We start from the raw sequence: 72,089 nt of genomic DNA, 5'->3' as shown, positions 1-72,089 counted from the left end.
GCTTCCCAGTCATGGCGGCCCAAACATGGAATTCACTCCCCTACTCAATCCGGGCTGATCAAACCTACCCCAGTTTCAGAGGCAACATACAGAAATGGATCAGAACCAATGATGCTCACCCCACAATTTAGGGTTAAATCACATACTAAGCTACTAGCTGTTGTCATATAAGTTTGCAATTGAAATTACACCTTATATTGCTCTCTGAATCTAATTGAATATATTGTAATGTAACTGTATATATCTTTAATTGTTCACCTGCAACCTGGGAACTATAATGTGGGAATTGTAATTATCTCCATCCCTGTACCGGTAATACTATGACTGTAATACTATGTATCATCAAGCCTAAAGTCTCCTTGTACTGCTTGCTCCCAGTTACCTCGGGTTTAGTGCGCCATACAAAAATAATAAACAAACAAACATAGTTTCTTCCGAAAGGTAGCAGTTTCAGTGCCACCTAATAGCCAAAACTAACTATGACAAGTACACATGCCTTGGACAGCTGCCAGATCTTGCTTTCACTACTTGACCAGATGTATGTAAGCCCAGTGTGGCCCCACTATGCCTAGGTGTCCCTTACCATTGTTTCAGTGTGCTAATGAGCCACCATGCAACACACATGTTTGACATCACCCAGTTAGTGGTAGACATACACTCTTCCTCCCTTCATGCCATCTCATCCATGGAGCTGAGTCCTTTGTATACCTACCAGCAGCTTGAATCTAGGCCTGCAGATCATGGACCCAGGCATGAAGAGCTGGGTTTTCTCCAGGATCCAGACTTGTAGCAGTGTCACACAATGGCGGCCACAGGAATCAACCATAGCACTGTGTATTGCTTCAATGGCCACCCTCGACTTCTTCTGGGTCTGGATCCTCATATCATCCCAGCGCTTCTTGACATTGCCCACAATATCGACTGTCACGCCAACCCCGTTGATAGCAGCTGTAATATCACCCCAGGTCCTTCGATGGGCAGAGGCCCTAATCTGCTTGCCACCACTGAAGAGAGACTCGTAATGGCTCAAGACCTGGTCATCTAGGATGCCAACTTCATTGGCCGGTAATTTGCCAGCTCGCAGTCCCACCACCTTGGTGGTGTCTTATGATGCAGCAGCCAATACAGAGGTGAGGCTGGTATGTGTGACAGTGGGTTCTGAGAGAGTCGGAAATGGGGAAGTGTGATGGTACAAAGGAGGTGTTGGTGTCCAGTTGTTGCAGGTAAGGAGGGCAGGGGGAGTAGATTGTGCTGTAGCATGAGGTGACAGCCTATGGTGGTCGTACAGTTACAACCAGAAAAGTCCAAGTGCCCAGCCACCAATGACAGACTACCAAACAGCAAGAGTTGTCATGCAGAGAAGTCAGAGACGACAGGGGTAACAGATTAGGCAAAACAGAAGGACAAGCAAGGTACAGGTGGCATCTGGAGCACTACAAGGCAGCAGATTGAGGAAAGTAGAGTAGAGTACGTTTCTGCAAGGCATGCTATATACACATGTTATTTTGTTCTGATATGAAAAGTGGTGTAAACACACATTGCAATTCAATCACTCAATCACAGAGGGTGCATATGTGGATGTGAAAATTAAGTCGACCTCATTTGCACATATGGTACCCAATTTAAGTCTGATACTGTGAGAGGCCATTGTTACCACTCACAAGGCTTAGGTGGCAGTATTGGAATGTCAGTCATCATGCCCTGGTCCTACTTTGAGTGGCAACCATAGACTGCCTAGTGGTATCCATTGTGGCCATGTTCATCTTGGACTCACAAAAGACATATAGTGGCTGCATAGGAGCAATGGCATGGACACATGTTCACTTAGGTGCTGGATGAAGGAGAAGGTGGCGATGAAGATGTAAGTCCCATATGTCCTAGCATGCATTTCTTGGGTTGTTACAGTATGATGGCTGACCCTCAGAGGTAGGATGTTGGTAGGCCTCATTTGCACATATGGCACCGAAATCAAGCTGATACTGCCAGAGGCCATTGGCACCACAGGCATACACACGCATGTAGCTATGCTGATAGCCACATTCTCTAAGTGCCTTGATTTAGGACCCTTAGATTGTGTGCATGAGATTGTCCTGTGTACTGTACAATGTGTGGGTGTGTAGTGCAGTTGCTCCATTCATTTGGGAGTGTAGCACCTACTTGCAAGCACATGTACACACAGCCACAATGCCATTGTAGATGTCCACCCAAAAAAATTGGGTAAAAAGCCCACCAGTGCTTGCTATTCACCCATCCTAAGTCTGGCATTTCTTCTTCCTGCTGTTAGCACACCCTTTGGACATTGCTCAGGGTATCCACAATCCAGAATGGCTACTAAGCAGATGTTTGTCTCACATAGCTGCGTGAAGGTAATGTGCTCTGTCCCATGAGAAATCCTGGGTGGATATCAATAGCAGGTTCAGATGCATGTTATGCTGGGTTATTGTGGGACATTGTATAAACATTGTAGCCTAAGTGCATAAATGGTGAGGTGAATGTAGTTGTTGTTCTTTCTTTTGTGGGTTAGGGTTACCCAGAGGAATATCAGGCTGCACCCTCTACCAGCACATGCCAGCTATCTGTGTCTGGTGATCATCCCCAATGCTTCCAGTCAATAATGAACAGGCCTGATGACACTTGCAACTCAGAAAATGGGGCTACTGATGTGGATGACAGATTTGATGAACGGATGCATGGGCCAGTGTTCATTAGCCAGGATGGCGAGGGGTTCCTCCTGTCATGTCAGAGGCTGGGTGTGAAAGATAGACCCAGACCACCTTGCCCATGTCCTGTGTGACTATGGCAAAACAGATGGCATGTGCTTCTTGTGACAGGGACACTGGGACACATTAGGATCAAGATTCAAAAGTGGCTTGGTCTGGTATGTCCACAGCTGAAGGGGCTGCATCTGGGTCAGCACTATTGCCAACAACATCGGTGGAGGCTGCTGTGCTGGGTGAGCCTGTAAGATCAGGTACAGGATGTCATGCACTTTGGCTCATTAGGACAAGGCAGACCATTTTTATCATACCTGCCTAGGACACACACACGTGGGAGTTACTCGTCTGCCAACCAATCTGAGTGGGAGTTGCTGCACATGAGTAGCAGCTAGGGACAGGCCTTACAGCAGTTGTCTGAGAATATGACTCAGAGGGGCAATGCAGAGGTAGCAAGGGGAGAGTGTGCACCACTGTTAGCTAAAGTGCTTTTAGCAAAAGTCTTGTATTTTTTTCCAAGCGCCAGTCAGCCACCTATGAACACAGATGGTAATTTACATGAAAAAGAGAGAAGGTTGAGTAAACTCTGAAGATGCGTGCGCTAAAGTAGTAGAGACTAGAATAACTCACAATAAATACACAAATATTCACTCAATGAAAGATTATATAAAGAAAAGCAAATCAATTTAACCTTGTCATAAATCTTCAAACAGAGAAAGGCCAATATATATCGGACCTATCCTGGTCCTTCATCAGGGCAATTTCTGACAAGGAGATTTGTCCAAAATCGCTATCAAGGTCATGTCACAAAATAGAAACATCTGGATAAAATGTCAAATCTGGTGGTCAGAAGATCAAGCACCGATAAAATTCTGTACACGCATCTAGTACAGCGGTATCAAATCGCAATGTAGGCATTTAGAGAAATTATCCCTAAATGGATTTTTTTTAATTTACAATCTTTCGCTGAGATAATATTTGTGCATTTATTATGACGTTACTGTAGTTTTTACTACTTTAGCACAATCATCTTCAGAGTTTACTCACTCCTTTCTTTTGTTGATGAAGAGGTAGCAGCCATAGGGGATCTTCACCAGTAGATGCATTCAACGTGTGAGGAGATGAACCAGGACATGGTGGCATTGAGGGAAACCATGCAACAGGGTATGGCTTCTATTGGCGGGTTGTTGCATGCCTTGATGCCATGTGTTGCTGTGACAATGGTTGTATACTAATTAACCTTTTCACAATTGACCTCGGGAGAATTTACCTAATTTAGAAGGTCAATTAGGACATATATGCGGGGGGAAACCCCCTGCAAACTCCCACCCACCCAATCCAAAACCCCCTGCAAACCCCCACCCAATCCCCTTATATTATTTATAATCCAAAACCAACCCAATACATATATAAAATAGCTAAAATAATATAAAGGTCAATTGTGCAGAAGGTCAATTAGGACCACTATAATTAGGTCAATTGTGCAAAAGGTCAATTGTAAAAGGTCAATTTGGGTAATACCATGGCAATGGAGAATCAGATTTGGCACTGCTTGGTTTGAGTGGTTTCCCAGACCAGAATGCACCACAGAAGGGTAGGCCCAAGTGATTGTGGACATGTTGCCTCTCCAGGATTAGCTTAAATGTGGTATGAAGGCTATTGATTTGAGCCTGTCCTGTTGTTCTGTTGACCTTGAAGGTAGTGTTTGGGATATCTGCTGGTGTGATGTGCTTTGTTGGTAGTACAGTTCTACTTTAGAAGGTGTACGTGAGATGCTTTTGCTTTAACCACTATGCATGGTCATGTAGTTCAATTCCTCCTAGTAAATGTGATGTTCCCAAGCAGAGACCTGACTGTGATCTGTCACCTGCAGGTGTCGGTGCACACATCCTCTCGCAGAGAGTGTAATGCAAGGCCACTCACAGGGGTGTAAATGTTGTCCTTTTGCAACATGTGTGTGAGTTATGGGCTCTCACAATCACAAATAAAGTATTCTGCCAGGGTGATGAGTGGCTATGTGTAATCTTGTCCATGTTCATGGGCTGTGTGTCCTGGTGGATGAGTCCTTCATGGGTTGGTTGCAGTGGGTCATCACCTGATGTATGTGGGTTTCTGAGATTTCTGCATGGTGGTTGTTGCTGTGGTCATGGTTAATGGATTATGTGATGGTGGCACTGCATGTAGTCCATATGTTTTCTATGGGTAGTGATGTAATGAGGTATGTGTTATGGGTGTCCTGTGTGTTTGTGTATGTTTGTGGCACATTGAGGCAGATGATTGTACAGTGTGTTGTTTCTGTCATTGTCCACTTACTCATTTCCTCTCCTAGACAGGCATTCTCAGGGTGTTATGTTGGGCAGGCAGTACTTACCCTCTTTTATCATTGCAACCAGTTAGGGATGGGGGTTTGTAGTGTGTCCACAACATAGGGTGTGGTTCCTGCAATCACCTTTGCACCATACGGTTGCGGGTGACTTGTCCTTGCTCTCTTTGCCTCACTTGGGATATAGTTGGGGACCGTGGATTTTTCTGCAGACTCTCCTGCGCCTCCACAGTTATATCACTGCATGGTGCGATGTTGTAAAGAACACAACACTCCAATATAATTTTACATTTAAACAGTAATGTGTATATCAATGCACCACCCAAGTGGTCAAGGCAGCGGAGCTGTGACTTGACTACTCCTAAGGTGCGCTCAACTATGCCTCCAGTGGGTATATCTGCTGCAGTGTTGCAGGTCTCACCTGGGTTTACAGGATTCCAGAACAGTGCCAGCTGGAATTGTGAGAGGGAGTAGCCACTGCCCTCTGCAAATAGGTACATGGAAAATATTGGTTATGATATGATAGGTTATTTATAGCGCGATTAATACCCAGGGGTTTCTAAGCCTGGACCCGGGGATCAAACCTGTGTTGCTCGTGTTGTCTTGCTTTCAAGGCAAGCTTGTTGCAGCTCAGATATCCTCCTGAGAAATGTTAGCTTGGATTCTGTAGTAGGTGGATGTTTTGCATGTGTGCATCTTTGTGTGTGTGTTTGGATGTGTGTAATGGGTCATACTCACCAAGGAGCCACATGTTATCAAAGGTTCCAGATGTCATAGCAGGATAGATAGGGGAATGGCGTTGGATGTTGCTATGATGACTGCATCTGGGGAAATTGGCATGTGTCCAACCATCTGTCAGAAGTGAAGCCAGGTGTGGATAGTATTTAAGGTGAATGAGGTGGGAAGTGAAATCAGGTTTGTGGGCTGTTCCTCGGAGTGAACACCTATTGAAGGATGGGTGCATTGAGAGGGAACAGTGTATCATTCTGTGAGAACTATGCTGCAGACCTGTGTGACAGGATCCTCATTGTCTCTCAAGGACCCTGACTGCCCACCAACAGAGATTCATTTAGTGCCATAGATGCTGAAGTGCGACATCACAAGAAATTATGTATAGATACGGTTTAGTCTGAGCACAAATATGAAATGAGAGACATTGGTGCAGAAGCTATTATGGAATGGACTAAGCCTATAATTTTCAGACAAGACGATACACCCTAAGTGATAACCCATTGAAACATTTGTCGCCATGCCCAGGTGAGGGTCTTGTATTGCGGGTCATACTCTAGGTCCAGTGTTGACCTAGAGTATAAAACCTGCGTACTGATGCCATAACATCAGAGCTCTAAATGCGGCAGAGGAAAATCCCATAGAATAATGGTGGAAGCCCAGATAGAGGATGCTAAGGGCTAATGTCGACTTCAAGATTCATGTATAACATGAGCGTATAGACACCAGAAATGCAATACATGGCCGCTAATGAATTCATGAGAGATCTTTACAATTAATACAAAGATATAGGTGAAAAATTTGATGAAGCAGGTAGTACAGAGGATACATATTGGTCAAATTTAGGACCCCTGAAACCCACTCAACAACAGCACAATTCAGTATACCATGGCTTAGGCAATTATATAACTTGTGGATAGCAGGTATTTTATGGGGGTGTCATGTGAGCAAGATTACTTTGTGAAGCTGATGCTGGAAGTACTAAGTAATGTATAAAGATTGTTTCTCAACACTGGGCTTAGCTAGAGGTGGGGCCAATGGCTCCAATAGGTTAGTTGTATCCTGGTCGGTCATCCTGAGCTGGAAAACTGGAGAGTATCCGTTGTGTAAAGGAACTTGGTGACAGTTTCACTGAACCATCTCCACTCTCCAAATTCACTGAGCCGATCCAAGAGAAAATCTCCAATGAAGATCAGCAGTCCACCGCCAAGGCCGCAACCCAAGGCAGAGGAACCCTGCCTTCAAACCCCTAATGAGTCCATGAGATCGGCCTGCATCATGGATAAAGCAAACTATACCTCTATTGCCCTTGCAACAATATCCACCTCAGCTTGAGCCCTCCTACTCCCTGTATCCAATGCAGAACCGAAAAAGGAGAATTGAGAGCAGGCTGCTACTACCGACACCTGCCACACAAATGGGTAGGGGCTCTACTGTGATTGTTAAAAGCATGCACCCCTTACTCCTATGCTTTCCATCTGTCCTGGCTGTCAAGGCCCCATATCTACGATGCATTCTACTTGTTTTTAGCCTCGAGACTCAATGATAGAGGGATGCAGAGAAGCCAAGTTTGCAAACCAGAACAGAGCACTGAGATGGAGGGCCCCAAGAAGGCCAACCCTCACCTGGCGGCTCCTCATCTCCCTACCGCATATGTCCACATGGACCACCGCAGCAAGCAGAAGTGGCCATGAGCATAGGTAAACTGAACCCAAGGAGAACAGGCAGAAAAGCGGAGATCAAAAGGCCGTAAACAATACTGAGCAAAGGTTGAAATGAGTCTTTAAAATCCCTCAAGATGTAAATTTCCCAATTGCATTATACGAAAAACTCAAAGGTTATCATTCCGCTTTTTGTAAATGATCTCAAAAGGGTTATGAAAAAAGCTCAAAAGATCCTCTTAATAAACATGCTTCAACTGAGTTATGCGAAAAGAACTCGAAACAACCTCTTTATATGAATTTCCCAATAGTGTTGTGTTGCGCAGAAAGGCTTGAAAGATCCTTGAGTTGTTCACTAGCATTGTGCAGATGGTTAAAAAAATCCTTGACAGGTGTTTCAACACTGTCATGTGACTTATCAGGAGGAAATATTCTCTGATTGATATTTGTTGGCATAAAATGTTCATGCTCATGTCAAAGGATTATTTATTGATTCATTTTGTCTTCTTAAATTGTCAAATACTGATGCTATAATTGGCACGAGACTAGTAGGTCTGGGGTATTGCGTCTTTCTTCTACGACAGTTTTGCAGAAAAAAGAAATAAATAATCCTTTAGACGGGAGTATGAACAATTTAGGACCAGTGCCCCTATTCAGCACCGCTGCACTCTGCTTCGGTGACTCTGGCCCTCACCGCCTTATCTCCCACAAGTAATCCATGGGAAAACAGATTCCATACCCATGGTGCGGTAGATAGACCACCTCCCTCTGCCCCCAGGCTTTCATCTCTGCACCAGTCCAAAAGAGTTGAGGCTCCTGCTCCCAGATATCTCAGGGACGAGGTTAAATGCATACCTCCCTCCTGCTTCAACTGCTGGGAGGCAGCCCTGCCCGATGCAGATGTGCACTGCAGTAGGGACTGAGAGAGAAATGGAACAACCCCAAAACTCAGGGTTATGAAAAACAAAATAACAAGTAAAGGGGAGGTGAGTGTAAGGTAGGGATATCGAACCGAGGAATGTTTACCTGGGCCCAGACCACCCGCCCTTAGTTCCCTGGAAGTTAATGTTAATGTTCAAGGTATTTATACCGTCCACCGTCACCAACGGAATACACTGTGCGGTGAGCTTTGGTGTGAGTATCGGATCGATGTCAGTCCTTGTGTGCTGTTGGTGCAGCTTATGTGTTGTTTGTTGTTGCGGTGTGGTGAAGTGCGTGCAGTTTGCTATGTGAGGGGTGGTTGTGTAGGTTTTTGTATGAGTTTAGTATGCAGAAATTTTGAGCATTTTTGGTTAGTGGGTTATATGTCTCGCAGCGGACCTTTGCAATTTAGCGAAGCGTCTGGATTTGGAAATTCTGTAGAGTGGGGGAAGAGGCCCAGGTTTCACAATGCATTACGTTTTCCCGATACATTAGGCAAAGATGAATGATATACCTATGCTTGGGGGTCCTGTATAGTGGGAGAAAGGCTTAGCTTCTGCACTGATTGGATTTTAACATACAACAGACAACGGTGGAGGCTACACCTAGATTTGAGTGTCCTGTAGAGTGGATGTGACGCAGGCTAACGTTTACAGCTCCAACTAGATGTGGCACTTGCTAGCATTCACAAATATATCTAGATGCGAAGCAGGCTAATGTACACAGTTCTATCTAAGTGTGGCCCTTGCTAACGTTCACAGGGTATCAGGTAATATTTTCGCCACCAAAAATATCGCAGTACATATGGTTGTCGAGAACAGCCATAGGCAATATTTTTGGTGTCGAAAATATTAGGTGCTGGGGTTGCGGGGGTGTCCCCCGCACATAAAAAAATGATGCGGGGGTTGCGGGGGTGTCCTCCGCAGGGTCCATGTGTTATTTTCGCCGCAAAAATATGGCGAATTTTTTTTTTTTATGGCGATATTTTTGCTGCGAAAATATCACATGGAACTGTTCACAGTATATCTGGATGTAGGGCAGGCTAATGTTCACAATTCTATGTAAGTGTGGCACTTGCTAACAATTACAAAACTATCTGGATGTGACGCAGTCTAATGTTCACAGTTCTATCTAAGTGTGACACTTGCTAATAATTATAAATCTACCTAGATCCGATGCAGGCTAATGTTCACAGCTGGCGTCTCCTGGATCGAGGTGAAGTTAGGCCATTAAGAGGCGCAGGGACTAAATGGTTTTCTAATGCAGTCCATTTAGTTGCCCGCCTGCTCAACTCCTCAAACTCCGCAGCTGCATCCCGAACTGAAAGCTCCCCATGCAACTCAAAGCCATCCCCCAGGCTGCCCCCACCGACATTTGCCAGCAGTTCCTCCATTGATAATGTAAGGCCTACCCTAGAGCTATCTTGCTCTCTTTGTGTGATGTGTGATGACTGTGATAGGTTATTGCCATACGTGATCACCAGGCAATCCTACTACTTACATGTTGGCAATGATGTCGCTTTAGAAGATATATATGTCAGAGTTTTGATGTTTAGAAGGTGTATTACAATGAATTTGGCGGAATTAACCCTTAGAGCCCATCCGCAAGAGAAAGGCAGTGATCCGCCCTTGCAATGCAAGCTGAGTCCTAGTTATCAGTACAATGCCATCTGCCTGGGATATCTGGAGCCACCATCTCCTATATAGCTAGCAAGGAGTTAGTATACGTATATATTCTGAGGGGGCAGCCAGCACTTAAAAGCTGGCAGACTCACTAATTTCGAGAGTGGTAATCTCCATTGGTATTCCTCAAGACATCATTATGCCTCCAATTCAATAAACCATATGCTACTCCAGACAAGTTGGTATGTTGTTTGGTGCGTCTGGAAGACGAATGCAAGAAACTAGTAGGATTGCACGTGTTGGTTTTAAGTGCATTCGTGGAACTGGTTTGTGTAATACACAAAATTAAACACACTGATTCAATTGTAGCAGTTTATTTTTATTTATTTTTATTTATTTTTTTCTTACAGTTTATTACAAACTTTTAAAAAGATAAGTTTAAGCAAATAAAACACAGTAAATAACAAGAGCACGAATAAAATGTCTCAAGGCTTTTAGTCTTGACTTTAGTCGTTTCTCACAGTATGAGTCATTAGTCCAAAAGCCTCTTGTTCAGTTGCACCAAGTAGAATGTCAGTGCAAATGTCAATTTATTATTGGTTCCTTCCGACAACGAACTCCACCACTCGTCGCTGCTCAAGGACGGTCTTTTTGCAATCTCTATTCCAAGATGTTTTGTTCTCATTGGTTTGAGTGCGGCGCAGTGAAGGACCAGATGTTTCAATGTTTCATCTGCATTTACGCAAAATCTACAACTGCTATCCATGTGTAGGTTATTTTTCCACAGTCTTTGTATTTCTTCAGTGCGAAAGAGATTTAATCAGACTTTCAAGAAATTTGCTCTGAGGTGCCTGTTCGGTAATTTTTCGAGGCATTTTGGCAGCTTGTTATAAGCAGCCAACTGCATGCATCTATGTAATTCTCTCTGGTCTATGGTTTCGATCCAATCGTGCTGCCACCATTTTCTTTTCACTGCATTTGGATTGTGTTGCAGGACGTTCTTGGTGGTATTTAGTTGCGTTAAAATGATCTCACAACTTTCCTCCCATTTGCCCAGTGGAGTTTCACTTTTATCTGCAAGGCCAGAGTTCAGGATCTTGAACTGAGGAAGACTGTCCGTACCAATCACTTTTCTATACAAGGACAGCGTGCTCCAAATGATTCTTCTGTTAATTGAAGTAAGGCCTAACTCGTACCTGATGCAGGCGGTTGGAGTTACTTTGGGGAGTTTTCTTCCAGAACGTGTGTTCACATATAAACCGTGTTTTTTGAGAACACCCCAATGCGGTTTCTGCACCATGGATTAGAGCTGGCACCACTTTAGTTTTGTAAAAGTTGATGACTGGTTTTAGTGTGTACTTGCCGTATTTCCTGTTTGTCATGGCACCCTGCGCAGTTAGCTGTTTACATTTCATTTTGATTTCAATGATGCCATCGGTTCATCATTGATCTTAGAATTAATCAGGACTCCCAGGTATTGTGAGTGAGTTATGCATTTTAGTGTTTCTCAAGCAAGTTGAAAACATTTTTGGGCTGCCCTTTAGATCCTTTAAGATTCTTCAGTTCCAAGATCTCCTTTTTAGAGGCATTTCTCTTCAGGCCATTGTTGTTAACATGTTTCTCAAGGGCTGATAGTTTAAACTGGAGGCCAGATGGAGTCACATATAGGAAGACAATGTCATCGCTGTATAGCATCCAGCCCAGATGGTTTCCGTTGATTTTAGGAGGAAAAGATTGCATTTCGCCCAAGGAGGTTCCAATGTCAGCTATGAACAGATTAAACAATGTGGAGTCCAATGGACATTCTTGCTTCACACCTCGAGATGTTTTTATCGGACCGGATAAGCTATTGTTTTGGTCTACACAAATTTTATTTTCGGTATGCGAATACAGTTCTTTAATCGCCATAATTAAACTTACAGGGCATTTCCAGTTCGTCATCTTCGTCTATAGCAACGCTCTGTCTACCCCATCAAAGGCATGTGCCATATCTACAAAGGCTAGATAGGCTTTTGTTTTTTTCCGAATGGTTTCCATCTTGAGCAAATTTAGCAGGAATAGGTTTAGACCGCAGCCCACGCTCTTAACGAAGCCAGTCTTTCTCGGATCGAAGGAACCAGATGATTTGATCCAAGCTGTTGTGGTGTGTTGCAGTTGAGTGGCAAAGAGCTTTCCTACCATGCCTAAGAGCGCTATTGGTCTATATTTTTTGGGCTCTGTTCTTGCTCCCTTTTTTAATATTGGCACTATGATATCGCTTTTCCAGGACGTTGGTATCGTGCACTCTTTCAATATGGTGTAAAGTAGCTTGTCACAAAAATCAGCCCACTCTTTAGGATTTTGCTTCAACATGTAGTTTGATAGGCCATCTGGGCCGGGAACCCTGGATGAGCTAATATGCCTGATGTTATCCAAGATGGCGACTTTGGTGATGTCGATGTCCCAGGACTCCATATGTTGGAATCGTGGTTCTATGATTGAGCGTTGTTTCTCAAACAAGTTGGTGTAATGATCAATCCACTGTGCCTCTGTTACCATGTTACACAGTAGGGCTTGCTGTGGGGCTTCTGTATTATTTATGATAGACCAAAATTCTCATGAGGTCTTTCATGCCATGCTTTCAGGCATCATTTCTGCTTTGCGTTGTTCGACAGTTATTTTCTGGGAGGTTAGCCAGTTTTTGTATTTCATTTTGGCTTTCTTTTTTTCTTTAAAGCGATTTGTGTGTTTGGTTTGCATGATTGCTCTAATGCATTTTCGAAGTTCTCATTTCTTCCGTGCAATGTCTGGATCAAATGTGTGAAGATTCTTGAATCTTGATTTTCCGGTGCCATAGCCCTCTTCTTTATATTGTTGTAGTAGGGCGGTGTACTCAACCGTATTACTACCTTCCTTGCTCATGTTGTTTTTTAACGCATTTGTAATGTTCCTGACTTTTGTGCCCTCCAGCCTCAGTCTATTTCACCCAGTTCCGTATTCACTAGATGGGTCCACGTAGCATGAATTGGGATTGTGGTCACTTTGTGCCATACTAACCACACTAAGATTGATGTCTTTCTGGCAAATCGTTCTGAAACATAAAAGTAGTCCAGGACTGCTGGTTAGCTCTTCTCTAGGTTGCCTGTGGGGGCATGTCACCTGTGATGTTCCCATTTAGTAACACCATCTCCCTGGCTTCCATTTCCTCCATCCATGCTGTTTTGATGAGGTCAGGCAGCTTTATTTTTTGTCTTGTTTTATTTTCACCTGTTTCTAACATGACAAGTTCCATGTTTAGATCTTCACAGAGAATAATGTTGGAATTCCTCTCAGTGGACATGATGATATCAATGATGTCACACACCTCGTCAAGAAAGTCCATATTCCTGTTGCCTGGTGTTGCCAGTATATGTTAATGATGTGTAGTTTCTGTCTCTTTCCATCTGAGCACTGTGGAGATTCTATGGTGGAAATGTATATATATGAGGAATGGTTGTGGGAATCCTGAATGCGAAAATCACGTTTTGTTTTAACCGGGGTGATTAGCCCAGACATCGGATGGCCCTTTCCTTTGAGTGTTTTATGGCAGGGTTTGTTTCAAATTCTTAGCCCTCTACACATGGTGAGTTGACAAGCCAAGTTTCTTGAAGACATAATATGTCCAAATCTTTCAACGCCTTTGAGGGATTCTGAAACAGGTCAACAAAACCCTACGTGTTCCAGGAACCTATTTGTATCACATGACTGTCAGGAAGCGCTGGGTGTTAGCTAGCCCTGTTTTTGTTCAGGGTGCCAGAAATCCAGCTCCAATTTTCCCATTCCTCTGTTTTGTTAATCAAAGTTTTGGCTTTTTTGTCCATATTCGCATCGTTGTTGTTACATTCGAATGTGATTTTTATTTGTTTTTTGGGTATTGAGTCTTTTTCCCAAAATCTACTGTGCTGGGCTTCCTGTTGCATCTCGACTGTGATTTGTTCAATCACACTTTTGTGGTTGATAGCATAAATTCCGTTGAGTCCAACCGAGTCCCTCACGGCTGCCCGGTTTGGTCTTGTTGTAGTTTTATCTAGATTGGCTCCAAGACTAACTTCCATTATGTTGAAATCTAATGAGTTGATGTCTGATGTTCTGTTTAGGATTGTGTCCCTTGTAGTTCTAGAGTAAATGTGAAATAGGATGCAATGAAACATGGTTTCTTTGATAAATTCAACAGTTTTAATGTCTTTCAAAGATATCGATCTTAGGTGTGGTATATGATGAAAGAGGCGAAGTACATTGTTCCTGTTTAGGAGAAGCCTGTCCTTCATCTGAAAGATTCTTTCCAACAGTATGCAGTAGTTGGAATCGATCTTTTGTCATTTGCGTTGCTCCCTTTGGTTCGGGTAGGCCGAAGGTCTCTTATCGACTCTCCAATCTTCTTCTCCCTCACCTTTCGTGTCTAGTTTTCGCTTTTATTATGGCCCTGTAACAAATTGTGCATGGTGACCTCTAAAGATTGACTGAGGGTTTGAGCGAACTGCAGAGGATTTTGTGTTTGTGTCAGTTTTCCCACGATGGTCGATTTCTTGGCTTCAATCGAGGCTCGTCGGTCGGCAATTGTTTGAAAATGATCTACCACCCAGCCGCTGCTGTTCATGTTATTGGTTGTCTGTTTCGGGTGCATCTTGTGTGAGAGGGGTATTGTGCAAACTCTTTTTGAGATTCTTCCTAATTTTGTGTGAGAATTTTCATGTATGGAAATATTGAGGTCCTCTTCCGAGTCACTGCACAGTGTTATTCTCATTTCCTGGTTCTTTTCTTTGTCTTCAGCATCTTCTTCTCTGTCTGTTTCGTATGTAGAAATGGTTAGCATTTCGGCCATGGCCTCTGTTAGGGAGATTTCTCACACAAGTGCTAAATTCCCTCTACCTTAGAGCCCTCCAGCTTGTTTGCTATATTTTTGGGCTTTGAACTTTTCATTTTTAATTTTTTTACTTTTGTGTTCATGGATATGGAGTCTCATCCACCCCATAGGCATCATCCTTTTACTATGTGTCACACGCCATCTTCAGTGCAGTGACACAGGGTTGTCTTTTCAGACTTCACACTTTAAACTCCATTTTCTGGGACTGACTACTGTCTCCCAGAACATGTAAAGTTGCCATTGACTTTACTAGTCTTTTTAAATGTACAGACCCAGTATAACCTTCCATAGAGTACTGGAGGGATTAATAGTTATCTCATTTTGTCTGATTCTAATGGAACATTAGTATGTTCCCCTTTCTCTAAGATTTGGCTGATGGCAGTGGTATCTACCATTTTTATTCTAGCGCGAGCTATGAAAATAACCTCAGTACCGTTAGAGGCTATTGTGGTAGCCTCAAACTCTAACCCCCTGAACCCCTTTTATTTTTATTTGGTTCCGGTCGGGTTTATTCACCATTTCTTTTTGTAAAGGTCTTTCTCGTGTTTTACTCTGCGTGCCAAACCAGGTTTGGTTTCCTTTGTTCGCCATCGTTTGGCGGGCTTCTGCACAGAAGCCCTCCTTAGGCGTCTGAGTGTCTGGGTGGACAGGATGTGAGGTAGGGGTTTGAGGCCCCCTGCACAGGGTCTCCTTGGAGACCCACGTCACACTCTAGTTTGATTGGCTAGGTGGCTGTCCTGCCAGGACAGCCAACCTGCTGTGTGATTGACAGCCAGGCTGTGTGAATGGCAGATTTGGTGCATAAAAAGCCAGTCTCTGAGACTGGAAGGCAGTGTCGCTACTGGATCGAGAGAACTGAAGAGAAGCTGAAGGAAGACGACTGTTGCAACTACTGGAAATCCCGGTGAAGCCCTGCTGCAGGTCTGAATTGGCCAAAACTTCGACGACAGAGAAGATCTGCAAGGAATCTTCTTCCCTTGAGCTTGGTGGGACCAACCAGCACGCCAAACACCAAACGCCGGGCTCCCTCTCCTGGTCCAATTTGCTGTTCATCGCTGCAGTGAACTGGATCGTCAGGGGGAACGGGACCTGTTTGGGTTTTAAGGAGCGCATCTTTTATTCGACGTTTTGCTCCGCTGCTGGCTTCTTCCCTGGGCAGTGCAGGACCCTCCAGACGTCGTCCTCCTCGTCACCATGACTGAAGCTTCAGGAACCGTGAGCCTGCAGGAACTGCCAGGAACAACTGCCTCAGCTACAGCATTCTTCTCCATTTAAATTACTGTGCAAATCCGGTTGTTCATTCCGTCCGACTGAGTGAAAGTGCTTGAAATCTTTCACCTCTCCGAAGGCTTGTCCTTCTCTTCTCCTTTGAATAACTTTTCCTCCGACCAACTTCATTTTGAACTCTTGGCAAAGACTTAACTAGTCTGAACTGTGTGATCCTCTTGAAAGACTCTGAACCATTAACATTGGCCCAGGTCTATTGACTTGAATCCTAGTTGTAGTAGCATTTTCTCGATTGCCCTGCCTATAACTTGTTTGTGTTGTTGATTTTGAATAACCTTTTCTTTTCTCCCTTTTAAATTGCCGGAGTGCCATTTTGCTCACACTTCATTTTGAACCTAACTTGTCCAGAATTGATTGGGGGTCGTTGTAGTATATTAAGATTGTGATTTTCTGCTGCTTTATGATAGTGAAGTGTGTTATAACTGATGGTGTAAATAAATGTATATTCATTTACTCAGAAACCGTGAATCAGTGTTTGTTTGAACCATAGTCATTGTTGTCCTTTGTGTAACCACTTGTACTGCTCACTTTACTCTTGAGATGAGTCTGGCTGCTCAGCCATCGCTACCACTTTACTGTATAGTACAGGCTTGTACCAAAGGTGAAATTGTACTTACACTTGTAGTCTTAATTGTGTGTGGTGTTCCCAAAGGGTACTGCATATGATTCTGCCTAACAGCCTCATCTTCTTCTCTCTGTGTTGTCACAGAGCTAATCTCTTTCTGGTAATTTTTTATGCTTTTGTCATCATCTTTAATTGACACTGATGGTGTTTTTTCGCATGCAGGACAATTTGTAGGTCCGAAGCTTGAATGGTTACATTGAGAGATTTTATGTTTCTGAAGAGTTTTCGTGAGCTATTAGAGTTTGTATTCTTGCCCATTGACTGATTTTTTGTTTTCTTTTTGCATTTGCCTTGATTGTGGTTTGGTCCTCTACCTTTGGAGAGTGCAGTGTTCTTTTGTTTCTCTAAAAATGTGTAGGTTTTTTAGCTCTTTTTCTTGTTCTCTATCTCACCGTTGTCAGACACCACTGGGTCGCCATCTACTCCCTCAGCGTTAGCCGAGGTCGATGAGTAGACCATGGCCTGTTCTCCAGACCTAGTGGTTTCTCTGTTTTTATTTTGCTCATTTTTGTTTAGATCTGAGATCTTTTCAGTTCTTTTTGGTATGTCCCACGGGTTTTCGTCAAAACTTGTCGAGATCACATTTGTATCCTCTTCGGTGATCTTAAATCCGTGGTTGAAGCAGTGCCTCGTTGTTTGCTATAGTTAGAGTCACCCCTTAGCTCTATATGAGTACAATGAGGCACGTAACAACCTTAACTTCACTTGAGGTTTCAGCTGGGGCCGGTTCAGTCACCCCACTCTAAGTGGTTCCTTTTTAAGATCGTCAACGCTTCTCTTGCGACTTCTGCAAGGAGCGTTTTGTCATCTGCGTCGATTTTTAGCTGTTCTTTTAAGAGCGTAACTGATGTCTCCGATTTTTGTGTGTCATTGTGAACTTGCACTTTAATTTCCCTCAGCTACATTTCAATATTGACCATTTTTGGGTTCATTAGGGTCTATTAGTGTGTTCTGGTCCCTGTAGTTATCATTAAACTGCTCATATATTTTTATAAATGGAGCAACAGCAATGGACATTGACAACATTATATTTGGCCTTAACTCGAGGAACACCTTTTCAGCCATTTCACGGATTTCCATGTTTGTGGTACTCAGTTTAGCTTTCCTCACCGGTATAGACCTTCTCACTTTAGGATATTCTCTTTCAACAAAGGATGAATCAGAAGTTAATTCGTCTGATGACAAGATCAATTCTTTTAGGTTGGTTTTGACAGTATTTTTATGGCCCTGTGGGCTTGGTGAGCCCGAATTCACTCCTGGTCTGATCTTGCTTCTTGTTCTGTTCTGAGAGCTGAAGATTGATGAAGAGGGGCTAGAGTCAACCCTTCTTCGTTTTTGCAGTTGCTTTATCTTATTTTGGACTTCACCGTAGCTGTATTTAACCCAGTCACTGTTTCCTGTATCAGGGGTTTTGTGATTGACGTTCTGCGCGATGGACCATCTCTCTGAATTTCTTGCGCACACCTCACTCATGTTGTTCTGATTCATTTTAGCATTGAGAATAGTAAGGTATTTAAGAAGTTGATCAGTGACTGCCAACGAGTTGCGCCATTTGTTGGAAATTCTCACGTCACTTTCCCCTCGGGAGTCGTCGTCGTCTGTTCCATGTACCTCTACTTCTGGTAATTGAGTGGTAATTGAGATGAGACACAATGGGCCTCATTCCGAGTGGGGCAGTAAGGGATACCGGGCACCGGTAAGGAGACCGATGCCGGTAATCCCTTACCACCCTACTACAAGTTCCCTTAGCGGGTCCCTCCTTTAACGCCTGGTCTGACCAGGTGTTATGGACGGGACCCGTTAAGGGAATTCAGAGCCAATAATGGTACCGCCATTTGTGGTACCGTTATTAGCGCCTTCCCCATTCCCATTGAGCCCTATGGGGCTCAAATGGGAATGGGGAATGGCTTTTTCAATGAGGACTTACCGGTCCTGCAAAGGTCGGACTACACCAGTAAGTCCCCATTGAACGAGACCAGTGCCGGACACGTTATTGGTTGCCGTCATGGAGCAAATAGTGCCATGACTACCACCAATCTCGTAATGAGGCCCAATGTGTGAAGTCCTCAAAGACTTCTTCCAGTCCCACTTGATTTTGTTATTGAGTTTGAGTGTGAGAGCGACCGGTAACCACCAAGCCACTCCCCTCTAGTTGGTAAATTGGGACGTCAGGGATGCTAGACTTGTGGGTCCACTGCTCAAAAGCGGTTGCTCCTTCCTTCCTTCCTTCCTTCCTTCCTTCCTTCCTTCCTTCCTTCCTTCCTTCCTTCCTTCCTTCCTTCCTTCCTTCCTTCCTTCCTTCCTTCCTTCCTTCCTTCCTTCCTTCCTTCCTTCCTTCCTTCCTTCCTTCCTTCCTTCCTTCCTTCCTTCCTTCCTTCCTTCCTTCCTTCCTTCCTTCCTTCCTTCCTTCCTTCCTTCCTTCCTTCCTTCCTTCCTTCCTTCCTTCCTTCCTTCCTTCCTTCCTTCCTTCCTTCCTTCCTTCCTTCCTTCCTTCCTTCCTTCCTTCCTTCCTTCCTTCCTTCCTTCCTTCCTTCCTTCCTTCCTTCCTCCGAGGCGTGATCAGCCCTGGAAGTTCATAGGGGCTGATAACCACATGTGTACAGTTTCACAAACTCCTTTGTGGGGAGATCTGCGCATGGCAAACGCACGTTGTGGCAAACACACTTCTATGGTAATGGCACCGGGACCTCATATCTTATCGTCACATTCTCAATATCTGAATAAACACACATTTAAATTAGAACATAACGCGTTTGTCTTGCTGCGATGCTCACACAGAGCTCCCGTGCCATTATCTCAGGGGCTGGTGCTGCACATGTTGAGCTATTCCCGTGCTAACGCTGTATGTGTGAAACGATGGTGAGAGTTTTGTACGCGGCGTCACTGCTGAGCTGTGAGAACATTAGCTTGAGGTAATGCAAACCTGTATCCGGTTACTGGGAAGTTTCTGGGAACGCATTGTTGCCTGGTTTCTGTCATATCAAAAATCTGATCTGCTTTCCACATTTATTTGCCAGCGGCAATATGTGATATCCTAAATGCATCTGAGCAGGTATTGAGTAAAAAGAAAACCAAACGGAAGCTGGTTCACTCGGATGACTTAATGTGCGTGGCGCCCAGTTCGCAGGCACATTTACACCAAAACCACTAGAAAATGAATGTGCCGTCAGAGAAAGGGCACATCAGCGCCAGCGAGTTTCTTTACCCAGGTGGAGGCGCGTCTTGAGTGTCACATACGCAGCACATGGGCTACAATGGCGCAATGTAATCGCATCTTCCACAAGATGTGTGAGAAAAGAACACACTATTTCAGCCCCTTCTAAGGTACATTTAGTTTTGTTTTGGAAGTGAAATATTCACAATGGAATTAAAAATCGTCATTCCTATGCCAAGGACATGACTGATGGCAATGAAGAATGTCTCTCATTGCTTACCAAGTCTCTTCATCACACTGATTCCTACTCTTCCTCGCCAATGTTTTTATTTTGTAAGGGCGACACATCTCCCGGAAATATAGAGCTGCACTAGTGCTTTCAGTTTAACCAAAAAATAGACTGTGGCATGGCTCGGCACCTCCTAAAAAGCCCATGATCCTGTTAGCAATGACCACGCTGTATCAAACCTTGTGCTCAAAGTGCCTGGCAGTGTTTTTTCAAAGCAGTCTTCTGACAGTGAATGACTTATTTGGACGTGTAAACACGCTACTGGTGTAATAAAAATGTCTTAACCAGGTCTACTTTCAGCCACTCGATTTATAGGTACTATGTGTATCCTTCACGGAAGTCCTGCTAAAACAATAATTGGCAAAACTGACAGTTTTGGTTTGTGTATAAGTATTAAGCATTGGGCAGGCACTGCTATTAGATGCCCAGGTACTTGCACCATTTTTCAGCTGCTGCCATCCGTAGCCAGTTAATGCACATATAGACGTGCCTTTACCATGCCTAAACAAAAGCCAAAATTACTGGCATTGCCAATGCTTATCCTAAATGGCCGTGGGTTATTGCCTGACTTATGCTCATCTACGCAGGAGTGTCGGTGGAAGTCTCAGCACTGCTTGGTATATCTTCAGTTGTGCAGGACTGGGCTGACGAAGGGCAAAGGTGTAATGGTCTAATTACATACCAATAAACTTCATTATACTGAGTCTAGTCTCTTACCATATCTGCATTACATTCCTCTACTCCCCGCACCCATGCCCCCATCTGCGTGATATGCTATGTTATGCATATAACATATCACACAGATGGGGTCATGCCTCCTTCAAAATGCTGTGCATCACTCACCGAGCTATGTCCAATGCTGGTCCCAAATACTTACAAAAAAAGATTATGCTGTACATCGCAACCCGCACTCTAAGGTCAAGCACTGCCCTCCTCCTAGTGGCCCCTGCCTCTAAATCAGCAACGACGTGGGGATCTGCCTACTCAACTCTGGCACAAACAATCTGGAACCCACTCTCCCCCCTCATTCAACACATCCAATACTACATGACATTATAGAATACATGGCATCTCTATTAAAATTCCCGGCCTTTGCACGTACTTCCACCTTACTGTCTGACACACCATACACTGTCTCTGTGAAACCGTAGGCTCTCTCCCCTCCAGCGATTAGCCGTACATTCTGTTTGGGGACCTTTCTCTAGGTCCCCTCATTTGTGGTTACTATTGTACTGTGATTTGTGTCCTTGAGGCTCTCTCTCACTCTCTAGGCCCCCCCCACCCCAAACTGTGGTCACTGTTGTACTCTGATTGGTGTCCCTTAGGCTCTCTCCCACTCTCTAGGACCCAACCCACGGGGGGGGGGTATTTTATGTACTGTTGAGTGTACCTCACTGCCCCTTCTGTGTGTTCCCTACTGTGTGACCCCTACCCCCTCAGCGCATCCTGCATGGCATAGCAAGGCTGTGCATCTCTCCTCTCTCTCTCCCGCTCCCTCCACCTACTTCTTCCTCCTTGTACCCTCTGTTTCCCCTATCTTCTCTAGCTGCTACTCTATCTCGTATCCTATCCCTCTCACTAAGTCAGGAAGGAAGACGTTCAAGAGGGACATCCTGGTCTCCATCCCACGCCACTGTTTTGCTGATATCTACATCAATGCTTCCTCCAGACAGACTCTTACCAACATCCTCTTTGTCGTTCCTTCTCCAGACCTATGGACCCCTCATGCCGTCTCTGTTCTCTCTCCTTTTTCTCCTCTCCCATTAATGGTGGCACTCGGTGGGAGGTCCTCTTGGTCTCCTTCCACTCCACCAAGACCATCATTAATGTCTATCTGAATGGCACTGTCTTGGTCCAGGGCCCTTTAGCCCAATCTCCTCATTTTTGATTGGCTTCTCCCGCATCTTATCAACTTCCTTCCTTCGCCTTCTCCTGCTACTCCTACCATCACCTTTCTGGCTGCACCACCACCTCCCTGGTACCCTCTTCATTCCCTCTAGCCACTTTGCCATCTCCTATCTCCTCTGCCTACTCTCAGGCCCCTCTACCACCTTGGCAGGGCACACCTCAAGCCTGTACTCCTCCACGGAGGTCTTTCAAATGTGGTAACCTGCTCCAAGTTGCTGCTCTCAACTCTCGCTCTGCTGCCAAACACTCCTCTGACATCTAGCACCTCCTTGAAGAATTTGACCTGGATGTCCTCGCTCTCACAGAGACATGGTTCACGGCCAGCTCTTTCATGAGTTTTGACACCCTCCTTCCTGATGGCTAGAAGATCCTCTCCGAACCCAGAACCAACTGTTCCGGAGGTGGAGTAGCTCTGATCATTCTGGAGTGGATCCCAGCTTCTCCTTTGAATGTCTGGTCTACAGGCTCTCTATCTATCCTGGCCTCTCTCTGACTGTGGCCACCATTTACAGTCCTCCTGGCCAGGTCGCCCTCTTCCTCTCTGAATGGGCTGACCTATCCTATTCTCTCCTTGCCTCTACCTCTCAACGTCTTATCCTCTGAGACCTCAACATCCATGTGGATGCATCTAGTCCCTCCTCAGGATTCTTCTGCAATCTCTGTGGCACTCTCTCTCTTTCCATTCTACCCTCTCGTCTGACGCTCTTTGCCGGGCATACTTTGGATGTTCCCATCTCCTCAGACATCCCCCTCTAAAACCCTCTCACCACTCCCTTCTCTTGGACTGACTACTTTCTGCTCTCCTCACACCTGAAGCTCTCTGTCCCCCAGGCAAAGCTCACCCCAGCACTGCCACCTACCTTCTCAGTTATCTGGCCCATGAAGCGTGTGTCAGTGGATGCCTTTGCCGCTACTTTCTCTGCTCCTCTTACCCCTGCGGCTGACTCATACTCTGACACAGCCCTCTCTAACCTGCACCTTTCTTTCTCTAAGACTTTGGATGTCCTTGCTCCTGTCATGTGAATCCATTTGAAGCCTACCTCCAAGTGTAACTCTTGGTATGACACGGCCTTGCCACCCTGAAACGCAAATGTAGGGTGGCTGAGAGGAAGTGGACGGCATCAGGTGTATCTTCTGGCATACAGGCCTGCTCCAAGGGCAATACAGACTCTGTGTCCTGTCCAAAAGGAGGGCCCACATCCAAGCCTGCGTCTCTGCAGCCTCTAACAAAACGGCCAAACTTTTTAAAATCTGCAAGGCACAGGCCAATCTGTCTGCAGTTTTCACCTCTCCTGTTCCAACCCCATGCCTTCTGTATGGCTCTGGCTTCTCACTTCACCATTAAAACTCAGGACATCCTGTCCTCTCTCTCCTCTTCCTCTCCCTCTACCTCACTCTGCCACCGTCTCCTCCTCCTCCTTTCTCCTCTTTCTCTCCGATCACACCTGATGATGTTTCGAGACAAGTCCAATTTATGAAAGTGTCAGCCAAACAGGAGCTCCCCTGCTCCTCCAGAACAATGAAGCACTACATTGACACCATCGCTCCAGCCTTTGCTGATTTCTGCAATCACTCTTTTGCCACTGGAACTTTCCCGCCTCCCCTCAAGCACTCTCTTGTGCACCCCCTCCTGAAAAAGCTTTCTGTCCATCATACCTGTCCGGCAAACTACCAGACGATCTCTATCACTTCTTTCCTGGGCAAACTCCTGGAAAAGCTGGCCATCTCCCAGCTTACTCTCCACACTGAATATGTTGGTGGTCTCCACAACCATCAGTCTGGCTTCAGAGCAGCCAGAGGCATGGAAACGGCTCTCCTGAACACCCATGAAGATCTGCTCACTAGTCACGATTGTAGCCTTCCATCTGTCCTCATCCTCCTGGACCTTTCCTCTGTTTTTGATATGGTCAATCATGCCATCCTGATCAATCATTTCTGTGAGAACCTGGGTATCATGGATCATGCCCTGCCGTGGTTGACCTTCTTCCTCCAGGACTGACCCTACCAGGTCCAACTTGGGTTCTTTCTCTCCACCACCTCTCTCTCCACATGTGGTGTTCCCCCCCAGGGATCTAACCTCTTACCCTGGCTCTTCAATCTCTACTTGGCACATTTGGCCCACCTTATTTCTACCTTCTCCACTAACTTTCAGTGTTATTCAGATGACACTCAGCTCTCCTTGAGGATCCCCTCAGCCTCCTCTACTCTCCTCTCTCGCTCATTTCTGACTTCCTATCCCTGATTCAGGATTGGTGTGCTTCCAATGATCTCTGCCTTAATGCCAGTAAGACTGAGATCCTTCTCATTGGGACCCCTGCTCACGCTTTCCCTCTCTCACTCTGGCCACCCTCTTTGGGTCCTCTTACTTCGCCCTCCTTTTATGCAAAAAACATTAGTGTCATCTTCGACTCCACTCTCTCCTTCTCCCCTCACATCACAGACCTTGCTAAGAAGGCCCAGTACCAGCTGCACCTCCTTAGAGGTGTTCTTTCTTTTCTCACTTTTTCCCAGAAGCTCACTGTCTCCAGTGCCCTGGTTCTCTCTAGGCTGGACTACTGAAACAGCCTCTTTCTTAATCAACCTTCCTCTACTCACCGCCCTCTGCAACTAATCCAGAACAGGACCGCAAGACTTGTCCTTGACCTCAAGCCCAGGGATCATATCTCTCCAGCCCTAAAATCTCTGCATTGGCTGCAGGTGGCTGCAAGGATCAGGTTCAACATCCACAAGGCTTTCAGGGGCCAGGGCCTGCACTTCATCCAAAACTCTCTTCCTATATACCTTCCTTCTTGAGTCCTTTGCTCGGTCACCTCTAACTCTCTGAGGGTCAGATGCTTTTCCAGGCACAAAGTGGGGGGTAGACCTCTCTCCTCGGCAGGTGTCTCCATCTGGAATGGCCTCCCTGACCCTCTCAAACTTGATCCGGACCACCTGAAGTTCTGAAAACTGCTCAAGACCTTCCTTTTCACCTCTGCTTTCTCTCTCTCTCTCTCTCTCTCTCTCTCTCTCTCTCTCTGTCCCCTGCTGACCTACCTGTGTGCTGCGCTGACTGGTTGCCTGGCTACCCGCAAAGTCTTCACAGGGTACCAGGCTCCTCCATGACCAGTAGCCCCTGCACTGCCTCTGGGCCTACTGCACACTTAGAGGCTGTAACTGGAACCCTACAGTCCCCTGCCTCCTTGCACTTACCCAGAGCTGCGCTCCCCTGGCTGCACTTACTCAGAGCAATGCTTCCCTAACTGCACTTCCCCCTTCACTCTCCTGGCACTTCCCCTCTCCCTCCCCCTGTACTTTGCATTACTGCACTTGCACGATCTGAATGACACAAGGCCTAGCAAGATCGTTTGTTTTGTCCTCCCTCTGCCTTCCCTCCCTTGTCTTGTCGCGCCTATAAACACGTGTGTACAGGTGCGGTATAAATGACTTATCATATCATATCATACTCTGAGAAGTCTGACTTCCAGGTGCAGACATACGCAGACAACTCCCCCAAACGAGCATTGGCAATGCCAACAGTTTGGGCTGCTGTGTAGGCATGGCAGAGGTGCTTGGTCGGCACTGCCGTAGGGTTATTAACTGTCCAGTGATGGTAGCAGGTAAGAAAATAGTGTGAGTACTTGTGCATTTAATAGCAGTGCCTGGAAAATGTCTACTACTTATACACAAGCCAAAACTGTTGGCTTTGCCAATGCTTGATTTTAACAGGATTTGAGAGTAGGACACACATCGTGCTTATTAATCGAGTGGCAGAAGACCTGGTTAAGACATTTTCATTACACCTGTAGCGTGTTTAAGCTCCAATTATGCAATTAACTCTCAGAAGACTACTTTGAAAACACACTGGTAGACACTTTGATTGCCATTTTCGATGGTAAGGCATGATTAAAGTGAGCTCTAAGTGTTCCCATGAAGCAGTGTTTTTGGCGGTGAGGTCCAGGAACTGGGTGGGAATGGTCATAGGTATTAGCATGACCATGGACCGTCAATGGGTGGGCAAATAACCAAACAACACCTACAAGCTGTGTGTCCCTCATCATATGTCATTTCTCCCTGTCTGTACTCTAATGCTATAGTGTCCCTTACCACACTAATTCTGCAGAAAGATGAAGTAAAGAGGCATTTATCCACACATAAGCCAGAAGTGGGTTTCAAAACCCAGGCCTCCGAGATGGATTGTTACCTGTGCGAAGTGCCTTAGACCAGTTGTTGAACCTGACCAGTCCTTGGCTTCTGCATCACCATTCAAAAACAGCAACCACACAACAGGTTTTTCTCTCCCTTGAATTTCTGTACAAATCAGTAAAAACAATGTAAGCAAAATGTGTCACGGACAGAGTTGTATGGCGCATACTGTAAGAAGCCTGCTACAAGAAATGAAGCAGCAACAACCCTCTGCAACGCGGACGTGTACTATCTGTCCAGAAAGGTCCTGCTATCTGAACATCTGGTGCACTTTTGCCTTTCATCCAATAAAGAATATGGATGTATGGCCAAAGCTCGAAAGAAAAGCTCGAATTTATTTTGCTGGAATTTATGTGGTCATATTTTTTCTGAAAGAAAGCGGAGACACCTGTAACGACCCCAATAACCCCCCTCCCCCACACCAACGCAACCCCCATTAAAATTGTCTGACCCCAACTCCCCATCTCCATTTTGGGGGTCAAATTCGCAAAAGAAACGAGGGCCAAAAGAACTCCAACTTTTGCTCTGCGAACATTAGCCCTATTGCCATGATTATGTACTTCCCATCCTATTCCTGATCCAAACTGATGATATGATAAATACCCGAACAATGTTCATCAAACATTAAATAGCTTTCTTACGCTGCACAACCAGGTACATTAAACGACATGCCAGCTCGTTCCAGTTCCCTTGTAAACCAAGTCTGAAACATTGAACAAGAGGATCTGCTTCCTGAAAAACAAAGCTAATGAACACGCCTTCCTAGATTCGGCATCCTAGAGTCCATGTGTGCCTGAGCGAAGAGATTCTGAAAGTGAACAAACTTTATCCAGGCAATATTCAGAGAGTGAGCCATAAACCATGACGCAAGCAACCTAAGGGATGCTTTTGGAATCACACTCCTTTCTCGAAGGAGACACACTAATATTTCCCTTACGTAGAAAAAATGAAAAATATTACGTAACTTGTGTTGATGTGCTAAATGTATTTTTTCGGAGGATGTTATGTTTTTATGGAACTTCGTGGATAAATTTGTGCTTTGTATAATGTTTAGTAGATTCTATGTTATTTTACCGAAAACATTTTCACCTAAGGATTTGTTTTATTTGGGCGCCGCTCCCCACCTGTTTTAACCCCTTACCCCATTTATATTTTAGAAACTTTCGATTTTTTTGTTTCGTTAAAAAATCCCTCGATGAAAATGTTTTCATTAAAATCCCTGGATACCGATTTGTAATCGTTTATGGCTGCTCCCACCGAAATAAAAGTATTTGCTTGATTGACTTAGCTTGGGAAGAGCTGAATGTGAAACCTCATGTGGCAGCGGCACCCGCATACCCGCAGGACAGAATCAAGATGGCAAACATCAAGGGAATGCCCTCTCATACCCCAAGAGGGCAATTCATAACTTAGGCGCTGATAGAAGATTCTCAGTTTTTCCCAGGAAATCCTGAGGAATTTCCTGTCAGTTTATCAGAACGCAACAGTTCTAATACTCATACCATGGAATAAAGGAGCACAAATGGATTCATCTGGGAGATGCAGGAAGTGTCCAGGTACTTTAAGTATCAGATTGCCTGCTACAGTACCAAGAGTATGTGAGTTGTGGAGACAGCGGGGCGTTCTCATTACTAAAATCCTGAAAAGTGCAATTCATTACCATACTGCAACCAGCATTAACCACAACCCTCCTGAAGTGACATATCTTTGATGAACCACCACCTACCTACTAGTTTGAGACATCACACAACACACACAATGCTTCATTGTGAGTATTGTGGTAACAGTAAAACCATGCAGTGCAGTACTTGTCGTTAAGGTTCTTAATATCGGCCGACACACAATACACCATTTGTCATGAATGAAACCTGTTGTCTTGTCACGTAACATCTGGTTTATTGTTTTTTATTTTTACCCATTGTTGATATACTTTAAGAGAAACTAATTGCACCGCTCCAAATGGTGTGATGTTAGACAGAATAACGATTACCCCTGCTAACTGCGCAGGGAGTATTAATTGTATTAAAGACTAGGAGGCGAGCATTATGCTTCAACTTCTTTATTTACTACCCTTCAGCAGTTTCAACAAAACTATCTCAATCAATACCAAGAAATGTTCATATGTCCATATAACTTTCACTTTCAAAACTACAAATCCCAAAGTCTCTGTAGTCCTTCTCCTTCCAGCTCAGCTATGACCACATCCTGTCCCTGAGCTCCTCCTCTCTTTTACGTGCTCTGAATGTCCTGAAACCAAACTTTCTCGTCCCGCCAACCGAGCAAGGACTTCTTGAACTCCAACAATTAACTTCACAACGGCTGAACATACGCCTTCCCTTCTAGATCACCCTTCAATTGTTCTTCTGCTCTTCCCCTAGAGAAAACATAAACATAACATCAGGGTGGAATCTAGTTTGTCATCATATCCATACATCATTACAATACAATATGATTATCAAACAGTCGAGGTTGAGAACTAATGCTCACCTCCTAGTCTTTAATAGAATTAATACTCCCTGCGCAGTTAGCAGGGGTAATCTTTATTCTATGACAAGACTGGAGGCGAGCATTATGCTTGTTCAAAGCTGTCCCAACACTGTACCCGCTAAAATTTCAAATAAAATTCCCTGAAGGTCCGATCATTTGCCCAGTCAGCAGCTGCCATAATATCTTGCAATGGAACTCTCGTCCTGTATGCTTTGGACGCCATGGCCCCTCTCACTGAATGCGCCCCATACTGCCGCAAATCAATACCTGCTGCTAGCATTACTTCTTTAACCCATCTCGCTATGGTAGCGGTCTTCACCGCCTCAAAAGGCTTCCCGCGCGCTATTAGCAACTGATTCGTACTTGTCGCTCTCACTTCTGCCGTCCTGGCTTCGTATTCTTTTATGCAACTAGCTACACACCATTTGTTATTATTTGGAAAATAGGGATAGTGCACTGTGGCTGTGCCTGATTTAGTCCTTTGTACTACTACAAAGGTCACTCCTGCCGGTCCAAATGTCCTTCTATTAACCTCTAATGCCCTAACATCCGATACCCTCTTACAGGATATGAGACATAACAGCATAGCTAGTTTGCCTGATAACTGCCTGAGAGACAAATATCTATTACTCGGCCAGCTTTCCAATAGCTTCAATACACTTGCCACGTCCCATAAAACTGTATATTTGGGAGCCGGTAGCGCTTTAAACTTAGCCCCTCTAATAAGCCTGCATACTGCCGGGTGTTCGCCTGCTGGCACTCCTTCAATCGGAATGTGACCTGCGGAGATCGCTGATCTGTACACTCCAATAGTGCGAAAAGCTTTTCCATCTTGCAGCAGTTGTGCTAGGAAGTTTAGTATGGCTACTACAGGTGCAGAAATGGGATGAAAACCTCTCCCTCTACACCAATTCGTCCACCTGGCCCAAGCCGCCTTGTAGCTCCTCCTAGTCGATGGAGCCCAGGATTCGGCAATAAGTTCCGCCGCCTGCATCAAAATGCCTGGCAGTTCCCCTCGTCTCCAGATATCCTGCATGCGATGAGCGGGAGTGTACCTCTCACTCTCAGAGGATGACACTGCCCAGCTGGGTCCGTGAGCAAACGCTCTCCTTCCGGAAGGACCCTCGGCAGATCTATCAGGTGTTCTATCAGCGTCGGGAACCACACCTGCGTTTTCCACAACGGTGCTACTAGTACCAGCTCCGCTCTCTCCCTCCGACACTTCGCCAGCACTCTGCTCAGCATCATAAACGGAGGGAATGCATAATGCGTGCCGCCTGCCCATTCTTGTAGGAATGCGTCCGTACCTTTTGCGTCTGGACCTAACCTCCAGCTGAAATAACTGGGTATCTGGGCGTTGAGGCGCGACGCAAACAGATCTGTGTGTAATGGGCCCCATCTCTGATCCAACATCTGAAACACTGCTGGATCCAGCCTCCAATCGCTGGAGTCCGTGAGGTATCGAGAGTTCCAATCTGCTACTACATTCAGATCTCCGGGCAAATACTCCGCTGTCACTGATGTCCCTGTCCTTAGGCAGTAATGCCAGAAGTCCTTCGCTAACTCGGCTAGCATCCTGGACTTCGTCCCTCCTAAGTGGTTTATGTAACGAACTGCTGAAATGTTGTCCATCTTCAGCAGGACGCAAGACTTCACTTTGTCTCTTGTGAACGTCTTTATCGCGAAAGAGCTTGCTAGGAGCTCTAGGCAGTTTATGTGCAAGCTGAGCTCCTCTGCACTCCACTTGCCTCCGGTCTGCAACTCTCCGCACCGGGCTCCCCATCCTAGACGACTGGCGTCCGACTCTATCACGAGGTCTGGCCGGTCTCCGAATGTGGCACGCCCATTCCAGGCATCCATATTCTGCAACCACCATTCCAGCTCCGTTATAGATTCATGATCTAGCAGTACCGATTGATGATACCTCAACCCTTGTTGTAGGTGTCTTATCTTTAACCTCTGTAAGGCTCGATAGTGTAAGGGACCTGGAAAAATGGCTTGGATGGAGGCTGCTAGGAGGCCCACTATTCTCGCCAGAACTCTTAGAGAAATCACTTTCTTCGCTAGACATGCTCTGATCTCTCTCTTGATGTCTCGTATCTTCCTTGCCGGCAGTTCCAGGGTGGCTTTCCTTGTATCCAGGATGAAGCCGAGGAAATCTAACCTCTGCGCCGGCTTTGTATCTGACTTCTCTGTGTTTACCAGAAACCCCAGAGCTTGCAACAGGTCTAGTACCCACTTCGTCTGATATTCCAGCGCCTGACGATCCTCTGCGAGAAGAAACAGGTCGTCCAAGTATATAATCAGCCGAATTCCTTTCTCTCGTATGGCTGCGGCGACTGGTTTCATCAGTTTCGTGAATGCCCACGGCGCTGACGCAAGCCCAAATGGCATTGTCCTGAATTGCCAGAACTGCTCCTTCCACCGAAAAGCCAGGAATCTCCTGAACTGTTCCTGCACTGGAATCGTAAGGTAGGCGTCCTTCAGGTCTAACCTGGTCAGCCAGTCTCCCTCCCTCAGGGAGTCTCTGAGCTGATGGATCCCTTCCATCTTGAAATGATGGTAGACTATCCATCCGTTCAATTCCTTCAAATTTATCACTGGGCGTACTTTCTCCTTCCTGAGAACGAGAAACATATTGCTGATAAAGCTCGGGGCCCCGGGGCACCTTTCTATGGCCCTTTTCTTCTCTAAATGCTCTAGTTCGGTATTGAGAGCCTCTTGCTCCGCTTTTACTAGGTGCGGGCGCTGGGGTATAGTGGTCTGTACTGGGTCCTGAATAAACTCTAGCTGCAGACCTCTGACGGTTTGCAAAATCCAGGCATCGCTGGAAAGCGCGCGCCAGTTTCCCCAGAACATACATGTCCTCCCTCCCACTGGAGGATAGGCTCTCGCTCTTACCTGGCGTAAACCGTTGGCCTCGTCCGAAACCTCTTCCTCGTCGCCCTCTGGTGTTGCGACCTCTGGCCGGGAAGAACGTGTCTTGCTGCCTGTTCTCCCAATACTGGGCTCTGTGATTCGAGGGTCTTCTACCTCCTTGTTGACGACCGGTCGAGCGACCCCTGTGGCGACCGGTCCCGGCAAAAACTCTCTGTGGGAAGATCTTACGTATGGATGCTTGCGCTTTCTCCAGTGAGGCGTAAGTGCCTACGAAACGGCCCATTTCCTTTCCGAATGTCTCCCCAAACAAGAGACCTTGGGCTGTCTCACCGGCCTCGTAGGATGCTAGATCACTAAGCTTCGAGTCTATCTTCAGAAGCAGCCCTCTTCTTCTCTCGGAGGCTATGGCGCAGTTCGCGTCACCTAGGAGGCAAACTGCTCTTTCCGCCCAACCTGCTAGGGCCTCCGGGTCCACCTCTTCGCCTGTGTCCCTTGCTCTCTCTGCTAAGTCCATGATCTTAGCGAGAGGACCGGCTAAGTCCAGGACTTTCTCCTGGCAGCTCTTCCAGGATCTGTCTATCCCCTTACAGGGGTCCTTATTGGTCTTTGAGACAAAGGTGAGCATCTTGGGGTCCAATTCGGGGGCTTCCGCCACCTTCCCCGGCAAGTCTGGTCGAGGGCATTCTGCCCGGAAACGCTGTCTCACTTCCTTATCCAAGGCTTTCCTCAGCCTTGCTGTCATAGATTGAGCCACTCTCGGAGAAGGCTGCCAGTCGGAAGATCTCGGATTTCTAATGGCATCCGGGTCGAACATATCGTCCTGCTCCTCCTCGAGGTGCTTCTCTTTGCGGGCCCTTTTCCCCCCGCTGGGCTTTGCCCAATCTTCCTCGACTGGCTCCTACGGCTCTTCGAGGGTTAGGTCTCCCTCCTCTGGCTCTTCTTCCAAGCCCAGGTCATCATCTCCTTCTTTTTATTTAGAGGGGTTCATGTGGTCCGGCACGGCCTGACGCTGCAAATATGCTTTCTTAAGCTTTGCGAAGGCGTCGGCGACCTCCGGGGCCTTATCTTCCTCCCCATCCATAGGGCCCTGGGGGTCTGCAGAGGCTTTTCTCTTGCGGGCCTGAATACTCCCCTTAGACCCTGCTCCCGAGGGTTCCATAGGCAAGCTGCGAGTCCTCATGGTGCTTTCCTTAAGCTGATGAAGCATTGCTTCCAGTGTCTCCAGCCTCTCCTGTAATGGCTTCACCCCTTGAGCCACTGCATCTACTAGGGAATTCCCCAGCACCTCCTTGAAACTGACAGCCAAGTCTAGGGACTGCTCCTCCTCACTCCATTCGAATTCCGACATGACAAGGGGTGCTCTGTGCCTTACTACCTGTGAGAAGGTGTCTTCGCTGCCCACTTCCTGGTAGATGCTTATCAGAGTTCAGAACTCTCTTGTGTTAATATTGTCTTTTATTAATTATTTATTTTCTCTTTTCTTTTTTTTTTTTTTTACTTGTGGCTGCACCGGACTACTTAGATATTTATTATGCCTGAGGTGGCTTAGGTTCACTGACTGTCTCTCGTGAGGCTTCTGCCTCGTGTGCGAGTGGTTGTAGCTAGCACAATTCACACGGGAGCTGATGTTGCCCGCTTCCTCTCTCAGCTCTCTCCTGAAGCTGCTTATATAAATAGAAGCCCAAACGCTTCGGCGCGTGGCTGGAATCGAGCTCTTGCCGCCGTTCCAACGCGTAATAGCACTGTGAAGCCGGTGTCTCGGTCCGCGTCACAGAATAAATGCGACGCGGCCCGGCACTCGGCAAGCTCCGCCCCCGCGAAGGAGGGGGGGTCGTAGCGCTCTGCGTCAGCCTTTCTTATGGCTGCATGCGCTCGGCGCCTGGCTCTGCCTCCGCGAGGGAGGGGGTCAGCGCTTGAGCGAAGACTGCTCTACCTTCCTGGGGAAGGCTAGTGCGGATTCAGAGAGCTCCGCGGCCCGCCGGCGCACCCCTGAAGTGCCGGGAATACGGCACGGGGCCAAGGCGGCCACCGGAGCTCCTACTACTTTCCCCAAAATAGTACTCAGTCCCTCGAGAAAACTCGACCAAACACGCCCATCCACCGACGCGCTGTCTATGTCTCGTAATGAGCTAACTGAGTCTACGCTTGCGCTCCTTCATTAAAACTCGCTGAGACTATGTCAAGCAAGAGTCATCATGCTATATAAAGTCGAACTATATCTAGACATATGTTACTGCAATGAATATACACATTAACTGGGAGGCAAAGAGAATGTGACTTATCTGCGTGAAGAGCAGTAAAAGAACAGGAGGAGCTCAGGGACAGGATGTGGTCATAGCTGAGCTGGAAGGAGAAGGACTACAGAGACTTTGGGATTTGTAGTTTTGAAAGTGAAAGTTATATGGACATATGAACATTTCTTGGTATTGATTGAGATAGTTTTGTTGAAACTGCTGAAGGGTAGTAAATAAAGAAGTTGAAGCATAATGCTCGCCTCCAGTCTTGTCATAGAATCCACAGTGCACATGGTCAAGGTTTCCCTTATTGAGGTCATGGTGAGTTATGGGAATGTGGCAATGATTATCTAAGCTTCCACGGCATTCACCTGTATGGTGTTGCACTGTAAAGTGAAACGTCATGAGGACTGGGTTCAAGTGCCACTTCCACCAAAGCCTTTTCTATCTGGCTCTGGTTTTGTACATTTGATTTATGATAGAACTACAGAAATAATTTTTTTATTAAAATGACCGATCCCCGTTTGAAACTCCCCCAGAGATGGTATGCAAGCACCGTGTGGATTCCAGGGCAGGTCGTGAGGTCTCCATGTAATTCCTGCAAGACCCAGACAGATCAGGTGATTGTTGATTGGACTATAGGCCTACTAAATACTAATTGGGTGGGGCAGGTCCGCATCCCGGTCCTCAAACTCTGATTCACAGAAAGACAACCCACGGTATGTAGGTGTTGCTGAGGCCAAGTACTAGCGTTGTTGGTCTGGGTGCAGGCCGTCCAGGTTTCAGGGTGCAGAGATGGTATTCTGTGTTGGGCTTTGGACTGCCTGGAGGTGCATCCAGTCTCAGAAAGAAGACATGCTTCTAAGAATCCACCAGCTGTACAGGACAGATGACACTGAAAGGTGACCAATTTAACTCGTACAATGCAAGACCACAGTATGATGTTGCACGCTAGATGAGCTGGCAGGGTGACCTTGGTCAAGGTCTGGCAGGCTCTAATTTTGGAGTTAGTAGAACATAGGGTCCAGACAAGCCACCCTTCTTGGTGGAGAGCAGATGCTGCAGCTGAGCAGCTTCCTGTACCACAATGAAGTCATCAGCAAAATGTCACTTGGGACAGTGTCCAGTATAGTGGTAATGCCTCTTAAATGCATGGCTAGACTTTGGGATGCTCCAGTGAAACCTCTGAAGTCCACCGATGGCAGGGCAGTATCAAAGACTGATTAGGCCCACCAATCTAGGAGCAGAAGACAACCATTCAAGTTCTTCACTTATCACGGAAGGTCTGAAGTTTCTCCAGTGGGTAGCTTTGACAATGCTTGTTCTTCAGCAGCAGTCCTTCGGCTCTCGTCTGTATTGTCTTCATCCTCTTGAATCCAGTGGGCGACATCCAGAATGGCTCCAGACCCCATCCCAATAGCCCAAATTCACGCTGGGGGCTGCCTCACCCCTCCAATTGGGAGGATCTGCCCCATTCAAACAGGCAGAGGCTGTGCAATCGTGGATAGACAGCTGCCCCACATCTGCCCCGCAAAAGACATATCTTGACTGGAATGTGGATCGGGGCCAGGCAGTTCCATCCCCGATTCCAACCAGTTTTGTGCACACAAATCACTGACCTGGAATCTAGGGCTGTATACCACAGAAAGGCGTTACACTACAGCAAGCCAAAAAGCAAGATGCCACAAAGGACAGCCCCTGTACAATCAGGAGCAGCCCTTTTGAATATATGGTACTGAAAAAGGCGTCATTGTCGTAAAAAGTATGGCAGTGCACTGTGAAAACGTATAAAAATATGGTTGGCTGCCAACAAACTGCCCTATACACAGACCAGAAGCAATACAAACTGTAAAAGTTAAAAAGAAAAGGGGACACATAGGGGGGTCATTTTTGATGTGGCGGTGTGTTAAAGGGAAATGTAAAAGCTTTGCCTCCTCAAAGCAGCTTTTCCATCTCCCCTTTGCTTTCCTCCTCTCTCTTTGAAGAGCACCTGGTTGGACACCTGCATGGTATTTTAATGCAGGCATAAAACCAAAGGATTCCCATGGAATATGCTTCGCATTTACACCTCTTACATAGCAGGCAGATGCCATAGGAATCCATTAAAAAACACTGCCTGCAGAGGGTAATTTGGAGGCAGTGTTTTATTTATCATGAAGAGGAGACTAAAATGTATTTCACCTTGGTTGACTCTTCACTATTAAACTCTGCTTTGTGAGTGATGACAATATTGCATGCAGAGACACAACAGCACGTAAATGCAAACAATGGCATTCCCCTGAAGGCAATTTACATTTTTTACAAAATCATCCTATAGAGTCCTCTTAACAAGGTAGCCTTGAGTAACACTCCTTCCATTCACATGCCCTTTTTTAATCATTTGTATGGTGGAGAGGAGGGGTGGAACGCAACTTGTGTCTCTGCCACCTCCCTTCCTCTCTGCTATACAAATGCTGCAGAATTGCATGCCGGCGCAAATGCTGGAGATCCCTATGGAGTCCACCTGTTTATGCACCAGCATAAAGCAATCAGGCGATTGTGCTCCCACGACAGGCAGCTTGCACGATTACAATTAAACCCTGCCCGACATGTTTCTGAGTTGGGCAGGATTTCATTGTATTTGTGAACACTGCTCACCATGCATGCATGGTAAGAAGTGTTCACAATTGAAATGAAACCCTGCCCGCCATGCTCCCATGTCGGGCAGCCCTGCACTTTTGAACTCAGCTGTGCAAATGATGGAACTTTGGCAGGGAGCCGCCTAGATGTAAGTCAACACGTAATGGCTCACCGCCGCCTGTTTACTCATTTTAATAAAATGAGCTCGAGAGTATTTAGATAGGTAGAATTCTCCCACAACCGAAATAAAAAAGGACAATAATCAATAAGGAAGGGAAATCTATTGGAAAACCCGACCAAATTAGTCGTTGTTTCCAGCTAAAACACAAATACGGAGGTCTTTTTTCTTTTAGAAATAAACACAAATAGATTCTGCCCACAGCTCCCCATACGCTGTACATCTGACTTGTCCTCCTCCTTTGATAGTCCAAAGCCAAATACTGTCAATATGAAGAGATGGGGACCGGGAATTGGATGAGCACTCCACTTTGCAGACACTATGGTCCCAGGCACAGAAGAAGGGCCTAAAACTGGAAAGAATCCCCAGCTGGCACAGCACAGATGAAGGAGCCCCTGACCAGTATGCCTGAGGAATCCTCCAAGAAGAGCCAAGCCTCCATAATATCATCTTGCATGGTGAGGGGCATCTGAAAAAAGTCACAAATACATACACAAAAAATGGCACTTGCATGTGTCTTTCAGAGGACTACAGTCACCCCTCCCCCTCCCACAGCACATGAACAATCAAAGAGACACAAACACCACGAAAACATATAATGGAACTTGCACAGAGATAGAGGAGTATTTAGGCACCAAGAAGGCATCTCAATCGGGGAAACAGACAACCAGTATTTTGGGTAAATGGTTGGGTGCTTTATACTGAGCTCTGTGGGAGGCCTTAACATGCTCTGCTAAATGCAAAGGGGTGTTGTAGTGTGGTTGCCTGTTTCCCAGAGATTACACACCCTCATGTGATATGGAATGCAGTAGGAGGAGACATTGGTTCTGATCTCAGCACTGGAACTTGTCCAAAATAGGGTGGCTCGGGCAGGTCCTTCTACATCTCTGTGCCATACATTTTAAGTATTTCTATATAGGTAAACTCAAACTGCACTGTGTACTGTTCCACTTTCATGGACTGACCCCTTTACATACTGGTGTATGTAATCCAGTCCCAACTGGGCCCCATTCACTATATTTTGTATTTTTTGTATTTGCATTTTATATAGTGCAAATATAGCTCGAGAGTAACAAAGTGTTGGACAAGAGTTCAAGGAAATGGAGGGCCACGTATTGTGTGTACGGAGTGGGGTAGAACCTGTTGTCAGAGCTACCTAAGTCACTGTGAGGAAATCCCTCAAGAGCAGGGTTTTGAGTTCCTTCCTGAACTGCGTGGGAGTTGGAGTGGTCCAGATGGCCATCAGGGTGGTGGTCCGGTATGCCAGGGCATAGCAGGAGAAGGACTTTGTCATGGTCTTTTCCACGTGGGTTAGTTTAACATCCATCCTAGCAATGGTCTCGGTCCTACAGGATCATGCCTGTGGTGTTATGTTTGTGCTCAAGGTAAGCAGGCGTCTGGGCCATAGTTTCCTTATATGTGATACAGTAAAATTTGATAAGGATCCTGGTGGGGATAGGAAGACAGAGTAGGTCACGCGGAATGGGGGTGATGTGGGAGACATTTTTAGAACCAGCAATAAGGCAGGCTGCTGCATGGTGGACTGCTTTGAGGGGAGTCAGTTGCACTGCCAGGTCGATCTCTTGCGATCTGCTTCCCTCGCTGTGTACGTCCTGCTAAGGCTTGTTAAGTGCACCGTTATGTTCCGAAACTGTGTCCACACTCAATAAATACCCTAATAACAATAATAATAATAATATATTGGAGGGAGCACGGAGAGAAGAGTGTTACCCCCATCAATGTATCCAATCACGAGAGTCTGTGCCATGGTTTGGATGTCCTTGGGAAGAAGGAACGGCTTAATCTTACAGGTCAGTGTGTTGTGTTCCCTGCGCTCTGCGCTTTCCTCTTCATGTGCTGCTGAATTTCAATGCAGACTGAATATATTTGTCACCAGAAACCTTTGCAGGAAGATTTTGAGATCAAATCTACACACTATTTTCATTGTTCTCTGCCCATCATCCTATGCCAACCTTACTCACCATCTCTCCTTGACACGCAGTATGTATTACAACTGTCCATCTATCTCTCTCTGTCTCTATGCCCCTCCAACAGTATGCCTCTAGGCTCTGTCACATTAAGCATCTCAGCTCTATCACATTACTCCATTACCCCGATACCTCTCACTGAATGCCACGCGCACCATTTGACCATCTCCTCCTGTGTCCTCCTATTTCCCTCACCATATTCATCTCTCATTCTATGCACGTCAGTCTAGGTCTCTACCTCTCACTTTATGTCCCTCCACCCGCATGCCCTGCTCATTCCATATTTCTATCAAACCCATGCTGTCTCAACCTATCCTTCTCTCAGCACAGGCCACTTTTGTACTATCTGACATTCCGATGGCCAATCTCACCCTATGTTTCACAACCTATGGCTCTCTTATGGCATGGTTCTTTCACAATGTCCTACTCTTACCCTTGGTCTCTAATAGTACATCTGTCTCTGCCTTTCTCCCCAGCACCACCTTTTTCCTACCCCATGCTCACCAAATTCCTCTTCCATCCTATAGTTCTCTCGCCCGTTGTCTCTTACACTATGCCTATCGAGACCTGGTCCAATAGTAGGTGAGTGGTCATGGCCATAACTTCACCAGGACTAAGGATTACCCAGACACTGCAGATAAATGGCATTTCCCAGATGCATTACTCTGCTTCCCTGCATCCCGGGAAGTGCTGTTCTGCATTCAATATACCACCGGTGCTAAACAGAAGTACTATGACAAAGCCACAGCAAGTCTGTAGACACTGGTACCTGTTAGGACTATGTGAGCAATACGGCATTTTGGAGTTGAGTAGTTTGAGTTTTTTTACCTTGCCCCATCGGATGTGCCCTAATTGTTACCCTGCCTGCAGGGCCATTTTAAGCACTTTTGGGGCCCTGCGCGTGGACATCTTTGGGGCCCCCTTCCAACAAACCAAAAGAATGAAGTGATCAACAATATCTAAGCGCAACCATCCCCCCCGCTCCCGACCCCAGTTATGGTCACAACCCATGGGTTGATAGGCTGCCTCAAAGCTTTTGAAATATGCATGTTTACTCCCCTTAAATCCCCTTACTCTCTTCATTCTTGCTCTAATAAGAATGATAAACAAGTAGCATTTGAAGGGCAACATTAGCAGTCTACGAAGAGGTTACTTCTGTTCTAGTATAGATGCAGCAGACTTTTTATCAATAGCATCCAGGACGGTATGCAGCCTGTAGAATTAATGCAGGACTATATGTAAAAGATACATGTAATCCAGAATAGACAGAGAACTCATATTAGCTGCTTCACAGAATGCAAAAGTGCTCCAGCATAGATAGTGGCGAACAATTGGAAGGAAGGAAAACGCTACACATACCATAGCATGGATAGTGGATGCAGATTAGAAGCTACTAGGAAGGGGCCTGTATTCAGACAGACTGAGGTTAGAAGTGGGACATGGTTTTCAAATAGTGTTGTCATTACAGATCAAAGGAACAAGTGCTTATGGTGTGCAATATCTCAAGGCTCACTGTTATAGTGGAAGCAACACTAAAGCCAGTGAAACCATGAGTGAGGCTTTTTTGAAGATCATACCCTCAGAAGGAAATCACTCTGAAGGGCTGACAACTTTGAAAGGATTAGGGACTGGCAATTTTGAGAGGTTATGAAATACAAGATTAAATGAGATGCCCAGGATCACACCTTGGTTAAGGGGTGAAGCTGGGATTTCTGCCAACTCTGCAATTTCTGCATTTGAACACTTTTTTACCAGTTCTAACCATGAACTAAAATAATTTCATTTTATTAAACTGACTTGGAAAGTACACAAATCACATTACCAAACATGACAATTTTTTAAAAAAAATATTATAGAAGGGTGTTTACGCCCAATGGGAATGATTTTAGCTCCATTCTCTCCATCATTTAGGGAAGTATATAAGTACCAGCATACCAATCAATGTGATTTAACAGATTTAACCCTTAAGTGCCAAGGACGAGTATGCTTGTCCTTTTTTCATAGACTTGCATAATAGTCTGGCACTCCAGGGGTTAAATCTGGGTTTGTCTTTTGTATTTTAAAGACGGAAATACTTAGACAACACTGGCTTGTGAAATTGTCATTTATAAACGTTCAGAAAAATCTTTGGCTTGTACAAATAAGACTTTTTTTCTGTCAAATGAGAAGACCTTAAAATATGCTTGCTGAGGCCTGCAACATCTGGTCCCCCCTCCTCAGTCAACAAACCCTTCCACTCAAATGGCCTACATAAAAAGAAAGATCAAGTAATGGGCTAAACAATGGCACCAACATGGGAGAAGGCAAACCTCACAGAAGACAGGACAGATATATTGCGAGATATTAGATGATTTGACCGGGATCGCTATATCGTCTGCTGGCAAATCCAGGATACAAGCATGAATGCTTTGGTTCCACAGTCTTGAATTTGGGTACCTATTCACCTGTTGGACTAACAGTTTATGCTCATCATCGGATGTGCCGGCTCGGTTTTACAACACCCCATCTGAACAATCCGATTTCTAGACGTTAACCCTGCGGATGAGATGTTAGTTTTTATAGAAACCCCTATCTGGTGCAGGTACATTGCTGATACTAGCACCTGTTGTGCTGCAAAACCAAGTACATATGCGGGCAGGTTTATAAACTTCAGACATAGGAAAGGCTCCGTGAGCCTTGCTGGAATGTGCCATTCTAATCTTGCATATGAACACACATTCCTGCAATGAGTGCTTAACACACTGAGCTAACTTCTGAACCATTGTGGCACTCAATTTATCAATATCCATTTCAACTTCGGCTATTGCACATGATCAACATAATTCCAACACAAAGGAAAGAATGCTACAGGAGTTTTGATGTAAGGAACAAACACACCATTTATACCACAGTGAACACAGAAAGCATTACATGAAGAATTGTTCAATGCGGAATGTTGTTGTCAACACAGACAGGAAATAGGTTTGGAGCCTCAGCAGCATGCCATCAAATATCCTGATGTGTGCTATTTTAAGTCTGGTGAACAATGGACTCTTACTTCTTTCGATCATGCTGCCTTGTCGGTCGCCCCTCCAAGGAGGGGGCTTAGGGCAAGTCCCCCTTTTGCCCTCCCATGAAAACGTCTCTGCCTGCCTGGGAACTAGAGAGGTACTTACAGTGCTGTTCTTTCCCAGACCCAGACTTGATGTAGTTGCTGCTCCAAAGCCAGTGCTGTAAAGTACCAATGTTTATTGGTATGACCTTCTGGACCCACTAACTTCACCATGACCCTGTCAAGGGTTTTGACCCATGTTGAATCAATAGACTGGGTAGATGTTGGGATGAGCTCTCGCCGCTCATTATTCTATCCCAGAACAAACTAAATCAATAGACCGGGTAGATGTGGGGATGAGCTGTCGCTGCCCACATTCAGGCCAGAATCCAGGAGAACCGCGCAGTTTGCGCACACCAAAATGGTCACCTAATCTGCCACCCACCAGTGCAAAGAAAGATGGCTCTGTTCAAAATCTGTTTTTATTCATGTCAAAAAGTTGCTAAAATCATGGGCACAAGACCACTCTAAAGATACCTTCTTGTGGGGGGTTCCACATCACCACTCTACTGTAAGGATGCCATCAAAACAATGTTAAGCAAGGATCCTATACTATCAAGCAAAAGACCTCTCTATTGAAATGCATTAATTCAAGACAGATCCCAAAAATGGGTGCAGTACCAGCTTTGTCCACAAACCGGCGCTAGCGGTCTAAACTCTCACAGGAGAACTGCTACCTCAGAAGCTAATCAGCCTCCTGAGACAGCTGGAAACTTCAAAGGCCCGCTGGTTAATTAAAACTCTTAACCACCTGCTGTTCCCAGAGACAATCTGATTGCATTAACAGGCCAAGAGGCTGGGAAACCTTCTCACCTCAGAGACCCACACAACAGCCCAGGAAATCACAGGTTCATGCTAACCAAATGCAGAGTGGCCCCCTGGCCCGCTGACCTCAGCCGACACAATAGACTCTTGCAATTGAATGGGGTATGTTGATTTTCAGTGTGGACTGCAAACAGAGCCCTGCCTGGGAGAGGAGAGACATGTGGTACTCCCAAGTTTCTGGGGGTGGACTCAGACACTTTTGTGGAATCATATTGCAGCAAATATATGTTTAAGTTAAATGCTTCTAAAAAATGGTATTAAGCTCACAAAAATGTGCAATTTGGAGAACCTTAATCTAAGAAATGTACCCACAATTCAAGACTTGATTCAACTCTGTACCATGTTCTAAGACCAAACCCCGCTATTTATTGATATTACAGACACTGGGCTTATGCTAGAGACATAGTAAAGTACTGGAATATGGGTAGAAGGGGGGTGTACATTTGTGTAATTTTTGATGAAAAACCAATGTTGAAAAAACCCCTAAAAACGAAAATAAGTTGCCATTTCTTAATACAAGCTCTTAGAAACATCAGAGTTGGAACAGAGACTACCTTATGTGATATATGATGTGTGTATGCAATGTCAACCACTTGTGTATCTGGGAAAGGTATTTAGTTATGAAAATGATTTTCTAAGGTAAGAGCAAAGGGGAGTGTTCTTTCTGTATGCCATAAAGATGACACCTCATGACTCATTCTGACACACAACTCTGTTCTCCAATGAGAGCACAGAAAACTCTTCAACCTATCAGAACCCTTAGTGGGTTGGGCATGCAGAATTAGCCAACCCACCCACTTTCTAAACACATAAAAAGAGCCACTGGAAGCTAGATAGGAGGTTCTTTTTCACTTTCTGCAGAGCATTTTGACTTCAGACTTCACATCCAGAGATCCAGACTTCAAATCTATCAATCTCCAGAGACCAGAAATGAACTCCAGAATTTGTATCACAGAGGCCTGAATCCACAAGCTGAATCCTTTTTCAGCAGGCCTCCAAATCATTTGCAAACTATTCAACAGCCGGGCGAGCTGTTTGAATTTTTGCCAAGAACTTTTGTCAGAACCAGGGACCAGACCGCCGTGCAGTGCCGAGACTTTTGTCAGAACCAGAGATCCAGACCGCTGTGCAGTGCCACTAGCAGAGCTGACCCAGAAGGTAGAATTATCCAGTGAGCAGAACCAGGCAGAGACCGTCCGTGGCGAGGGAATCGCAGACCAATCCTGACCCGATCCGTGGCGAAGTCGCATTCCTGTCCAAAATATAGTGTGAGTACCGCCAGAACTGTGCAAAACCAATCTCTTAGTTTAAAATAATCTAATCCAAACTATTTTAACCTATTTAGAACTGCCTCCTAGAATCGTGTCATTCTGTCATCTTTAAACCTGAAAACTGTCATCTGTTATTCTGAGCTTTAAAATTTTAAATCCGAAAAACTACCTTTACTAAATCGGCCGTATCTCCGGAACTGTTTGTGATAGAAGCGAGATTTAACTTTTATTTCGAAGCTGAGATTCTAAGCTTTCAAACGCCTTGCTACCCCTTATAGAGCTCAACGCACGCGACTAAATTGCTGCGATTTGACATTTTGTTTAATTTCAGCCACGTGTAAAAATATTTGTCCTTGCTTTCCTTTGCTGAAATTCGTTTGCAACCTGACAATCATTCATAGAGCATTGCTAAAGTGATCCTGAACTAATACAAAGTAGCTGTCACCCACCCTGAACCTCTAGAGGGAATTAAAATCATTTTATCATATTTTTCACTTGTTTGCATACCACATTAAAGTATATTGCCTGTGTTTAAAACTCCTTCCTGTTTTCCTCTAAGCTTGCTAGGGGGGAACTGAATTATATTTGATTGCATTCCTGAGAACTGTGTGCTTTCCTCCCATCTCTTTACCTTGCATGGGGGGGGGTGAATTGTCAAAGAAAAGTGATTACATTGGCTTTTGTTGAAATCATATCAAGTTTATTTTCTGTACTGCATTTCATTCAAAAAGGTCAAAGCAAGCACTAGACACATTGTGCCTTTTTCAATAGTTATCGCACTTGAAGCAATGACCCCAGCACTGACTCTCGAGTTAACACAGTTTCAATACGCATCTTACCTGGCTGCTTATTGTTTGCAGTGAAGGCTGGGAGGACATCTTCAGCTTGATATATGCACGTGTTTAATGGCACCATACTAACTTTAATTATTCACCAACACAAATACATTGGAAATGTAAATGCGCTTCCTGCGGTGTTGATTTTAAATAAGAATAATTACATGCAAAAGCATAACATATATCCTATCGGAGATCAATATGATCAAGCATAACATGCACACGTTTAGGGATGAACTGGTTCAAGTGTAACACGGCAAGTCTTCGAGAATACATGTAAGTGATTAGATATTAGCAAGTGCGAGTAGAACATGTAATTGCTTAAAATTAGAGCGTTTGTGATTAACAACCGGAAACTGAATGAAAATATGACCACCATAAAACGGCAACTGACTAATAGTGTGATTTATTAGTATGGTTCCTCCCCATGTCTGCATCATTCCCTTTCCACAGGCTCTACGGTGCCTAATGCCCTGTCCAGTTGCCACCTCTACCTACCCAATCCTCTGAGCACTTCTATCCCCCCTGCCCCCCTTAATGCTGGTTGCATCAAATAAGTCAAATGCCAAGGCATACATCACCGAGCTATTAAGAAAAATCATGCAATAGCCAGGGAGTTATTGATGCCTTCAAATAGATTGTTCACGTGTTTCTTCCCCATAGCTGCATCTGAATCGGCCTCCATTTATTAACTTTAGCCAAGCTGCAGCTCAATGGGCTGGGATTCAATTTGCCTACTGCCCGTTTGTCAGGAACCAAGCAGCCTCGAGTTGGAGAGTGCTGCACAGGGCAGCACGAGCGTGAGGCATGGGTGGGGAGTAAAGAGAGTGGCCAGAGGAGCAATTTTAAGGCCTAGGAGGGAGAAGGGCAATAGGAGGCCGCACAACTGTTCACTTGGGCATTCTGGTCCACTTGGCGCTTCCGGTCGGTTGAGTGGGGCTCTGTTTTCTGTGCCCTCCCTAGGGGGCTTCCTTGTATGACCCGCAGCTGCACCAATCAGCTGTGCGGGTCACCAGAAACTGAGAGGGAGGTGTGTCATATAGTTTTCTCGTGGGGTTCATCTGTCTCTATGTGTGTTTTGTTGGTGTGTGTACGTGGTGGAATATATTATATTTTGTACGGTGTGTAGGGCTCACAGGAGTCACTGAGCTGTGTGCAGAGATGATGTGGATGGAACAAGTTGCAGTCGCAGACATGTTTTTTAGCTAGTCCTCGTGGAATCATCAAGGCAAGAAAATAGGTATGAAAAGAAAAAATTGTACCAAATTAGTCATTACCATGTTAGTCATTACCCAACTCAACATACTTCATTATTGTCAGAGAATACACATTTCATTCTAACCGGCTGGGGTTCAAAGCCGTTTCATTCAGTATACACACATGTCTCTGCAGCAAAGGCATCAACCCGCTGAGCTATTTTAAAATAGCAGGCACTTTTAGAGGAATCTGACTTACCCTGTGCCAGATTGAAAAGACTTGAACATTTAGAAGTGTCGCAGACAGGTTAAAGCCAGAGATTATCTATTCGAATTAGAGTACACATAAAAAGGTGGGAGCACATGTTTTAGGCTCTGCACTCAACTATGAACAGGTTCACGTGAGAGCTATGAGGAAGGTGGGTTAGGGAACAAGACTATCCCATGGCATTTTATTCTCTTAGACTGCAATCCGTTTTTGCATGAACTAATGGGTTGACCAATAGCTATTATTTCAATAATGTGCACATGGAATCTGCGCGGTTGCTAAGGATATCTATCAGACAGGTTGGAGTGTTGGTCTGGGGCGAGAATTTGCAGGATTTGTTGGCCAGGCCGATTAAAGAGAACTGTGTTTAAAGTGTTTTTCATTGTAAACGGGGACTAGTAATAGCGGTTTTCTGGACCTTTTAGAAATCAACATTTAATGAACATGGTATGAACATGGTACCATCTCCTGATAAACCTTGCTTGTGGATCGCCTTCTCCCTTGGTCATGGTTATCGTTCGCTGCTCCATTCCTCGTTTAGACATCCTCACCCTCTCTAATTTCGTGCTTTGATACCTTCTGCGCTCTCATGTAGGCAGAGCCTTATGGGCCTTGCTTATTTAAACTCCCATGCCTTCTGACCGGTGCCGCTTTACTGTGCCAACCAAAATAGCTCCCTTTATAAGAACTTATCTCATGGGTGTTGAGTTGTCTCATTGAAGTGCATCTCTTCATTGTAATTCATTTTGTTGCATTTACTTTGTGTGGAAGTCATTTATATATGTAAACTAGCAAAAATACCCATTCTCTGAAAAGGGTCTGTAGACAGACATGATAACACTCGCAAAACAAAAGAGGTAATGGCTGGAAGGTTTGGAATTAATCCTGACCTCTGGCATTGCTCTGAGCAACCCTCCAGACCATGACTGGAAGGTTTGGAATTAATCGTAACCTATGACATTGCTCTGGGCAACCCCCTAGAACATCGTTCTTCGTCTGCCAAGCTATTACAAATGAGGAAAGACTATATGCAAAGCAGGATTGGTCCGACCCCAAATGGGGCAGTTCAGCCCAAACTACCTGGTCACATCCCTTCTGCAAGAAACCACGAGCATCCCCAAACATGTTTTAGCCTTGTTGGGCATCATCAGTGAGGAGTAGCTTGGGTCTCTAGGCCCAGCAGGCACAGGACCCACTCGGGGTGACTTACACAAAACAAAAGAGGTGATGGCTTGCGGGTTTGGAATTAGTGCAAACCTCTGGCATTGCTCTGGGCAACCCTCTAGACCATCGTTCTTCACCTGCCAAACCATTCCAAAAGGGGAAAGACCATATGCAAATCAGGCTTGGTCCCAACCCAAATGGGGAAGTCCAGTCCAAAGTACTTGGTCACATCCCTTCTGAACGAGGCCACAGGCTTCCCCAATCATGTTTTGGCCGGGCTCAGTCAGCCAATCACGCATAAGGGCATTCATGCAGGCAAGCAGCCAATCAGGGCCATAGGCATTGATCCATTCATTCCACAAAGGAACCCATAACAAAGAATGAGGATTGGGGTAAGTACCCACCCTTTAAGCACACTACACTGCATTCATGTCAGTTTCAATCAGGGCTGTCTCATTCATTGTGTCACACACACAGAAACCAGACACCCACAACACAGTATGTGAGTTCACTTCAGACTCCATTCATACATGTCTCACCCCTAGGGTGTAACCACAAATCACAGCCCCTGGGAAGGCACCAGTCAGTCTGACAGGAGGCAGGCCAAGAGCCATATATGGAATTTCCAACCAACAGTCAGTGAGGAGTAAAGAGAACAGATAAACGTATGGTGTCTCCACCCAACAGCCACTCAGGAGGAAGGGCCAGAGTGAAGGCTTCCCAGGACCTCCCAGGAATTTTGCAAACTGTGTAAAAGGCAATAGAAACCAAGAGGTCACAGTGGACATCTTGCCTTCTATCAGGAAGGCAGGGCCTGAGTGTCCTAAAATGGAGGACACTCAGAGCCACTGCCAAGTCAGCAAATAGCTGCCACCAGCCCATGCCCTGCTCTGTGGTCAGCACACAGGTGCCCAAAAACACAGATAAGTGGTACAAGGGGGTACCCCCACTCATGGGTGTCATAAGGGTATCCCACGGGTGTTGTTCACCAAAAGATAAAACAAATAGCTGCACTGTCAGAGGTCCATGCTGCACCTCAGTGGCAGAAAACAGAGATAACACACACAGAGAAGTGCAAGGAGAAGGACTGGGAGGCCCTGTACCTCCATAAGGCATTTCCAACATCACAGTAGTACATACAGTTTGTGTGTTCACTACAGTACAGCTTGGTGAATCTATTGATCACATACAATAACCAAAGTAGAAATACGTTTTGATAGGTTTGAGTGGCAGAGTGCTTGAGACGATAGCACTGTTTGTCAAGCACTTGCTGAAGGGATATGTGTTCACATGCCAGGTCACAGTTCCAAATACTGGCAAGACAGACTCAGCCTTTCCTCTATGTTAGGGTAGTTTAATTTCAGGATATAAACTTTGTGCATAGCGACACTTACCATGTTACAATATTGCATAGAACCATAAAGGGCAACAAGCCGGAGCCAAGTGCGCTTGACTATGCCTAAGGCAATTAGTAAACTGTAACTTAATTCAACCAAAAAGTAAATGCCTGCTGCTGGTGGTTGTGTGTTAATGGAACCTGTGCCCACGACATACAAGGCAAGAATACATGTTATGTTATGTTAGGGTTTCTTGTATAGCGCACGGTCGCCAAAGGCATCATGGCGCTGGAGAGTAGAAAGAGGCCCAAGCACACACCATTATATCAATAGCCTTCAAGATTAGAAAAGATGAGTTTTAAGAGCCTTCCTAAAAACCAGATGATTATGGATATTTTTCAATTCACCGGGCAGCTTGTTCCACAATTGTGCTGCTGCAATGGAAAAGGCATGTCCACCAAGTCTGACACAGCAAAATGATGGGACACACAGCAGGGCGGCCGACTCAGGCCTCAGGGAATGCCTGGGAAGATAGCGAGAGAATTTAGTACATAGATATTCTGCCCCTTGTCCATGCAGAGCACGATGCACGAGCACGATACAGAGTGCCTTGAAATCAATGAGCTGGGCCACCGGTAGCCAGTGCATACGACGCAGAACCGGGGAGACATGGGCACCATAAGGTAATCCAGTCGCTACCCGGGCTGCAAAATTCTGGAGGCGCTACAAGCGAAGGATCAGCCCCTTCGGCTGAACAAGCAGAGTGAATTGCAATAGTCCAGGTGGCTGGATATCATAGCAGCTACAACTAGTGGCCGTAGAACAGATGCTATAAAATGGAAGACTTGTCTCAATATCTTCAAATGGAAAAACCCAGACTGGCATACAAGATGAGACCTGGGCGTCCATTGATAGGGTGGCTGTCATGATACTCCCAAATGTCTAACTTTCATTGCAGGAACAGGGAGAGATCTAAGAGAGGAAGTCAGAAAGTCGAAATCCATAGTGATATATGGAGAAAGTTACACAGCCACACTGCACATCTGCAATTAATTTAATGTGCACAGAAAGAAAATATCAGGATGAATATAGACAACACATGCTTCAACTCAACGGTCTTCTTCCAGGCTACTATTCACAAAATCACAAGTTACATGCAAAATAACAAGTGCATGATTGAGACAACAAATCATTCATGTGTAATTACAAATCCAGATGTATCTGGGGTGAAACAGTTTTTGCCAAGAGTAGCATAAATTAATGCAATCATGATCAATTATATATGGACCAAAACACAAATTGCCAAAGTAAAGGCAACACATAATACAGAAAACTAGATATGCAATTTTGTAAAGGATACAGAGTATCATGCCGATTGGATATGATTGACCACACATTAGAGAGATAAATGGGAGAAAAAGAAACAAGTTGACAGAGAAATCTTTATATTATTCAATCTTGGATGTCATTAATGCAATTTGTGAAAATTCAAATGAGTTGGTCATTTGTCAAACACGTTGAGTGCATGCGCCACACACACATGTACCCACTGCCAAAGCAGCAATCACATCAAAACTTAAATATAACACTGTATCTGAGTTTTAGTAATGTATTGTGCAACATAATAGTGTCCTAACTGCAAAATATCATTAATGCAAGGTTAATTCCATCTTATTAGATGCAATAACAACCAATTGCAGCCTACCTGCAATGTTAAAAAAACGCCCTCTTGGTAATAAGGGAACCGACAAGGAGGGAGATGATTATTGACCAATCACCAAGTTTGGTAACAATTCCTTGTTAAACACCCCCAACAATCATCCCGAGGGATAGGAGCACTTCACAGAACGCCCCTCTGAATTCCATACACGTGTAGTACGCCCAGTCAAGCGAATCACCAAAGAAAGTCACAGAGAACATGCTATTAGATATTTGGTCCATCTAAATGCTGCAACCACATTAACTGTGCCCCAAACACACATCATGTTACTCACATATCGCATCAAAGCCTTTCAGCGTCACATCAAGGAACTAAGAGATCCTGTTTGCTGCTTGGATTTAAATACAGTCAGTACTTGAACACTTCTAATGCTGAGCCTATGGCCATAGGGATCCACCATGTTGGTAGTAGTGGCCACCAGCCACAGAGGAACCTAATGCTTATAGTTTCTACTACTCATACGCTGGCTATTCTAAACAAAAAGCAATTTTGAACCTGCGAATGTGCAACACCAATTTGTTACGTTAGAACCTTATGAGTCAATGAACTTACTACACATATATGATAGTTAAAAGCCTTCATATCAAGAACCAAAATGCACCTGTTTGCCATTTTTGTGGAGATGTAGTCAGTACTAAACAACTGAAAATGCTAAAGCTGATACCCATCAGGAGCGCCACTTAATTCCATGCAAGGCTTTCAGCTAATGCATTTTACATCTGCACAGATTTGTACATTGCAATATTGCACTTACCATTGGAAGCTACTTACTCACTGGAGTGATGCATAATAGACCGAAATCTATGCCACCAATATTTGCCACCTATAAGAGCCAGTGCCAGGCTCATTTATATGTCCCTCCAGGGGCATAACTTTATATAAAATTGTTGCTTTTGCCACGGTGCCATATGTAGGTGTATGCAAGCGCACAAAGCTTGAATTATATTCCAATAAGGTAACGGAGTTGTAAAAATGTGATACTATTACATGCATGTATACTGAGCACGTTGAATGGACAAAGCTAGACATTTCACAATCCATTGTCTATGGATATGTTTCAATGCAATGGTATAATTGGAGGACATGGTAATCTGCAAGCCGAATGCAATTACATGCCTGAAGAATAGAAAACTGGGTACACAAAAACAGACAATTCCTTTTCCCAAAATGTTGATATATGATGAGAATTGTAGTGCTAGAGGAATGATCATGTAATGTATATATACATTACATCGCTAGATTATAAAAAACACAGGCAGTTAATCATCTGTGTTTAGTCCAGTGTACGCAGTCCTGTGCTTACATATAAGCCTGGCTTCTTATTGTCGCAACTTCAATTCACGATTTCCCCCTCTGGGTGAGTGGGTTGCCGTGGCAAGACCTGAAAAGCGTATTCCATCAGTTTCATCCATTTGATGGTGAATTTGCCAATGGATGGCGAGGGGCTATCTGTTTTCTTGACTTGATATTGTGCTGATATGCTCTCTTATTCTTGTCTTAAAGGCGTGTATAGTACTGCCCACAGAGTGTGCTCCACATACACATATAATGCAATACACAACATATTTGGTATTACAATGAATACATGTATCTATTCGTTGTGTCCCTGTTCTAACAAAATCAATAACGTTAGTTTCAAGTGCATGTGTGCACATGGAGCAACTACCACATTTGAAAAAGCCATTTAACTGTATGCATTTTAACCGATCTCCCTCTCTAGTTATGCTCTTCATAAATGATGGCCACAAATTGTTCCTGAGAGTTGGAGCTTTGAAAAATGTAAGACTTGTTCTGGTGTCTATGTATTTGGTTACGTCCTTATCAAGATGAAGTAAATTCCAATGTTTGTTGAAAATCTTAACTAAGTACTTTCTGTCTGTGTTGTATCTAGTCATCAATCTCAAATGTCTGCTAAGTAAGTTTCTATCTTTAGGTGTTAACAAAGTGACCCTCTCCATCTTTTCACCCTTGATTGAGCCTTGTTGCATACAGTGATGGGAGAGCCTATAGCCAGAAATCTGCTTCTAATCTGTTCACATTCCAGTTCAAAATCACATTGTCTGCTACAATTCCACCTTGCTCGTATGAATTCCCCTTTGGGGATATTGGTAATTGCAGCTTTTTTATGACTACTTTTAGCATGAAGTATTGCATTAACTGATGTACTCTTTCTAAATGTCTTGGTGTTGTATCCAGTGGCAGTCATCGTAATTCTTAAGTCCAAAACATCAATGCTAGTGTTACTGCTATGAAAAGTAAATGTTAGCCCCCAATGATTCAAATTGAGATAACTAACAAATTCCTCAAGCTGTTCTTTTTATCCAGTCCACACCATAATGACATCATCAGTGAAGTGTTGCCATAAATGTATATATGGCTGAAAAGTAGGATTGATCAATGCATATTATTCTTCAAAGTGATGCATGAAAATGTTTGCAAGGGTGGTACAAAGCTTGCACCCATAGCTATACCAACTTTCTGCTGATAATATGTTTCATTGAAAACAAACACATTATTATTGAGCACAAACATTAATAACTCCTTCATCATTTCAAAATGTACATAGTATGATGCTGAGTTTGCCCTAAAGATATAATTAACACTCTTAATTGCCAATGTGTGATTAATGGATGTATAAAGCGCTTTCACGTCCAAAGTCACCAGAAGGTGATTATTCTCAATTTTCCATTTTTCAAAGATCATGAGTACATGCATGGTGTCCCTAATGTATGTAGGAGTATGTATGACACCTGCTATGAGACATTCATTAATATACTGACTCTCATTGGTTCAATCACTCCACCTTTACCACTGACAATCAGCCTGTCTTCTGGAATAGTTGCAAATTAATTATGAATTTTGGGCAGAAAATATACAGTTGGTATTATTGGGTGCTCCACAATCAGAAATTGCTTTTCGCATCTGTTAAGAGGTCCTTCTGATGCCACTTGTGAATTAATTTGGAGGCTGATGCAATTATATCCCTGGTTGGTTTATGAGACAATACCTGATAACAATCAGCTGAATGCAGACGGCTGTATTCCATCTCAATGTAGTCTGATTTATCTAAAATGACTACTTTGCCTCCCGTATCTGTTTCAAGGCACAATCAGACAAGGGGGGAAGAGGGAAGACAATACAAAAATGGCCCTACTAGGCCTTGTGTCATTTGGATGGTGCAAGTGCAGTAACAGAAGTGCTGGGGAGAGGCGAGGGGGGAAGTGTCGGAGGGGTTAACGAGTGCCAAGGGAGGCCAAGTGGACACAGCCCAGGGAGTTCATGGGCAGAATGTCCACATGGTAAGTGTGAGGTGCAGGGCTGGAAGGCTCAAGGGGTGCAAGCCCAGCCAGGATAGTCTTCGGGAAGGGAGTCCAGAAGGGCAAGTGCAGGATGGGGGGGTCAGAAGAGACCAAGTGCAGGGGTAGACTGGTAGGGGAGGGCCTGGTGCCCTGTAAGAATCTGAAGGAAACAGGCAGCCAGTCAAGAAGCAGGGGAACATTAGCAGGGGACGGTTAGAAGGAAGGAGGAAGATAAAAGGAGGGTCTTGAGAAGCTTCTGGAACTTAAGAAGATCCAGCTGCCATCTGAGAGGGGCACAGAGGCCATTCGCAACCAGGAGCCATGGTGAGATTTTAGGGCTGCAGAGATGCGGTCCCTATGCTTGAAGGCACGGATAGGTCTTGCAGTCCTATTCTTGATTTCGAGACTTAATGTTGCGGTTGCATAGATTATTGCTAGGGCAATATTATAGGCCCCGTATTTATATGTTGTATTCATTCTTATGTTTTTTAGTGAGGCAGGTGGAAAGAGTTGAAACAGTTGGAAGCTAGAGTCAGAAAGGTATTGTTGTAGAAGTGAGGTCAGTGTGTTTTCATGGCAGAAGTATTGCCATATTGGATGTTATCACTGCATACCGTCTGGGGGTTACTACAAGCTCACCGTCTCAGCTCCCACGGCCCAACAACCCTCCCCAGCATACAAATGGAGGACTCAAATGGCAAGTTAAAACTGTAGTTTATTGTGCTAACCGACAGGGATCATACAGGCCATTTTGTTACCTCCTGATGTCACAACATGGGCCCTTCCCCGAAAAACCTATGAGCCTTCCTAGTTGGGTGATTGGAGTGGTATCCCTTAGGGATAGCACCTATAGGTATGGTTTAATTGGTCCTCTCATTTCAGGTGGCTGGCCTGCCCCTTCCCCAAGAAACTATCTATTACATTGTTGCAGGGTCGCAGGATTACCATTGGCCCTTGCCCTCTGCCATCCACCCCTGGATTTCCATTCCCTGATTGGGTAGAACCGGTATCCCCATGCCTCGGACCCAGCTCTGTTCTCAGCCCTCTCTGCACCTCTTCAAGATGATGAGAATGACTATGTGTTCCTGATGTAACTGTTAGAATTACCACTTCTGCCTGTGAGAGTTCCCTCAACATTGCAACATTGTTAAAGCTTCCATGTTTCACTTCATGTCTGGGATGCTGAGAACTGCTCGTCTTCCCACCAGCGGAGAATGACCATTGTGTGGATTGGCTGTACCACGCAGTTGAAGACCGTGAGATCGAGCCCTCTGGTCTGAAATTTATGAGGATTTATTCAGTTTTTCTGCAGATGGCTCCTTGTCATTTTAGGTTTGGAATGTGCTGTTTGTCTCTGACCTTGGCTGCGAGCTTTGGCTTCGTGCTTCATGCAGTCTGACTCTGGTTTCCCTCATTTCTCGTTGAGGCCTGTGGCTTCATGTAACTTCACTACAGTTAGTCTACGGTTTTGTTACATATATTTACCCTGCTACGTCACCCAAGGTTAGTCATATTCAAGCCTTCCAGGCTCCTTACTTGATCCTGGGGTTCCATAGGGTTAGTTGCAATAAGCATCTGCAAGCTTTCTGTGCATCTCATTGTTGCCTTGCGTTCAGCGTTCCTGCTCTTGGCTAATGTGAAAAGTAAAAAAAAACTATTGAAAGTATGTATATATATATCTGTCCTCTATCTACAGAACTGTGTAAACATGTGCATGGCTGCAAGTGTACTTCGTGACTAACATTGCTATGTCGTGGTGTCACTAGTGACGTCTGCACCTTGGTTTCCTAGTCAACGTCATTCATCAAGGCATTTGGATCCACGAGCAATGTTGAAGCACATGTATCCATAAACACATTCACTGGATAAGGTTTGAACGGCTGTCTAAGGGTGTATATGTATGCTCATGTCCTGCATGCGCAAGGTCCCTCTTGGGGCTGTCCGAATAGTGAGTGGCTTTGTGCGTTTTAACTCTTCAGGCCATCATATTCATGGGGTAAGGAGGGGCATTCCAGGGTCCCTTCTCTTCAATAAGCATGTTCTATACGTGGTAGCTAATGAGCGTGGTGGGATAAGATTGTAACACATGTATTCAGATTTTGCGTATATAACCTGTAACTTCTTGGAAAGTGACCAGCTCTGTGTTATTTCAGTTCTACGGGACCATCTGAGACCTTTTTGCATGTAATAAACCTTGGTTTCCCTTGCAAAGAGGTGCATTGATTATTGGGCCTTTTGGATTATTTTTACCGCTCGGGTTTTGGGTTGCCTTTCTCTTAACACTGTTCAACAATGACTACAAATTGGTTACCCTATGAAATAATTATTTTTGTTGAGGGTATTTAAATCTTTGCATACCATGCTTCCGTTAGATTTTTTTAAACATATTGTAATGTTGGTTCACATTACGATCTGTGCACTTTCCATGTCAGGTCTACAACACAGTATTATTTTACAATCACAAATGCTGCCTTAATACTCGTTCAAATGAAATAACACAAGGTTATACATACAGTATTCATAAGGCATATAACACAAAACTAATATCTTTCAAACTAATTTTAATATGCATTGATTATAAATAAAAACAGTCAATATGTGTTTCACAGCCAGGGCTACGTAGCCAGGTGACATTTTTGTTTCATGATTATGCAGGAGTTAAATGTACCTTTATGGGTGTTACGCCAGTTTAGTACATACCAGCTGAAGTTCTCTGTGCATATCCAACCAGGATTAGGCTATAGACATTAATTGGTATCCAGTGATATTATCGTTTGAAATAACATCGAGGGTGACTATATATTTTTTTAATGCGCTATCCAACACTTTTGCCAAATATTCTAGGACTAGTTTGTTTATCTAATTGTACCATCCCTAAAATATGTTGGGGACGGTGTTTAGTGCCTTTAAAAAAAATATCGAGACACTCTCGATGTTTTCTCCTGCGCTAATATCACAAATAACTAAGTAATTTAGTACAACTGGTGTGCTTGTTGAATAATTGTAACATATCTTTTTAGTTCTTGAGAAAGAAGCATTCGAAAATATTTGCACATGACAGTGTAGCAAAACTTGAGAAATAACGGGGGTCATTTTTAAAAGAAATGTTAATGGCATGAAGGGGGTCACCAGTGCTAGCACGTTCATACTTTAGGGTTCCCTGGCAATTTTAAACATTTACAAAGTAGAGTGCAGAGGTGAAGAGCAAAACCAGATGAAATCACCTTTACTCTTCACTGTTATTCGCAATTTTGTTAAAAAATCTCAGTGCTGCTTGCAAAGTGGATTCTTATGGCATCCACCTGCGTTTAGCAGGTGCTGAATGGAGGTGGATTCTATAGGAAACCATTTGTTTGCCAAAAATTGCAAGCAGGTGTGAATCAAAGTGCACTTTTGAGATGGGCTGGGAAAGCATATTGGAGATGAAAACTGTGCTTCATGCCCCTTCTCCACCTTGAGGGCAATTTAAAATAGACTGGAGCGGTAAACCGACGGGTAAAAGCATTACAACTTGCTTTTTTACCTTCGTTTAGCACTCCGCTCATTATAAATTACCCCCATTCTGTTCAAGATCCGAAGTTGCAGACTGGGCTGAAACTTCAACTTCACCTCCTTGCCAAAGTGTATGATTATGGCAACTCATTAATCACGTGGTGCCTAATGTACCATAATCGCTAGTACCCAAAATGTGAAAAATTGGCAATACAGAAAAAATATTTAGTTCTCAGGATACGATCTTCAAAAATTCCCCACTCATGATTTAAGTGCCTGCACTCTTGTTTCACATGTACACATGCAGATCATTAATGTATTGCAGATCACAAAGTAATATCTTTCTAAACTCTCTCACACTGCATCACTTGAAATCCATGGGCTTCTTCTAATCTCAGTCTATGTTCAGATATACGCACCTTCCTGGTATCTTATTGTTAGGCAGAATCCTGTGCAGTGCCCTTAGGGACCACTACACACAATTAAGGCTACAGGTGGAAATACAAGTTTTACCTTTGGTACAAGCCTGTACCGCTATGTCAGAGTGGTAGCAGTGGCGGAGCAGCCAGGCTTATCTCAAGATTATATGAGCAGTAGCAGAGATTACACAAAGGGACCACAATTACTGTGACTCAAGCAAACACTGACTCAAGGTTTCAGGTAGAAAAATATAGGTACATTTATTTTTAAACCATTCGTTATAAACACAACACTTCTATTAAACTTAAACAAAAAACACACGTTAAATATAGTACAACTAACCAATTCACTTTGTACAGTATGTCTCAAGGTAAGTACCCTGTGTTTGAATGAACCGGTGTTACGGACAAAACACGTTACCGCAAATACGATTGCGATCACTTTTTGACAATAAATGCGTATCTGTGACATGAATTGCTACCGGGGCAAAAACACACTTAGCACCTGAGATACCCAGAGGGAGTTGGAGGCAAAAATCACAGGCAATATTTTGGTTAGGCAGACAGAATCGAGAAACACTCAGAGACAGGAGTTCAAAAGTCAAAGAGCCGGAGCCAGGGTCAAGTGACACCGGGGGCCTGTTGCCGAAGATCACACAGTCAGACAGTTCACGATTCAACGTAGCCAAAAGTACTTCGATATTGTCAATGTTCGGAAGCAAAATTTATAAGAAGGAGGGAAGACAAGGGCAAGCCTTGCAGATGAAGAAAAGGGGTTCACCCAGTTTCCTCAACCAGAACACAGTACCTTATTCCAATGCTGCAGCTGGTGCCCTGGCAGTTGTTCCTGTTGGTTTCCCGCAGACCCACAGTTCCTGGAGCTTTGTTGTGAAGGAGGACGTCTGAAGGGGGTCTGCACCACAAAGGGATGAAGCCGGCAGCAGCGACAAAGAATAAAAGTGCGCTCCTTAAAAACAGGAGAGGCTCTTTAGGTGGCTATCCGAACCACTACAGCAGTGTGCAGCAATTTCGACCAAAGAAGAGGATCCTCTGGCTGTGGAAGATGAGCTGGTTATCCCCACCAGGCTCAAGGGAAGAAGACTCCGGACTAGTTCTTCTCTTAGTCGTTGAAGGGTAGATAGCTCAGGACTGCAGCAGGGCTTCACCGGGATGGGGTAGTTGCAACAGCAGTCGTTCTCTCCGCTTCACTTTGGTTCCTTGTAGTTCCCGTGGTGACTCTCGGACTTCTAGCCCAAGAGACCTGCCTTTTATGTGCAAAACCCCCATTCACACAGCCTGGCTGTCAATCACCCAGCAGGGGGGTTGTCCAGCCTGGACAACCACCTGAGCCAATCATGGCAAAGTGCGACTTGGGTTTACTAGGATACCCTGTGCAGGGGGTGACTACACCCATCCCTCACATTCAGCCCACCTAGACACCCAGGAGCCTGGTGGAGGGCTTCTGAGTAGAAGCCCGCCAAAAGACAGTGAACAAAGAAGGCGAACGTAGTTTGCCGCGCAAAGTAAAACACAAGAAGGACTTTAACAAAAAGAAATGGCGAATAAACCCAACCGGAGCCAAAAGAAAGACGATTTGGTCAAGCGGGTTTATGTTCGAGGCTAATATAATAGCCAAGAACAATACCACGTTTATCTAATATAATCGCAGTAGAAAAGTTAGGGTAGATACCACTGCCACCAGCCAAGTCTAAATGTTAAAAGAGCGAAACAATGCTCTAGGAGGTACAGATAAAAAGGGATACAAATGAACTCTTTCCAGTACTCCATGGAAGATGGGGTGTACTGGATCTGTGGTAGATTGACTAAGTAAAGTTAATGGCAACTTTACCCTTTTCTGGGGGACTGTAGTCAGCCTCAGAAATGGAGTCGGGGGAAGTCTCAAAGACAACCCTTTGCCACGGCACTGAAGGTGCTGTGTGACACACAAAAAGAAGGGGGCTACTGAAGTGGTGTACTTCAGAGCCCACAATCACAAAAACAGAGAAATACACATGACAAAACACAGGTAAGAGTGGGGGAAAAGCTCACACTCTTAACAAGTGGAAACAAATAAACTCCAGAAGTCCAGCAAAGCTGCTGGGGGACTCACTAGGTGAGGGAAATTAGCCATAAATGAGAATTCTCCCTAACACTCGCCCCCCCCAGACTAAGGGACAGGAGGATTTAATCCTCTCCTGGATGGACCTAATGCCTCTAGTCAGTTACAGACATCCTAGAGAGACCATCAGCATTTTGGTGGTGACTTCCTGCTCTGTGCTCAATGGAAAAATAAAATCCTTGCAGGCAGATTGACCATCTGAGTAACTTTGGGTTTTCCCCTTTCATATGCATCAGCCATCTCAAGGGTTGGTGGTTAGTCTGAATAGTGAAGGTAGATCCATACAAGTATGGTCTAAACCTCTTCAGTGCCCACACAATAGCAAAGCATTCTCTTTCTATTGTTGCCCACCTTGTTTCAGGATCCTTTAACTTCCTGCTGATGAAACAAATGGGGTGTTCTCTACCTTTCTCATCCTGTTGACTTAGGACTGCACCTATACCTACAATAGAAGCATCAGTTTGTTCAATGAAGGGTTGGTGATAGTCAGGAGCTCTTAGGGCTAGAGCTTGACAAAGGGCTTTCTTTAGACCTTCAAAGGCTTGTTTGCACTCCTCATTCCACCTGACCTTTTAGGAAATTTGGGAGTGAAGATGACATTCAAGGGAGAGGATATGGTCCCATAGTTCTCTATGAAGTTCCTATAATACCCAGTGAGACCTAGGAAGGCTCTCACTTGGGTTTGAGTAGTACGGGTGGACCAGTTTTGTACAGCGTGTACTTTGCTAGGCAATGGCCTTATTTCACCTCCTCCTACCTCATGCCCAAGGTAGACCACTGAACTCTGACCAATTTGACATTTGCTTGCCTTTATGGTCAGATGGGCCTGTTCAAGAGCCTGCAAAACATAACCTAGGTGTTCAACATGTTCTTTCCATGTAGGGCTGAACACTGCAATGTCATCCAAGTATGTCATGCAAAAGTCCTCCATCCCATTCAGAACTTGATTGACCATCCTCTGAAATGTAGCAGGTGCATTCTTCAATCCAAAAGGCATTATCTTGAATTGGTAGAGGCCAGCTGGGGTGGAAAATGCAGTTTTCTCCTTGGCATGGTCTGTCAGGGCTATTTGCCAATAGCCTGACGTTAGGTCAAATGTGCTGAAGTGTTTGGCTGCACCAGTTTTGTCCACCAGCCCATCGGTCCTAGGCAAAGGATGGGCATCAGTCATGGTGACTGCATTTAGAGCTCTATAGTCCATGCAGAATCTCAACTCTTTGGATCCTGCCTTTGGTACGAGCACAACTGGGCTAGACCATGGGCTAGTAGAGTTCAAGCATCTTGTTGACCTCATTCCTTATGTGGGATTTGATATTGTCTGACATTCTGTACCCCCTGCGTTTGACAGGCAGTCACCAGTGTGTATGTCATGCTGGCCCCAAGGGGTCAAGCCTGGTGAAAGTGAGAACAGGGAGGCAAACTGATTTAACAGTAACTTGCACTCATCATGCTGGTCAGATGTGAGACTGGAAGAGAGATTAACTCCTTCCACTTGCTCATCTAAAGGGTAGCCTCTGAGGAGGTCAGGCAGAGGTTCACTCTCCTCCTCCTGAGCTGAATCTAGAAGCAGAGCTCCTATATCAGGTCTAGAGACATAAGCCTTCAAACGGTTGGTGTGAAAGACTCTGGAAGCCTCCTTAGGATTGCCTAAGTCCACCAGATAGTTTACCTCTCCAAGTTTACCCACAACCTTGAAGAGTCCTATCCATTTGTCCTGCAAGGCCCTCTGCCTTGTGGGGACCATAACAAGAACAAGCTGGTCTTGAGTAAACTCAACCATGTTAGCCTTCTGGTTGTGGCAATGTTTGACCAGAGCTTGACCAGCCCTCAAGTTATCACTTGCCTCTGCCATCATGTGTGACAGTCTCCTCTGGAGACCTATCACATAGTCAGTCACTCTGACTGGCTTGGGGGAAGGAGCACTCTCCAACCCCTCCTTAATCAGGGCCAATGGACCTCTGACTGGATGGCCATAGAGAAGTTCGAAGGGACTGAATCCTTCTCCCTCCTGAGGGACTTCTCTATATGCAAAGAGAAGGCATGGCAGTAGAAGGTCCCACTTTCTTCCAAGGGGTTCTTCTAAAGCACCTATCATGCTCTTCATAGTTCTGTTAAACCTCTCTACCAGTCCATTGGTTTGGGGTCGTAGGCAGTTGAGAACTTGTAGGTGACTACACAGGTTTTCCACATCGTTTGCATGTAGTGGGACATAAAATGTGATCCCCTGTCAGATATCACCTCCTTAGGAAAACCTACCCTGGTAAAAATACCAAGTAGGGCGTTAGCCAAAGCCGGAGCCGTAACAGTCCTCATAGGTATGGCTTCAGGAAATCTAGTGGCATGGTCCACTACAACCAGGATGAACCTTTTGCCTGAAGAAGTGGGAGGGTCAAGAGGACCAACAATGTCAATCCCAACCCTCTCAAAAGGAACTCCCAGCACTGGGAGAGGCACTAAGGGTGCCGCATTCTTGGATCCACTCTTGCCAGAGGTTTGGCAAGTGTGGCAGCTTCTGTAGAATTTGTCTAATTCTGTACCCATTTTAGGCCAGTAGAAGTGCAGAGATAGTCTTTCCTTGGTCTTCCTGAAACTTAAGTGACCAGCCAAAGGTACCTCATGGGCTAACTGCAGAAACTGGAGTCAGTTTGCTAGAGGTACTACAAGTCTTTTGTAGTCTCCAGGGGTTAACTCAGTTGGTTCACTGTAGAAGAGGCCATCCTCCCAGTGTAACCTATACTTCCCGGCTCAGTCCCATTGAGCTGAGAAGCTTCCTGTTGGCGAAGACCTTCCAAGGTAGGACACTCTCTTTGCCCATTACTGAAATCTTCCCTGTTGTGTCCACCTTCTGCCATTAAAGACTGCAGCTCAGGATGGTCAACAGAGTCAAGATCTCATACCAAGGTAAGATCCTCTTCTAGACCCAATTCCTCCGTATCTAGTTTGACTATGCAGGGTTGAACCTCACACTCAGCCTCAGCTGGTGTGCGAGTCACAGATGTGACCTTGGACAGTCTCGGAGATGTCCTTCTGGGCACAGGAGTGCTTGCTGGTTTCTTGCTGGCAGACTTAGGTTTCCCCTTTGTCTTTTCCTGTCCTGCAATGGCAGTTAGTAAGTCCTCTGGACTTGGGGTGATAGCTTCCTCTATCATGTCTCCAGCAGAGCCTTTTAGGGTTCTCTCCCTTGCAGACCTTGTGAGCTCCTGCTTCCTTTTGCTGGGGGGCCTGGGAGTACTAGACACAACTCCAAGAGTTTTAAGGTCATTACCCAACAGGACGCTCCCAGGTACGTTATTTTGCACACTTACAGGTATCCTGACAGTCATGTCATTACACTGGATGAGAGCTGGTAACTGGGGAACCATTTGCACAGGGCCTCCAGCTAACTTGGTTAAGTGTTTGGTTGCCTTAGCAACATCCTCCACTTTAAAAAACATTCATCAACCACAGTTATGCTGTCTCAAGTGTCTCTGATGGCAGGGGTCTCCTGACCATTCACAAGAAAACTATCTTTGTAATACTCTTTAGTATTATCTGGGATTGAGTTATAGACATCTAAGTTATGTTGTTCCCAAAGACCCAAGGACTCTAAAGAAACACTAGCTGAGACTCTCATGGGCTCATCAGCTAGTAGCTGAAAGTTTCCACTGGTCATAGGTACTTCATCCACCTGGGAGAAGACTAAGGAGACAGTGTTGATCCCTAAAGGTTTACCATTACACTTGGGATATCCTTACACATGGCCAGGTAACCCACAAACAAAGCATTTCCCAAATGCTCTCTGGAATGGGGGTTTGCTGTGACCTCCATCTGGTGTGGAACCATGTGGTACACTAGCCTGATTTGGTTTACCTTGTGGCTTACCCTGGTTATGTTTGGGGCCCTCTTTTGGATTGGAATTCTTGGAATTCTCTTTGTTGTCTTTCTTTGGCTGCTTCCCCTTATCCTTCTTCTGAGTATCCCGAGCATCCTTGTGAGTACCCCTGTCGACAACCCACAAGTCAGCAGCCTTAGCTAGCTTCTTAGGATCTATCTCCTTAGAATCAGCCAAGTGCTGTCTATGCTCAGGAGAGCAGACATCAAACATAGACTCCAACATTACAAGATTCCTCAAACCTTCATAAGTGTTCACTTTGTAACCCTTAACCCAACCATCTAATTATTTCAAACATTCACACACCCAGGTAGTCCAAGGGGTACCATCATGCTTTTTGAGGGTTCTAAACCTTTAAGATACTGTGAAGGGGTCTTCCCAAACCGGGCTATTAATGCTAGTTTCACACACTCATAATCCTGTTTATCCTCCTCCCCCAACTCCATTACAGCGTCACTTGCAACAGGGGGGAACCTAGAGAAAAGCCAAGGAATCAACTGATTCCCTGAGATACCTTGAATCCCATGATTGTACTCAAACATTGCTAACCAATCCAAAATATCAAGTTTAGTCTTATACATACCAATCATTTCCTTTGGCATACAGGGTCTCTTAGGGCTGGAAGACCTGGAAGACTCTGGGAGAGAAGCATTTTCTAGAGACAGTTTCTTAATTTCTAGTTCATGGTTCAGCTCCATTTCTCTGAGCCTTAACTCTTGATGTTTCATGGCAGTTTGTGCATCAATACGTTTCACTTCCAATTGAAGTCTCATTTTCTCAAGCGCAATAAACTCAGGAGTAAGTGTAGGACCTGTGGGGGTCGCTGTGGGCAGAGGTTGTGCATTCTGAGCAGGCAAAGGAGTTGTAGGGTTTCCTAGCAAGGACTCATCTACTTCTTCTAAAGTAACACTCTCAGAATCAGAAACATCACAATCCACTTTTGCTGGAGTGGTAGGTCCTTCTGACCCACTCTCCAGACTTTTTCCCATTAACTTTGCAACCAGTTCAGATTTCTTTCCTTTACCAGAGAGATTCTTATCCCTACACATAGTTCTCAGAACCTCAGCAGTATAGAGTAACAGACTCTCTTCAGTGTAGCTTTCCATATTTGACATGATTTCTCAGTTACATAGAATTAGTGGTGTTAGCCTTGTGGTTAGTTGAACCCAAGCAATAGCAGCACTCTAAGTGTAATCACTCTACTTCCAAATCCTCACAGCTGTACACCAGTGTTAGGCAGAATCCTGTGCAGTGCCCTTAGGGACCACTACACACAATTAAGACTACAGGTGGCAATACAAGTTTTACCTTTGGTACAAGCCTGTACCGCTATGTCAGAGTGGTAGCAGTGGCGGAGCAGCCAGGCATATCTCAAGAGTATATGAGCATTAGCAGAGATTACACAAAGGGACCACAATTACTGTGACTCAAGCAAACACTGACTCAAGGTTTCAGGTAGAAAAATATAAATTATTATTTATTTTTAAACCATTCGTTATAAACACAACACTTCTATTAAATTTCAACAAAAACCGCACGTTAAATATACTACAACTAACCAATTCACTTTGTACAGTATGTCTCAAGGTAAGTACCCTGTGTGTGAATGAACCGGTGTTAGGGACAAAACACGTTACCGCGAATACGTTTGCGATCTCTTTTTGACAGTTTGTTCTACTAAATAAATGCGAATCCGTGACATGAATTGCTACCGGGGCAAAAACACACTTACATCTGAGATACCCAGAGGGAGTTCGAGGCAAAAATCACAGGCAATATTTTGGTTAGGCAGACAGAATCGAGAAACACTCAGAGACAGGAGTTCAAAAGTCAAAGGGCCGGAGCCAGGGTCAACCGGGGGCCTGTTGCCGAAGATCACACAGTCAGACAGTTAACGATTCAACGTAGCCAAAAGTACTTCGATATTGTCAATGTTCAGAAGCAAAAGTTATAAGAAGGAGGGAAGACAAGGGCAAGCCTTGGAGATGAAGAAAAGGGTTTCACCCAGTTTCCTCAAGCAGAACACAGAACCTTATTCCAATGGTACAGCTAGTGCCCTGGCAGTTGTTCCTGTTGGTTTCCCGTAGACCCACGGTTCCTGGAGCTTCATTGTGAAGGAGGACGTCTGATGGGGGTCTGCACCACACAGGGATGAAGCCGGCAGCAGCGACAAGGAATAAAAGTGCGCTTCTTAAAAAAAGGAGAGGCTCTTCAGGTGGCTATCCGGACCACTACATCAGTGTGCAGCGATTTCGACCAAGGAAGAGGATCCTCTGGCTGTGGAAGATGAGCTGGTTATCCCCACCAGGCTCAAGGGAAGAAGACTCCGGACTGGGTCTTCTCTTAGTCGTTGAAGGGTAGATAGCTCAGGACTGCAGCAGGGTTTCACCGGGACGGGGTAGTTGCAGCAGCCATCGTTCTCTCCGCTTCTCTTTGGTTCCTTGTAGTTCTGGTGGCGAATCTCTGACTTCTAGCCCAAGAGACCTGCCTTTTATGTGCAAAACCCCCATTCACACAGCCTGGCTGGCAATGACCCAGCAGGGGGGTTGTCCAGCCTGGACAACCACCTCAGCCAATCATGGCAAAGTGCGACTTGGATTTCCAAGGATACCCTGTGCAGGGGGTGACTACACCCCTCCCTCACATTCAGCCCACCTAGACACCCAGGCGCCTGGTGGAGGGCTTCTGAGTAGAAGCCCGCCAAAAGACGGTGAACAAAGAAGACGAACCTAGTTTGCCGCACAAAGTAAAACACAAGAAGGAATTTAACAAAAAGAAATGGCGAATAAACCCAACCGGGGCCAAAAGAAAGACGATTTGGTCAAGCGGGTTTATGTTCGAGGCTTATATAATAGCCAAGAACAATACCACGTTTATCTAATATAATCGCGGTAGAAAAGTTAGGGTAGATGCCACTGCCACCAGCCAAGTCTAAATGTTAAAAGAGCAAAACAATTCTCTAGGAGGTTCAGATAAAAAGGGATACAAATTAACCCTTTCCAGTACTCCATGGAAGATGGGGTGTACTGGATCTGTGGTAGATTGACTAAATAAAGTTAATGGCAACTTTACCCTTTTCTGGGGGACTGTAGTCAGCCTCAGAAATGGAGTCGGGGGAAGTCTCAAAGACAACCCTGTGCCACGGCACTGAAGGTGCTGTGTGACACACAAAAAGAAGGGGGCTACTGAAGCGGTGTACTTCAGAGCCCACAATCACAAAAACAGAGAAATACACATGGCAAAACACAGGTAAGAGTGGGGGAAAAGCTCACACTCTTACCAAGTGGAAAAAAATAAACTCCAGAAGTCCAGCAAAGCTGCTGGGGGACTCACTAGGTGAGGGAAATTAGCCATAAATGAGAATTCTCCCTAACACTTATATCCCCCACCCTCCAACTGGTATCTTCTATCCTACACCCTCCAGCTGTGCTCCAGTGTGTGCACCTTCCTGGTATCTTCTATCCTGCACACTCCAGCTGTGCTCCAGTGTGCGCACCTTCCTGGTATCTTCTATCCCACACCCTGCAGCTGTGCTCCAGTGTGCGCACCTTCATGGTATGTTCTAGCACCCCCCAGCCGTGCTGCAGTGTGTGCACCTTCCTGTTATCTTCTATCCCGCACCCTCCAGCTGTACTTCAGTGTGTGCACCTTCCTAGTATCTTCTATCCTGCAGCCTCCAGCTGTGCTCCAGTGTGTGCACCTTCCTGGTATCTTCTATTCCGCACCATCCAGCTGTGCTCTAGTGTTCGCACCTTCCTGGTGTCTTCTAGCACCCCCCAGCCGTGCTGCAGTGTGCGCACTTTCCTGTTATCTTCTATCCCGCATCCTCCAGCTGTGCTCCAGTGTGCGTGCCTTCCTGGCATCTTCTATCCCGCACCCTCCAGCTGTGTGCTAGTGTGCGCACCTTCCTGGTATCTTCTATCCCGCACCCTCCAGTTGTGCTCCAGTGAGCGCACCTTCCTGGTATCTTCTATCCTGCACCCTCCAGCTGTGCTTCAGTGTGTGCACCTTCCTGGTATCTTCTATCCTGCGCCCTCTAGCTGTGCTCCAGTGTGCGCACCTTCCTGGTATCTACAATCCCACACCCTCCAGCTGTGCTCCAGTGTGCGCACCTTCCTGGTATCTTCTAGCACCCTCCAGCTGTGCTGCAGTGTGTGCACCTTCCTGGTATCTTCTATCCCGCATCCTCCAGCTGTGCTCTAGTGTGCGCCCCTTCCTTGTATCTTCTATCCCGCACCCTCCAGCGGTGCACTAGTGTGTGCAACTTCCTGGTTTCTTCTATCCCGCACCGTCCAGTTGTGCTCCAGTGAGCGTACCTTCCTGGTATCTTCTATCCTGCACCCTCCAGCTGTGCTCCAGTGTGCGCACCTTCCTGGTATCTTCTATCCTGCACCCTCCAGCTGTGCTCCAGTGTGTGCACCTTCCTGGTATCTTCTATCCCGCATCCTTCAGCTGTGCTCCAGTGTGCGCACCTTTCTGGTATCTTCTATCCCGCATCCTCCAGCTGTGCTCCAGTGTGCGCACCTTTCTGGTATCTTCTATCCCGCACCCTCCAGCTGTGCTCCAGTGTGCGCACCTTCCTGGTATCTTCTATCCCGCACCCTCCAGCTGTGCTCCAGTGTGCGCACCTTTCTGGTATCTTCTATCCCGCATCCTTCAGCTGTGCTCCAGTGTGCGCACCTTTCTGGTATCTTCTATCCCACACCCTCCAGCTGTGCTGCAGTGTGTGCACCTTCCTGGTATCTTCTATCCCGCACAAGCCAGCTGTGTTCCAATGTGCGCATTTTCCTCGTATCTTCTAGCACCCTCCAGCTGTGCTCCAGTGTGCACACCTTCCTGGTATCTTCTATCCTGCACCATCCAGCTGTGCTCCAGTGTGCACACCTTCCTGGTATCTTCTATCGTGCATCCTCCAACTGTGCTCTAGTGTGTGCACTTTCCTTGTATCTTCTATCCCACACCGTCCAGCTGTGCTCCAGTGTGCGCACCTTCCTGGTATCTTCTATCCTGCACCCTCCAGCTGGCTCCAGTGTGCGCACCTTCCTGGTATCTTCTATCCCACACCCTCCAGCTGTGCTCCAGTGTGCACACCTTCCTGGTATCTTCTATCCCGCACCCTCCAGCTGTGCTGCAGTGTGTGCACCTTCCTGGTATCTTCTATCCCGCACCCGCCAGCTGTGTTCCAATGTGTGCATTTTCCTCGTATCTTCTAGCACCCTCCAGCTGTGCTCCAGTGTGCACACCTTCCTTGTTGCCTTCAATCTACCTCCAGTTTTCGTGCTTGAGCACTTCTACATTCTTTGTGGCTGCTATTCTGAGGTCTGTCCCCATGCTTGTATATGTGTACCTTTTCATAGTCTACTGATCCGTGTCCTGTATCTTTCTTAAAACATGTATATTTGTCTTGCACTTAAAATGCCATATGTTTATTCTGATTGTATCATGGATGAAGGGGGCTAGAAGACATCAAGGAAGTTCCCATGAGTTCTTTGATCGTTGTCAGGGCAGCGCATCAATCTATGTGTTGTGTTGGAACCAAGAGGTATTGGAGGGCTAACAGAGCTTCTTGGATCTCTTCATATCTTTTTGTTTTGTGGGGCCTCAGGCCCAGAATACCTCTCTGTTGGCCCTGGAATGGCCATGAAGCACAGTGATTAAGTACATCTAATTTCGAGCACATACTACACACAATGGGTGGGTGCTCTGTGACACAAAACCACCCAGCCCCCTTTTCTTGCCCTCTGGAAGTCTCCTCTTCACCATCTGAAACTAATTCTCGCTCTACTGTAGCTGAATTTTATAAGCAAATGCAACCTTCCTCTGCAATGCACAATAACCTGTATACTCACCCCCCAGCAAATTGCTAGTGTTTGCACTTTACATTGTTAATGGCTTCATGTCTGAAATGTGCTATGAAATTGGTCTATAGCAAAATATGTTTTGCTGTAGAAAACCCATCAGTAAATAGTGTAACAAGAAGACCTGGGTCAATAACAATACAATTAAAAGTATGTAATGGACTTGAGAGCAACATTAGTACATTTCGCTGTTTTTATATCAGCCTAAACGACCACCTCACCAACACATTTCACAACTATTTTGGACCCAATGTATCTACAATACAGGTCAAACACAGCTTTTCGTGATGCTATCAATCGTTTCGCCACTAGTTGGCTACTTGTAATGGAGGTGCCAACACCTGCATGCCCTGTCTACAAACACACCTATAAAAGATATTTAAAATTAACATTAACACCCTGATGCACTGTGAGGATGAAAAGAGTATGTCCTTTCCATTACATAAGCAGGATGGCACCACTGAACGCTCTCCAAAGGTTTTGCACTACAAATCCTATCAGACCTAGCAAGCATAATCAGTGGTTAGGAATCATGGGAGTTATAGTCCAAAACATCTGGAGCCACAGGTGTCCTTTGTTCCTTACAGCATGTATGGACACGACATGTAGCACTGGCCTGGTGTACTTGCAATCGATTGCCAACCATAGATCGAACCTGATTGTCATTGTTTTCAAAGTATTTTGGAATCGTATTGGTACACATGTTTGACCTTCATGAAATGATTTACAACAAAAATGTACAACAATACCATTTGCATAAGTATAACTTTTCCCGGTGAAATGACGACCAGCCGTGAGAGAGTAAAAAGCGCACCTTGTGCATGTTCCCAGTGAAGGTTCTTCAATCGTGTCTGTGTGCTCAGAGTAAGAATAACATGGCGGATTCACTTGTGAGGTGTCCTCTAAGCAAACACAAGACATGGCCTTGTGCTAGGATGCTGAAGGACACTTATGTTGATTTGCACATTTTTTCTTGTCATTAAAAAAATGATAAAAAGCAAAATTAGATAAATATAATATAATTGTCATAGTTCTGTGGAGTGTTCTGTGAATTTAGTAAATTCAGTGCCTAGAACATGTAGCTTTACACTCTTTGGAAAATAATAACATTTCTTGATGCATGCCTTTTTTGAACAGTGTATGGTCATATATTGTTCTCCGCTCTAATTGAAATAAGTGTTAGCTTTTTTAATGAATTTATTCTATTTATTCTATCAGATCACTTTCAGAATGTGCTTGTTGCTCAAGTCGTCACCAATTTTAAGAGCGCACGAATTGTCAAAAATGATACATCCGTGATAACAGGAATTAGGAAACAGATCACTTTGCTTGACACATTACTGTGTTAGGTCTTATTCTGCAAGTATTGACAACGCCGACTGTTTTTGCTGACGTATAAGCACTGTGTAGGCATTGGCATCATATCCCCAGGTACACAAACCATTTGCCAGCTATTGCCGATTGCCTCCCAGGCACTGCCATCATCTATTAGGTACTCGTATGATGTTTTCTGGTACTGTATGTCAGGTTTTGCTGTCATATACCATGTAATGCCATCAATAGTCTGACCATTTCAAGATATTATCAAAATCCGAGGCAATTACTGCATTGGCAGGTGTGCAACGAGACCTCTCGTTCTTGCAGCATTACTACCAAATTAACAGGGTCTTACTGCATACTCAAACTCATGCATACTCATTCTTCCAGCATACTCAAACTCATGCAGAACACGGTGTTGCCCACAGCAGTGTCAGGTTTCATTCGATTCCACCATCCAAGAAGAGACAGATACTATTACTTTCACTTGGCAAACAAAACCCAGGATCATTAATTCCCAGTTAGCATATCACTGCAAGATTCCATTACTTCCAATTAGAACAGCAATGGCGAGTTCCCTTATGCTCCCTTAGCACCACAAGGCCATACACGACGATGTCAAGTTTACAAGCAATGCTCGATTCCATTATGCTCAGTTTGCATATTAAGGTCACCAAACATTAGGTGTAGGTGAATGAAGATCAAAATTCCGGCCACCAGCAAGCACGGTAAGCCAAGATTGCAGCATTTAGAGTTAGTACTACAAGGCCAGATTCGGTTGGCCTCAACATATGTAATGAAGGGGCAGTGTGTGTGTGTTCGGTGTAGTTCCATTCTGGGGTGGTCTTTACATTCATGACAGTGTTGGGCTGGTGTGTGTGTGTGTGTGTGTGCATGCAGTGCTTAGTATTGTATGTACAGTGCTTGAGTAGTGTGTGCATATGTGCAATGCACTGCTGGCTGTAGGAATTGTGTGTGCATTGGCAGTGTGGACATTGCAAGTGTATGTGCAGTGCTGGCATGGGGTGTGGGTGTGCACATGTCTATATATGTATGCAGTGACGTGCTGGGGAAGTGGGGATGTGTGTGCAGTGCAGTGAGTGCGCATTTATGTGTGTGTAAGCATATGTACTGTCATGCAAGAGCAGTTTTGAGTGTGTGTTATGTGTGTATGCTCTGTGAAGTGTTTAAACAGTGTGTGTGTGCGTGCATGCGTGTGTGTGTGTGTGTGTGTGTGTGTGTGTGTGTGTGTGTGTGTGTGTAAAGCGCCGTCCCGGGTTATTGGGATCATGTTTGCAGTGTTGGGGAATTATCTGTTGAGTG

The sequence above is a fragment of the Ambystoma mexicanum genome, chromosome 7p, assembly GCF_040938575.1.
Source record: "Ambystoma mexicanum isolate Mex_15411 chromosome 7p, UKY_AmexF1_1, whole genome shotgun sequence".
NCBI classification, from domain to species: domain Eukaryota; kingdom Metazoa; phylum Chordata; class Amphibia; order Caudata; family Ambystomatidae; genus Ambystoma; species Ambystoma mexicanum.
Note: the sequence above shows the minus strand (reverse complement) of the source record.